The following is a 72089-nucleotide window of genomic DNA, read 5'->3' on the forward strand; positions in this document are numbered from 1 at the left end:
GCCCATAGACTCCACAATTACAACATATTAAGTGCAAGCCTTCATATTCCATTTTCTGCACAAAGCCATCTATCCCTATACAAGGAATTAAAGGTTTTCCCAGGTCAATCATTATGGCTAATCATGCAAATCTGCCCCTCCCCATTTTTTCGTGTTGTAGTCTACTTTCACAAAGTTCCCTATGGTCGCGGCGATTAGATTGAAAAGGGCTTTTGTATAATATCTATACGGTAATCCTGGGACTCTTATCCATACTACCACATACGATGGGTGCTTGTCCATGGTGGAAAACGAGCGACTCAAAGGTTGTACCGTAAGATAGTTTGCATAGATTGTCCAGGGTTTCTCCGTTAAAACCTTCACATAATCCTCTTCGGTATAAGTACCCGTTTTCCAAATCAATCAATTTAAAGTTCCCTTTGAGATTCCATAAGGATGGAATTCTTGACTCTAGGGCTTTAAAACTAATCATTCTCCCAAGAAGTCTAACTATCACCGATCCCTTCATGCTTTTGTCGATCAAGTCATGAATTCTTTCTGAAAATTTTATTCTAGGGTATTCCCTGGTCCTATCGATGGTGTAGTCTCCTTCACATAGTACCACTTCCTCTTCTTCTGGCTTTTCGTTGTTTAGGTTATTAGTTTTTGATGGTTCTGTTAACATATCAGCGTAGGTTTTCTTCCTGATTTCTGTCCGTTTTCCAAGGTTCGATATGTTATCAGTAACTTCTTTTCCTTGTTCCATATTGTCGTTGTTTTCTCCAATGCAGATATCTGTCGAGCCCTCGTCAATAAAACCTTCATCCTGAGTCTGTCTATCAGTTTCAGATAATGGTGTCGTGTTTGCCTTTTTCGTTGTGTCCGGTGGTCGTCCTCCGCCAGATCCCGTAATCTCATTGTTGAAGTCGAGCGTTCTCTCTCTAGGGTTTTCCATTATATTTGTTCAGATATTTGAGTAAAGAGAATCATGGATTACGACGCTTATAATTTTTAAAATATCGAATATTCCTTTTTTTCTCTCAATAAAACTATAATTAAATTTATTTAAGATATAAAATTTTATTTTTTAATCATTCTTATTGTATTTTTTTAAATTAATCATTGGTATCCGATCTATTGACTGACTAATGGAGATCAGATACTGCAGAGGTGAGGGCTATCTCCCAACCCAATTTGCTTCATTCGCAAATTAATTCGATCTATTGTATTTTTTTTTTTTAACAATACTGTCGGAACCGTCTTTCGGTTGGGCCCGAAATTGGGCTTCGACTTAGATTAAACGAATTGGAGTCGCCACCGATTATTTATTTTAAAACAAATGGGTTGATCGGATACCTTATTTCTTACCTGATCTGCGTCTTTCCAAAGATGTGTCAGATTCGGGAGTCGGTTACAGTCAAGGAAGGGTTAGCACCCTTGAAATGCCCTTTCGGTACTACGCAATTTTCAGTTGTCTTAAATTAAGAAAATTGTAAATTTAAAATTAAAAGGTAAAAATACGATCACAATTACTTACCTTAGATAGTTTTAAAGGTGTGCCCTTAAGAAGGTCAAAAAACCATGTTAGATAAAAAGGTAAGAAATAAATAAATAAATTAATTAATTAAAATGAAAAAAATAAATTAAATAAAAGATAAGACAAAGAAAACAAAGATAAAATAGTAAGTAAAATAAATAAATAAAATATTAAAATATATATATATATATATAAATAAAACAAATAAATAAAATAATAATAAAAAAGTAAAAATAATATATATATATATATAATAAATAAAAACATAAAAAAAATAGTATATATATATATATATATATAAATTAATAAAACAGATAATAAAAAATAATATATATATATATATATATAATGTAAAAAAATAAAAATATATAATAAACTGAAAAAGAAAATGCATAAAATGTAAAACAAATACATGAAAAAAAATAACAAAACAATTAAATAAAATAAGTAATAAGAGAAATGTGCGTATAAATAAAGTTAAATAAATAAAATAATAATAATAATTAAAACGTATATGTAAGGGACCGAATCAAAAGAAAAAACAAATCGATGGACAAATTTTGAAGCAAAAAAAAATTGATTTAGGGGGAGAATTAAATATTTAAAAACAGGAACACGCCTCGGGGGTAGATCTAGGTTCGAAACCTCGAAACCTACCCCTTTTTGGTCATCGGCGCAACCCACGTTTTGGGTTATTCGAACCAAATCTCAAGAAAAATAGCATGCACATGAGAGAAATGAACGAATCAAGGTAAAAAAGATACTACCTTTTATTTTTTTTCGACTCGTTTACAATAGCTTTGCCTTTGTATTTTTTCGTGCTTTCCTTTGTATTTTTTTGTATGTAAATCGTCTGTTACAATGGCTATTTATAATTCTTGTTGATCCTATTTTTAGGAGTTTGAATCTTAGTAGAACTCTATCCTATTTTTAGGTGTTTGAGTCCTAGTAAAACTCTATCTTATTTTTAGGAGTTTGAATCCTAGTAAAACTCTAACGTTATGTTTGTTTTCTGAATCCCACTAAATCGGGATTGTTGAGAGTGTTGTACCCAGACGAAAATGTGTGTTGACAGCTGCCCTTCTTTGCCCATAATCGTGTAACGGGGATAGGGCAAAGATTAAAAGACACGTTTTTCATTCGGTGGAATTGAAAATTGACTCTGATATTTCAATAACTCTCTGTCAAATTGAGTTGCAGATGACTCCTCCGTCGTGAAGTCGAGCTCATCTTGAAATGATATGGAATTGAAGCCGTAGTTCAGAATTTGAATCAGTACGTGGCTTTTCGTTGCCCTTCGGTCTTCTTCTCAGTTTAAAGACCTTGGATCGGAATCGAACTCAGAAATCTTCGTTAACATATAGCTTTTCTTGACTTAAGCTATGCTGCTTGAAAATGGTTGCTTGTCACTAAGGCACGGCTAACACAGGTACTCTTCTCGACTTGAAAACCTTGACTGTCATCGGAAAGTAGTGTGATTGATGTGTCATCGAGCTAAATGGAATCAAACTCGACAATTTTATTGACAGATAGCCATTCTTGCCTTGAGTTATGTTGTAAATTTGATTTGCCTCTGAGTTGAATGTAATCAAACTCGAAGGTCTTTAATGACAGATAACCCTTTTAGCCTTGAGTTATGCTGCAAATGATATATCTTTGAGCTGAGCGTAGTCGAACTCGAAGGTCTTTGTTGATAGATAACCCTTCTAGCCTTGAGTTATACTGCAAATGATGTGCACTCGAAGCTGAGTGTAATCGAACTCGAAGGTCTTGGGTTTCAAGAGAAACATTTTCAAATGTTTTTTTGTGTTTCAAGAGAAACAATTTCAAAGGTGGCAAAATTTTGTTTCAAGAGAAACATATTCGAAGATTTGTGTTTCAAGAGAAACTGTCTCAAGGGAGATAAAACTTTGAATCAAGGAAAACAGATTCAATGATTTTGTTTCATGGGGAAACTGTCTCAAGAGAGGCAAAATTTGTTTCAAGAGAAACTGTCTCAAGAGAGACAAAATTTAGTTCCAAAAGAAACTGTCTCAAGAGAGACAAAATTTATTTCAAGGAAAACAGATTCAAAGATTTTGTTTCAAGGGAAACAGTTTCAAGAGAGACAAAATTTGTTTCAAGAGAAACTGTCTTAAGGGTGACGAAATTTGTTTCAAGGAAAACATATTCAAAGATTTTGTTTCAAGGAAAATTGTCTCAAGAGAGACAAAATTTGTTTCAAGGGAAACTGTCTCAAGAGAGAAAAAATTTGTTTCAAGAGAAACTGTCTCAAGAGAGACAAAACTTTGTTTTAAGGGAAACTATCTCAAGAGAGACAAAACTTTGTTTTGAGCAAATTAGTCTCACGCGAGACGACCCATTGTTTCGAGAAAAACAATCTCAAAGGCGATCGATAATCTGCTTGTTCCTGCATGTTAAAGAAATCCTTTTAGAAGCTCTAATCATTGACTTAAGGAAGTCAAATCTATGGATGGTATGTTTGCTGGTGAGCACGATTCCCTTCGTCGTGAAGTTGAAACCGTGGATGACCCCTTCGTTGTGAAGTTGAACCTTGAATTGGATATCTTTCGTCGTGAAGTTGAAATCTAATGAATGTTGCTTCGAGTCCAATATCCTTCGCTGTGAAGTTGAAATTGACTTTGAATGACAGTGGAAAGTTATTTCGTTGTCAGACAGTCGCCCCTTCGCTGTGAGGTCGAGCAACCACCATCAATTTTTGAATGTGCTTTTGAATCGACTATCTTTCATCTTGAAGTTGAAACTTGACTTATAAAAGCTGTAAAAAATTATGTATGCTAAAAAATGTAATGGTAAGATGCATGCAATATGAATTAGCATTGGGCAAAGTCTCATGCTTTATCTGCTGATCTGGTCCTTGGAATCGATCATGCCTCATTTCTTCTTGGGTTGCAGACTTTCACATTTGAGATTGTCTTGTTTGAAAAGTTTTTTTCTTCCTCTTTTATTTTTTAGATCTGAAAATACCAAATAGAAGAGTTTTGAAAAATGTTTGATCAAAAAGTTTTGAAAATATTGCCCCTCTCTCGGTTTCATAATTGAGACAAATCATAAAACTAAAGTTCATTGGACACCAAAGAATTAATTACACTGTTAATCCTTTAATAAATTATAGCTATTTGACAAGTTTCAAGATCAAAGCTAACTTTGGGAAATGATTAAGTAATGAAAGGATAAAAAAGTCTCAGGTTATTGTGTTTGGTCAATAGTTTGGCCTTTTTATTTCTTTGATGTTCACTTATTTGACGGGGTAGCTTGTATGCTTCTCCACTAGAAGTGTTCTACGGCTCCCAACTCTCATGGTTACACTCGGATTGTGCAATGCCTTATTAAGGAATTTGTACGATCGCCTCAGCTGCATCATTTTTATATTCGAGCTGCCTTTTTTCAAGTTTTCAACTCGAATCCTCCTTTGGTTTCAAAATGTCATTCAGAATTTACGTCTTGAACCCCCTTTTTTATTTTTCTCTATCATGCATTAAAGATTTTAGAAAACTTTTTGCAAATGAAAATTAATCCTGATGGGCGGGATTAAATCTGAAGATAGTCTCTTCTGTTTAGAAATTCATGTTTGATAAGAAGAGACTTTTTAAGGCACATAACATAGGTCATGGTTCATGGTTATGAAATAAAAGGATAAATAGGCCCAAACAAGTGTTTCAGGGTATTGAACCAATGATCAGTTCATTCTAATGCCTTCAATCTTGTCATGCTCAATTTGAATTTGTTCGTATATGACTCTCTCTTGATGCTCTATGATATTCAAGTGAAATGATTATGTGATGATTGTGCTTGTTCAATCTCATATTTTGAAGTTGGATGCGCCATTTGACTCGAGGGAATCTTTATATGTGCTTCTTGTTCCCTTTTTTTTTTTGCTTTTGCTTTTTCTTATTTTTCTTTGTTTTTTTGTTTTTTTGTTTCTTTTTCTTTTTTTTTTCCTTTTTGCTCTTTATTCTGATTGGATTTTCACACTTGGCACTTGATTCACCTTTTGATATCTTCCCTGGATTAATGTCTTCACTCATGTGAGCAGATTTATTCCACCTTGCCCCCTAGTATGAAGGGTGATCCTTGGTTAGGGTTGAATCAGAAGAAAAATATTATAGGCTCAAAAGGGGGCACAATGGATATATATTTTCTCCTGTTGTGAAGGGATGAAGAAAGAAAGTCGTTTATCATTTCATACATGGAAGTCTTCACAGAAGAGGTATCCTCATGGGGTAGATTTTCAGAATTAATTTTATTCACTTGAAAACGGTGTAATTAATGCATGATAGAATTATTTCGAATGAATTCTTTCTTCTTCTTCTTGCTCCCAACATGTCTCAATGTTCAGGCTCCCTACGAGATGCCCCAAGTTGTGTCTTAGAAGAATGCTCATGTTCAAATGAACAACTCAATGCCTTGGGTTTTAATGGTATATAAATGTCAATTTTGAATCTAAAAAGACAATGGTGTGACTTGATTGACTCAAAGAAAGGTATGTGTATGTCTTTTTGTGTATCGAAAAGATAAATGCAATGTTTCAAGGTCGAAAAGAATGTTTTAAGGTCTCAAAGAGAGGAAATTTCAAAATTTGTTTCTTTGGTTGTGACCATGAATTATTCTGGGTAAAGAATCCATGCATTTTATTTTGGGGTTTGAGACATGATAAAAAATGTCTAATCTTGCCATATGTCAAAAATATATAATTCTTGAAGAATCTTTAATTCATTTAATATTCGAAGAACTAAAGATTAAAATTTGTTCAATTATTCCACCTTAGAAGGTAGCATAAATTCAATTGTTTAAAAGATTAACCAAACATAAAAGATCAAAGATGTGTTCAAACAAAACAATGCTCTAAGTGCAAATGGTATATGCATTGTTCATGCCTTTGAATCCATCAGGTTTTGCATATTGCTCTTCAGTGTCCTACAGTTCTCATAGGAATTTCTGGAGCTTCCTATGTGGCAACTGCACACAGCTTCAGCGTCGTAGTCCTTAGGATATGGGGACTTTTTTCTCAGATCATCCTGGCATGCTTAATCCTACAACCAGCTGATTAGGCTCTCACTGTACTGATTTCAAATTGTTAAAATCTTGCTTCCATGTGGTGTTATCTGGTTAAGACCACTTCATCGAATCCTCCATGAAAAAATTCCATGTTTATGAAAATGCTTAAAAATGAAATGTAGATGCAAAAAATGTAAAAAAAAACATGAAATGTTCGAGGCATTGATCCAAAAAAATTTGTATGTTATTAAAAATAATCCTTATTGCGAACAAAAGTGTTCTTAAGAGACAAAAAACTTTTTGATGGTATAGATCTCGAACAACCTCTGACAAGTTAATTAGTCTTCCGTCTTTTCTGTTATCGATTGAATACCCTGTCGAGCTGTTTCGGCTCCTCTAGCTAAGTTATGCAAGTGACGAGCTACTTGCCAAAAAAAAGTCTCGAACGACTGTATCTCCGGCTTTCACTCTCTGCTGAGTTTATTCCTAAAGAAAGTGCCACCGGAGCCCTCCATCGATGGAAACTATAAGAAGCTTGTTTCTTGAATTCGTCAATAATGATCTCCAGCTTGGCTAGGGTTTCACGATATTGTTTTTGTTGTTTTTGAAAGGACCGTCTTGCCCGTACAACCTTTGTCAGCTCATCCCGGTTTATCCTGAGTATTCTATGACCATAGCTAGACTTCTGAGTTTTTCATCTCTTGTATTATAACCCTTTTGTCCATTAATGCAGATTATTCACATTTAACAAACACGTTTTTGGTGGATCAACACCTCTTTTGAATGATGATGCAAAATATGAAAATAAAATGAAAGAGAACAAAAATGAAAAGAGTTAGTGAGGTAAGGATAATAATCAAAACAATAATGAAAATAAAAGTCCTAGCCCACATGATATCTACCCCGCATGCTTATGATTTCTACCCAGACATGATCTCTATCCCGCAAGTTGATTTTGAACAAGTCCTAACCGCATAAATTTCTAGTTCACATGCTTTGAATATGAAATAAAGCAAGAAATAATATCAAAGCATCCTAGGGTTTGGAAATGAGGTTTTGGGGTGGGCTCTAATTCTCCATAGTCTCCCGGTTTTGGTTCTAAAAAACGGTAACCGAGTTCTCCTTGTTGGCGTCCCCTTGGGCTTTCCAGACCCTTAGTCCTAAGCCTATTACAAGCTTGTGTGGACTAAGTTAAACTCGAGAGGACACATTCTCTTATGTCTATGCGGTGAATAAATTCACATGAAGACATAAGGTATATGAATCCCGAAGACTACTTGCTAGGCCTGTGCGGAGAATAAATTCTCACGAAGGCGTCGCTTTTACCCTCACTTAAATAGGGTTTGAAACTCGGGTATAGAGCCTTAGGTGGAAAAAAAATCTTTAAAGGCTGAAATCATTGAGAAAACTGTCAGTACAACTATTTACTCGAAAATATAATTAAAAGTAATCGATAATGATCAAAATGTTACCTTAAAATTTAAACTTACCTTTTTTTATTAAAAAGACAACTGGAAATTACCTTAGCCTGACTCATTTACCTATGTCCCCAGCGGAGTCGCCAAGCTGTCGGAATCGTATTTTGGTTGGGCCCAAAATTGGGCTTCGACTTGGATTAAACGAATTGGAGTCGCCACCGATCATTTATTTTAAAACAAATGGATTGATCGAATACCTTATTTCTTACCTGATCTGTATCTTTCCAAAGATGTGTCGGATTCGGGAGTCGGTTATAGTCAATGAATGGTTAGCACCCTTGAACTGCCCTTTCGGTACTACGTAATTTTCAGTTGTCTTAAATTAAGAAAATTGTAATTTTAAAATTAAAAGGTAAAAATACGATCTCAATTACTTACCTTAGATAGTTTTAAAGGTGTGCCCTTAAGAAGGTCAAAAAACCATGTTAGATAAAAAAGTAAGAAATAAATAAATTAATTAAATTAAAATGAAAAAAAACAAATTAAATAAAAGATAAGATAAAAAAAGTAAAGATAAAATAGTAAGTAAAATAAATAAATAAAATATTAAAAAATAAAGAAGAATAAGAAGAAAAATATATATAAATAAAATAAAAAAAAAAGTAAAAATAATATATATATATATATATAAATAAAAACATAAAAATAGTATATATATATATATATAAATTAATAAAACAGATAATAAAAATAACATATATATATATGTAATCTAAAAAAAATAAAAATATATACTAAACTAAAAAAATATTACATGAAAAAAAAATAACAAAGCAATTAAATAAAATGAGTAATAAGAGAAATGTGCGTATAAATAAAGTTAAATAAATAAAATAATAATAGTTAAAATGTAAATGTAAGGGACCGAATCAAAAGAAAAAACAAATTGATGGGCAAATTTCGAAGTAAAAAATTGATTTAGGGGGTGAATTAAATATTTAAAAACATGAACACGTCTCGGGGGTAGATCTAGGTTCGAAACCTCGAAACCCCATCCCTTTTTGGTCATCGGTGCAACCCACGTTTTGGGTTATTCGAACCAAATCTTAAGAAAAATAACATGCACATGCGATAAATGAACGAATCAAGGTAAAAAAGATGCTACCTTTTATTTCTTTTTCGACTCGTTTACAATAGTTTTGTCTTTGTATTTTTTCGTGCTTTCCTCTGTATTTTTTTTTGTATGTAAATCGTGTGTTACAATGTCTATTTATCATGCTTGTGGATACTATTTTTAGGAGTTTGAATCTCAGTAGAACTCTATCATATTTTTATGAGTTTGAGTTCTAGTAAAACTCTATCCTATTTTTAGGAGTTTGAATCCTAGTAAAACTCTAATGTTATGTTTGTTTTCTGAATCTACTAAATTAGAGTTGTTGAGAGTGTTGTACCCGGACGAAAAGGTGTGTTTACAAATACTAATAACAAAATCATAGAGAAAAATAATAATAAAATGAAATATGTATTTCTTTATCTTATATCCAAACTATTCAAATCTATGGAAATATTAACTTCCTAATATCATTGTTACATGTTAGTTTTTTTTCTTCCAGAAATTGTTAATTCATTAATACATTATTCAAGTATAGAATATTAATGTGTTTCAATTATGTCTAATTAGATCTCAAAAATAATAATAAGCATGTCTAATCATCTTTATTATATATGTTTTTTTTATAAGTATGAGTGTTTATAATATAATATCTATTATAAATATTTTTTAAATTTGACAATAAATGTTTAAACACTCATATAAATGATGTGTTTGAACTCGATACCTCTATAAATAAAAAACCATCTTTTTAACCATTGAAATTTCTTAATTCGTGCTATTATATATTTGTTGACTACATAAATTAATTACATGGAAAATTTAAACTATAAATAGTAGGGAAGATCTAAAATTTTAAGATATTAAAAAATATATAAACTACAACAATGATCACTAATATTTGAGTAAATTTTTTTTATCATTAAAGTTTTAAAAGTAACAAATTAATCATTAACGTTGTTGATTTGCAACAAAATAATTACTCCACCTTTATACCGTTAAATTGATAACATGACAACGTTAAAAAATGTTAATATTTAATTTTATCCCTAAAATATTACTAAAATATTAAATAAGTTTTTAAACAATGATTTTATATCTAATTTATACTAAAATGTTTTTAATTTTAATTTTTATTTCATACACCATACCACCTTCACAACATTCAAACTCCCTTTCTTACAATTAGAAAACTACCTTCTAATTATCAAAATACATTGAGGCTTATCTATCCTTTGTACCAATGTAAAAGTGGAGTGTCTAAAAAAAAGAAAACTAAAAATAAGGTGGGTTAATTAGATATATGATCATTTTTCAAAAACATATTTGATGTTTTAACATTATTTTAAGAATAATACTAAATATTAATAATCTTTTATTGTTATCACATCATCAATTCAACGGAAATGAAAGTAGAGTGATAATTTATTATAAATAATAATATCAATAATTATTTTGTTATTTTTAAAATTTTAATAAAATATATATATATATATATTCAAAAAGTATTGACCATTATGTAGTTTAATCTTGAAAACTGCATCTACAATTTCTAGCTAACTTTATCAAGGAAATGAATAAATAACATCAAGTGGAATGCACGTAAAGGTGAAAAAATACAATACTTTATGTTCTGTCGAACTCGAAAATAATATGAAGAGAAATGAAGGACTTAGGCCGAGTTTGTTCGTTGATAAAAAGCAAGAGGTTGCTTTTTCTTTCAAGCGAAGTGCCATAATTTGCCAGCTACACAAACTATTCATATATACAATCATTAACGATGTATGGAATGATTTCCCATACATGATTATATCTGCAAGTGTGAATTACAGTATTTATTGCTTAACTTTAACTTTTATAGTTAAGTTTTTTATAGGTAAACTAGGCGGATAGTCCCTTTTGTATAGAGTTTATCTGATATTGATCACCAATTTAAAAATTAAAGATAAATGGTCTTTAATATTATCGGTCCTTCCGGTTTAAGTCCCTCCGCCGTTAACCCTTAATGAATATATAGCATAACTGAGGGACTAAAATCGAAATGGAGTTAACGGCTAAGGGACTAAAATCGAATGGATCGATAATGTTGGGAACTAAAATCAAACATATTGATAATGTAAGGGACCATATATTCTTAATTTTTAAATTAGTGACCAAAGCCCGTCAGACCGAAAACAAAGGAGATTATTCGCATAATTTACCTTTTTCTTTTGAAATGAAAAATAAAATTTAAATTTATTTTAAAGAACGATAAGAATGGATTTTAGGTATCAACACCTACTCAAATTTGTTTAATACTATAGGTATTATTAATAAATGATAAGTATTCATTGTCAATCTTTAATTGGGATTTACATAATTTTCTTTCTTTTGTCCTGAAGTAATATGACTTTGACTATCTATATTAGGTTTTGCTATATATAATATTATCATTTTAAAATATTATATTCAATGTGTTATTTTTAGAGATGTTAATTTATGCATCATTATATTTGAGAATAAAAAAATTTTAAAATTAGTTTATATATTATTATATTATTAATATATTTTATGCATGTACATATATGTCTAATTTGTGAATCAATTTTTTAGTGTTTAAATTGGTTTAAATGACTAAACTAACAATAAATATAAATTTAAAGGTAAAATAGGATAGGATTTATTACAGTTAGTGTAAAAATTTTATTTTTATACTTTTTAAGATTGTTATATGGATAAAGATAGATAATTATTTCTTTTCGTAAAATTATTTTATTAATTTCAATCATTCTCTTAAAAAAGTATATATAATACCAAAAATGTTTATACTATATCAATATTTTATTTCAAACAAAATTGTACAAGAACTAATATTCCTACGAGGATATGACAGAATCTAATATAAATGGGATAATTAATGTGACTATATCTATATTCTCAAACAATGTTAACTAATGGAGATATTACACCATTACTATTAAATATTATTGAACGAAATAAGATAGTTTTAATATTAGGTTACCATAGGTTTTAGAAATAATTGATCCATAGTCGTCTTCTTTAGCCTAATTTTTTTCTCTTTAATATTTTTGTGCCGTATTTTTCACTTTTTTTTTTTTGTTTAACCAACGGTGACATTAATTTTAATATTTATTGTCGGTGATTATTATTTTTCTTATTTTTTTCATATTATGTTTTTGTTTTTTTTTCTTGACTTTTTTTTTAAACAAGAATTTATGTTCTTGTGACACGTTTTTCTCTGCTCTTGTGGCACACTTTTTCTCTGCTATTATGATACGCTTTTTCTCTGCTCTTGTGATACGATCCTTATGGTTTTCGGTAAGTTTTTCGCATACTTTTGTGATTGTTGGTGCTTCCACAAAGATCATCACTGTATTTATTTTCTGATTGGCTTGTCGGTGGCACGTATTATCAGATATCTTCTTTTGTAAATGGTCCTTTGTTGATATAATTAGAAATGTGTAGCAAAACGGTCTGTTAAATCGTTTGTTCGCTCACCACTCTTTATCACATCGTAAAGTATCTCGTTCGATTGAGAAAAGAAGTTTTATGAAGATTACTGGATTGTTTTGATGTTTGGAAGGTTTTCTTCTCTTCGTATTTTTGGATTTAATATTTTTATTTTATTTATGAATTTTTATGAACATTATCTATAATTTTCTCTTTAGATATATTGTAATTTTATTTCCTTCATTTTTAATTAATAAAATTTAATTGTCATTGTTGAAAAAAAATACTAGGTTACCATAAATCTTACATAATTCGTACTAAACATACCTTTAGAGCTTTAATTAGCACCGTTAAAGATTTTCTTCATCTAAAATTATTAATCACCACTATAACCTTATCTTTTCAAAGAATAAAAGATATTTTCCATTTGCTGTATATTTCCTTTTCATCGACTGATCCCCACTTGGCTATCTATTTGACCCGCCACGTGCCGCTCAGTTTTCCTCATTCAAGCGAAAACTGTCTAAATTTCAAAATGTTAGGGGTCCCATATTTTCCTCTGAAAAATGCCTCCGCCTCTGTCGGCATAGCAGAGATCTGCCACGTTTCAAAGCGAACATGGAAGAACTGTCTCCTCTTTTTCGGCTAAATCATCGTTTGTTTTTAATTTTATCTTTCTAACACCGTTTGACCAATATTTCCAAAATTAGCACCCTTTCTGTTGAGTTGGTAAAGGCGCGTCCCCGGGGACGCGCTTTACCCGTGTTTTCGCTGAGTTGGATGCCACGTGTGAAAGGCGCGTCCCGGACGCGCCTTTGCCATATCAGCAGACACGTGTGGAAAGCACATCCCCGGGGACACGCCTTCCATTAAATGTCATAAATGCCCCCATCCGTTTTTCCTAACTACCCCTCCTCCTCCCCTATATAAACCCTCTCAACCCTCCCTCATTCTTCACACCAAAATCATCTTCTCCTCTCTTATATAACTCAAATTCTCCAATTATTTGAGTTTTAAATTTGTTATTAGTGGTAAGAAATTTATTTTTATGTTATTATTTTTTTAAATATTATTATTTTTTATTTATTAAATTATTAATTAATTATTAATTTTTTTTGCTAATTATATTGTTTTGTCTACAGTTATAATGCGAAATGCTGTTGCGATTGGATATTGATCATATCTCCAGACATTTTAGCGATATGGTAATATTTTTTATAATTAATGTTAATATTTAAATTTATTTTTATTTTAAAGTTATTATGAATTTATATTAATTTTTATTTTTTATAATATATATTATTTAGGATGCTGATCGTATTTTAGAAACTTTTATTAAAAATCCACGTATACCGACACCGGAACGTATTTTGCCATATTTGGCTTCTGCTGGGTTCGGGTATATTGCAACAATTATAGGCGGTTGCAAACTCGAACCTGTCCTAATTTCTGCACTGATTGAGAGGTGGAGGCCCGAGACACACACTTTTCACCTTCCATGTGGAGAGGCAACAATTACATTGGAGGATGTCTCTATGCATCTGGGGCTTCCCGTCGACGGAAATATGATGTGTGGTATGGCGGATGGTGATTGGCAATCAATGTGCATTGATTATCTTGGAGCTGCTCCGCCAGAGTTTAATGGAGGTAGAATAGCTTTATCTTGGTTGAAAGCTAATTTTGAGATTTTAAATGAAAATGCTTCAGAGGATCAAGCAAAGGCATGTGCTCGGGCATATATTCTACGAATAATTGGAGGAATATTGATGCCCGACAAATCTCGCAACCAGGTGCATTGTATGTGGTTGCGGCATCTGATCGATTTTGATGAAGCTGGAAGATATAGTTGGGGTGCTGCAGTTTTGGCATTTCTCTTTAGAGAAATGTGTCGGGCGACGAATTATAAGAAAACTGCTATCGGTGGATGTCTTCTGCTTCTACAATCATGGGCGTGGTTCCGCATGCCTTTCTTATGCCCGATCGTGAATGAACCATACGTATTCCCCTTATTGTTGAGGTAATTTTCGAACTAAATTTTGATTTAAATATTTTCAATTAAATAGGGTGATATTTAGTTTATATTATATTTCATAGGTGGTCGATGAAAAGAAAGGACCATAAAAGTATACCTACTGGGTTAGAGGAAATTCGTTTACTTATTGATACGAAAGCTGGGTCTGAGGTATGTTTTTAAATTTGTTTAATTATTAATATTTTAATTTAAAATGTTAGATATAATTAGAATATATTATTTATTTGAATTGTATATTTATATTTCAGTTTCAGTGGATACCTTATGCGAGCGATGAAGTGAAAGCTTGCATCCCACCCCACCTTAGTGGGTCATTAGAGGTATGGATATCGGTTATACCTCTTATATGTTATGCTATTATTGAGTGGCATCCAGTTGATCGCGTGCTCCGTCAGTATGGTTGTACGCAATATATTCCTGGAGCTCCTAGAAATTTAGACGACGTGCATAACATAGATAGACGGGGAAAGAAAGATGTTAGCTGGGTGGTGAGACACAGAGATTGGATTGCGCTTTGGGAGAACTGATATACACTGTTGGCCCCTCGACAATATTACGCTGAAACTGGTCATATGGTTACGGATAACTATATGGGCTGGTTTAATGAAAATGGGAAGCCGTTTCTACTTTCGGCGGAAGCACGAGGGGTTAACATTCCTAGGCGCCGAGAAAGACGTCAACCGTCTCAATATCATCGTCCCCCGACGCGTGGACGGAGAGAAGGCGCTACCGGTTCTGCATCAGTCCCACCACAACATCCTTATTCGTCGATACCGCAAGGGTACATGCCCAGCCCTCCACTTCATATGCCAAGCCCACCAGTTTATATGCCATCTCCGCAGGGTTACATTCCGAGCCCGCAGGGTTACATTCCTAGCCCGCCAGGTTACATGCCTAGCCCGCCAGGTTACATGCCTAGCCCGCAGGGTTTTATACCATATGGAGGTGCATATACGACTATGTTTAATGATCCAGCATATGGTTCATATGCATCTTATTTGGCTGGTGGTGCTTCTCCGCAGACACCTCAATCTTCATCTGGATCACATACATCGATGACAATGTTTCCACAGTTTCCACAGTTCCCGGGGAGCGGTGGGATTGTTACTAGCACTCATCCAGGGTCGTTATTTTATACAGGCCCTTCAGCCCCTTCAGCGTCATCTACACCAAATGAAGAAAATGCTGCTGATGATGATAGTGAAGATGAGGAGACTGAAGAACAAGTTCCACGAAGAAATCCTCCACGAAATAGGCAACCACCTCCATGTGGAACTCATTCGAGAAGACGACATCGGTGATCCAGTTATATTTAATGTTATTTAAATAATTAAATTTCAGAATTTTATGTAATTTGGTTATGTTATTTAAATGTTTCATGGTTGTTACATACATATTTTTAATGTTATTTTTATTCACATTTAACATTAAATGTTTGATAAATATTTTTAAAATACAAATTATATTATTCGAAATTTAAAATAAAAATAAAAATAATATTATTCAAATTTAAATTTAAAATATAAATTATAGTATTCGAAATTTAACATTAAATTTCAACTTAATATTCCAATTGTATTCGAAATTAAAAGTTATATTCCAATTATAGTTCACAATACTTAAATTGAAATTAAATTTATCCATACATATGATTTTATCATTAACATATATATTAAAACGTATACATTAAAATCAACTTATGTTGAGTTCATCGATCGACGGAATCAGCCAAGAGGGGGGTGAATTGGCAATTTATTCAATGTCACATTTCAATGCTCATTCCATATAATTTCAATGTCACAATCAACTTATCACTTCACATTTATTCAATTTATCCATAACATTTTATCTAATTTATTCAAACTTCACATAACGTTTTAATTTAAGTTATTCTTAACTTGTTGAACTTTCAAAAGAAGTTAAATTTAAGTTATTCAAACTGATATATCTAGTGTCCCCGAGGGACATGAGTGACATAATAGAGCAATGATAACATATTCTCTGACGAAATAATGGAAGGCGCGCCCCCGGGAACGCGCCTTCATGTGAATAGTGAAATAATAGGTACTGATATATCTAGTGTCCCCGAGGGACATGAGTGACATAATAGGGCAATGATAACATATTCTCTGACGAAATAATGGAAGACGCGCCCCCGGGAACGCGCCTTTATGTGAATAGTGAAATAATAGGTACTGATATATCTAGTGTCCCCGAGGGACATGAATGACATAATAGGGCAATGATAACATATTCTCTGACGAAATAATGGAAGGCGCGCCCCCGGGAACGCGCCTTTATGTGAATAGTGAAATAATAGGTACTGATATATCTAGTGTCCCCGAGGGACATGAGTGACATAATAGGGCAATGATAACATATTCTCTGACGAAATAATGGAAGGCGCGCCCCCGGGAACGCGCCTTCATGTGAATAGTGAAATAATATGTACTGATATATCTAGTGTCCCCGAGGGACATGAATGACATAATAGGGCAATGATAACATATTCTCTGACGAAATAATGGAAGGCGCGCCCCCGGGAACGCGTCTTCATGTGAATAGTGAAATAATAGGTACTGATATATCTAGTGTCCCTGAGGGACATGAGTGACATAATAGGGCAATGATAACATATTCTCTGACGAAATAATGGAAGGCGCGCCCCCAGGAACGCGCCTTCATGTGAATAGTGAAATAATAGGTACTGATATATCTAGTGTCCCCGAGGGACATGAATGACATAATAGGGCAATGATAACATATTCTCTGACGAAATAATGGAAGGTGCGCCCCCGGGAACGCGCCTTCATATGAATAGTGAACCGATTATAGACACTATTATATGCAACGTATTATAAACTTTCAAAATAAACTTCAGTTCACAATCTTTCAAATTCTCAAATTCCCAAACTCTAAATTCTCAAATTCTCTGAAAATGAGTCGTCTTTCTGCTGTTATTTTGTATGATGGAGAAATTAAGGAAGTTGAAGAGGGGGTTTTTTTGAGTCAGAACATTATATCCCCTTAACCTTGAAGAGAAACATCACAATTGAGGAGTTAATCACAAAAATTTCGTTAAAGATTCGTGTAGCAGGCCAGAGAAGACTATCTTCACTTCAGTACAGATTTCCTACTGAACTTTTTCCGCTCACGTATACATCATTTCAGCTTTCAAACGATGATGATGTTTCTATGATGGTTGATGCTCATATGGGGAGTTCACAATCTCTTATTGAAATGTATTCCACTTTTATTGAGGTTCGTGCAACTCGTGGTCTCTCATATTCCTCTCACTTTGGCATTGCATATCAAACTGATCAAGTTGATAGCCCGACACAACTGATCTGTAATGATTTCACATCATTAATGGCGGATCCAACGCCATATACCATGCCATCAAGTTCAATAGGAAGGCATTCATCTGCAACTGCTTATGATCTCAACCCACGTGGCTTCACCAATAATTCATATGGCAACATCTCTTCTACTTCAAGAGGCAGACATTCATCTGCCAATGTTTTCGACTTACATATGGAAATGCCAACGAGACGACAGTCTATTCACATCCCACATGATACAATGGCCTCAAGTTCAAGGGGAGGACACGCAAGCGGGAACTTATTTGACCTCAACATTGGATTATCGGAGGAACCCTCATCTCCACCAGAAGAACCTCTTCGGGAGCCAGGTGCAAATGGTGCTGAAACGGGATTATTCGTTGAACCTGACTCACCACAGTTTAACGTACATTCTGATGATGACGAGGATGACGTTCCAATAAATACAACACCAGTCGAACTTCCTGCACATATGTATGAGGCTGATTATGATGCAATGTATGAGCCTGAATTTCCAGATCTTCCTGATGTTGGCAACTATGGACTTCAATCATCAGTCAATGATGATAATTTACATATTGGAATGGAGTTCGCATCGAAGGAGGAAGCAATGATGGCAATAAAGAGTTACAATATTCGTAACTCAGTTCAGTCCCGAGTTGATCGATCTAACACGGAGAAATATGTCTGCTACTGCGTCCAACGTCATAACGGATGTCAATGGATGGTCCGTGTATCAAAGAGGAAGAGGAAGAACAACTTATGGGAACTAACCAGATACAACGGTCCTCATACATGTTGTGCAACAGGTATAAACCAGGATCATCCCAACTTGGACTCCAACATTATTTGTCAAGCAATCATGCCCATTATGAAGCAAAGCTCTCATATAGCTGTTGCAGTGTTGATTTCTGCTATACAGTCACAATATGGGTACACTGTCTCATATAAAAAAGCGTGGTTGGCAAAACAGAATGCCATTTGCAAACTTCATGGCGAATGGGATTCCTCTTACAACGAGCTGCCCAGTTGGTTTCATGTTGTGCAAAGACTTAATCCCGGGATAATTGTTGAGTTCGAAACTCAACATCATTACGTGAATGATCGAATGGTTCGCGATCGCTGCCAATTTTACCGAGTCTTTTGGACTTACCCTCAGTGTATTAATGCAGTCAAGTACTGTAAACCAATTGTCCAAATTGATGGTACTTTATTGTATGGGAAATACAAGCAAGTTTTATTATTGGCTGTGGTCCAAGATGGAAACCGCAATATTCTTCCTGTTGCGTTTGCCCTCGTTCAAGGAGAAGACACTGAGTCTTGGGCTTTTTTCCTTAAAAATTTGCGTTTACATGTTGTCACCAGGGAACGACTATGCATTATTTCAGACCGAGGAGCCGGGATAAAAGCAGCAATGGACTCTTTGGGTACAATGTATAGACCTCCACATGTTCAACATCGTTATTGTGTCCGTCATATTGCTGCAAACTATTACGGAAAATACAAGAAGAACGATGAACGTCAGTTAGTCGTGCGGATGGGTATGTTACTTTTTCCCAATTTTTCTATCAATTTCTTATTACTTATTTATACTTCATATTAACTATTACATATTCCTAATGGCTTAGGTTACGAACTCTTACCTCAAAGGTTTGAGTCGATGCTACAAGAGTTGTTTGGCAAAAATAAGAAGGGGTGCGAGTACATTATGGACATCAGCAAAGAAATGTGGACAAATGCATATGACGGGGGGTATCGCTATGGTCATATGATAACAAACTTGACTGAAGCAATAAATTCAACCTTAAAGGGGGCGTGTCATTTACCAGTCACGGCGTTGGTCAAAACGACTTATTTTCGTTTGGGTCAACTCTTTGCAAAACTCGGTGGACAATCTCTTACTTGGATGCAAAACGGACATATTTACCACCCAAGACTAGTAGCCGATTTACAGAAAAAAGTGGCTGCATCAAATGAGATGTTAGTTACAAATTTTTCTCGCACCCGTGAATTGTTTCGTGTAACCGAAATGTCACGTCCGCTGCAAGGGATTGAAGCTAACTCTTTCAGAGTTAATCTGCAAGAGAGGTGGTGCGATTGTGGTTTCTTTCAAGCACTCAAATATCTATGCTCTCATGTCATTGCTGCTTGCTCACATTCGCATTTGGACTACAAAAATTATGTTGATCCCGTATACCAACTTTCACAAGTATTCAAGGTATATGAATTTGAGTTTTCGCCCATAGAAAACGAAAGAGACCCAAATGAGATTCAAACTTGGCTTACAATTGTACCAGATCCATTGCTATTGAGGGACTCAGGTCGTCCAAAATCTACTAGAATACATTATGATATAGATATTCGGGAGAAGTCAACAGAACAAAAACGATGTGGGCATTGTAGAAACATCGGGCACAATAGAAAAAAAATGTCCAGCTCTGTTATCATCATATAACCGTTAACTCTTATGTAATTAATATTGTATTTAAATGAATGTTTTTATTTCTAATAATTTAATGTTATTGCATTTATATAATTTGTCAATGTATGTACACCTAAATAATTTTTTTTAACTTTTAAATACATAAATATATTTAATATATTTATTTAATATAATAATTAATATTATTAGTTATAATTTTTTTAAAAATATAATAATAATTCCACATTCTAAGTAGAGAAAAATATTAAATTAAACAAATTAAAAGTTATTAAAAAATTTATGTATACGATGACACATTTCATGTTCTGATTGGAGGATTAAATTTATTAAATTAAATTTTCAATAAGACTAATTTTATAAAATATGTAAGTCTTGAAGATTAAATATGTAATTATACTAATTTATTAACTTATGCATCAATATTTTCGTTAAATATTGATATGAGATGACTAGATTGATAACATTTAAATAATTAACTGATAAAATTAATAGATCGATAATCAAAATCAAAAATACTCGAAACTTGATAATTCTTACATTATAATCGAAACATTTTACATAATATATTATTAATTTATAATAATAATAAAAATAAACTATTTATTATAAAACAAAATACGTGTCTGCTGAGTTGGCAAAGGCGCGTCCCCGGGGACGCGCCTTCCACACGTGGCATCCAACTCAACGAAAAACACGGGTAAAGCGCGCCCCCGGGGACGCGCCTTTGCCAACTCAGCCGAAAGGGTGCTACTTCTGGAAATATTGGTCAAACGGTGTCAGAAAAGTAAAATTAAAAGCAAACGGTATCATGTATGTAATTTAGCCCTCTTTTTCCTTCCACGTGTCGCTTTTGAATTGTAAAGAAAACTATCTCCGTAATCAACTCGCCGCGGAGTAAACACGGACAACGCACTGGCTCTTCGCTGACGCCGATTGTTGATATAAATCTGACACGTGTAAGTTTTACAGAGAGTAGCTTTCAGTCGAAGTTGGGTGGTGCTGAGACAAAAAATTGAGAGTGTAGTTGGTCATGCATGAGTCACGCAGATATTTTTGTGGATAAGGTAGATGATATGCATAGGCCAAAACTTCCGCCTTAAGCTTCTTTAGCAGCTCCCATCCCAATTGATTCTCTGAAGTTTTTAGCCTGTATAGTATTTAATTATCATCTATTTTTAAATAATTATTAATCTTATTTTAATTTTATTTTAATTACTTATTATTAAAAAATAATGATAATGATATTTTATGATAAAATAATATCATGTCATCGTTTCAAAAAGTAATTAAAAAATTACATCGATAGTTTTATTAATTTTTTAACGATAAGAGATCATAATAAAAATAAAATATAAATTTAGTGATTATATTAAAAAATAATGAGATGTCCGAAACGAAATTAAAATGATAATTGAGTGAATAAATATATAGTTTACCTATAATTTAATTGATAAAATATATAAAAATTATTAAATTTATTCAAATAATAGTTTTAATTATTAATTTTTTTTCAAAATTTATTAAATTGGTATTAATTAATATTTTATAAAAATTATAAAATTAAATGATTGTTTTTTAATTTTTTTAAAAAAATAATTATAGAAAAATCATACTTTTTTTGTTTCCCTCCCAGATCCAAGACTTCACCCTAACTAATCGAGACCAACTCGCTTGCACACCTGCTTTTGGTGGGTGAGTCTCCCATCAGAGATTTTTTGCATACACAATAACTCAAACCCGTGACTCTACGTAAACGATATCGAGTTTTATCACTTGAACAAGCTCCTGTTAGTAAAAATAATCATAATTTGATAACCTTTAATATATTTTACAATTAATAAATTCAATAAATTGTTATATAATAATTTTATCGTTTTTATAATCTTATAAATTAATCTCAGTTTAAACTATGAAATAGTAGTATGAGTAAAAAAAAGGTGGATGTGTCTACATATATTATTTTTAAAAAAATTATTTTATAAAGGATTAAACTGCGTTTAAATTTTATGGCATTAAATCGTTGACCAATATATTATTTTAAAAAGTAACCTGCAACATATATATTTTATGGAATAAAGATAAAATAAATTAATTATCATTTTATGATCACTAAAGAAATTACCATTAAAGAATAATATTGTATGTATATATAATATATTGTTCATCTAAACGATGCTATTATATATCATTAAAAAGTAGAGAGTATATTTCTATTTTCTACTATTTGCAAGGCAATTATTATCTGGCACAATTTTATTTATTTATGAAAATAATATGTATGATCACCAACTTCAACAGTAAAATCAAATAATTGCAATTTCAAACAAATTCTTACACAGTGGATTCTCATCAAGAAAATTCAAATGTAAGCAACACAAAATGGAAAAACCAATCGTTCTCGGTTTTACTTGCTTTGTTTAGACTTGAAAAACAAAACCACGGCAAGTATTTAACACTGCATCAATGAACTCGACCACGGGCCAAGTTTCCATCCCCCATGAAATCCGCTTTAAAGCACAGTTATCTTATGCAGCAAATCCCTGCCTTCGAAAGGAAAAAAGAGAAAAAGAATGAACGATTTCAAATGCATGCCCCTCAAACAGAACCCCCGGTTCTTGGGCAGATATTTTACAATGACAACTTTGGGTTATCGTAATTTCCACCTAATCAAATCAATCAATGTCGAATAAATTTCTTTTGACAACAACAAAAATCATAATTGGATATATCGTTTTTCCCTGTTTCTTCTGGGAAGTTCTTTGTCACGGCTTTTAACGGCTACCACTTCCATTCCTTTTTATTTCTTCACATATACAAGAGTTTGAGAAAACAGAGGAAACAGAGTTTTTTCTTTGTAAGGGAGAGTGAGCCCAGATGGATTTTAGTTCATTCCTGACGTCCTTAGGGACGTCTTTTGTAATATTCACTGTTTTCATGCTGCTCTTTGCCTGGCTTTCGACGAGGCAAGGAAACGCGGTGGTGTATTATCCGAACAGGATCGTCAAAGGTTTGGAACCGTGGGAAGGCGGTTCTAAGACACGAAAACCTTTTGCTTGGATAAGCGAAGCGTTGTCTTCTACTGAACAAGATGTCATCCACATGTCTGGGGTCGACACTGCCGTCTACTTTGTCTTCCTTAGCACTGGTTTTTGTTCTTATCCTTTTGTTTCCTTTTTAGTCTTCTGCACATGTCTGAATTTTTTGTACAAATGTTGTTTTTTCAGTTAGTGCACCTGATTTTCTGTCCTCTTTTTTAGCATTTTGAGTTTGAGATCTGCCTGTGTTTGTTTTAGTTTAGGAGTTTTTACACACACAAACATATATATAATATGTATTGAGGTTTATTTTTAATTATTCTGAAGTGAAATTTATATTGACTCATCAGTTTCTATCTAATTATGGATAGTTTTGCTATCTACTTTAATGGGAATCTTCTTTGTTCTTTCTGTAATCGATCAAATATACAAAAGTAATCTGAATCGTAATACCAGAATTTGTGTTAGTTTAGGTGATGTTAGCTGTACTTAGTAAGGATTAGTTATATGGTATACCTTCAAATCTATGTACCTAATTTTTTCTGAGCTTTTCTTTTTTCTTTTTAAAATATAAACCATATCCACATCATAATCTACGTCGGAGGCGACCGTTTTGAGCTAAACAAAGAGCGTCCACCATGTAGTTATGTTTTAATTTATTCACATGACATTCCGGTGCTTTTGAATCTTACCTGAACTTTTGATGCATGATTGGATACTGGGAATTGCCTTGATTTGCTGTCAAGGTGAGGAATGTAGGATCGTTGTTGTTCACTGATACATTTAGGAATGCCGTATACGGGGTTGACTCCAAAAAACAGAAGAAATTTTTGTCTGAATTGCTTAATGCAATGAAGAGGTGTGTGAAAGACTAATCCTGAATTTTCTTTTTCCTGATGAATGTTACAGTATTGGGAATATTTGTTTTGTCTGGCGTTGTACTGCTTCCAGTTCTTCTACCCATTGCTGCTACTGATGGTGTAAAGAACGCACATAGTACAAGTAACGGGACTTTCAATGATCTAGACAAGTTGTCAATGGCAAATATTCAAGTAAGCTACGTATAACATTCTCGTCAGCAGGATATGTTTATTGTTTTCTCGGACCAAGTACGATTACGGTGTCATGAATGTGTTTTTATATACAAAAGTCTGTTTATTGTCGTCTTGTCTATACAGGAGAGGAGTCCAAGGCTGTGGGCATTCCTGGTAGCCACCTATTGGGTCTCTGTTGTCACCTATTTCCTTTCATGGAAGGCTTACAAACATGTTTCTACTCTAAGAGCTACTGCTCTAAAGTCTGATGAAGTGAAACCCGAGCAATTCGCGGTTCTCGTTAGAGACTTGCCGGATGTCGCTCCGGGTCAAAGTCGAAAGCAGCAGGTCGATACGTATTTCAAATCTATATATTCCCATACATTCTACAGATCAATGGTGGTCACGAACAACAAAGAGGTAATATTATGATAATTTGCATCTCCTTTGAGTCTAGCCTGTTCGGTTTAAACCAAACATATTGTTGACATGTAGGTTGACAAAATCTGGGGAGAGTTAGAAGGGTTCAAGAAGAAGCTTCTGCGGGCAGAAGCAATATATGAAGAGTCCGAGAGAAAAGGTCAAGGTACGAAACCGACCCACAAAACCGGCTTCCTTGGTTTCTGTGGCAAAAAAGTAGACAGCATAGAGTACTACAATGAAAAGATCAAGGAATTGACACAAAAATTGGAAGCGGAACAAAAGTTGACCCTCCGAGAAAAGCAGCAAGGATCTGCTTTGGTTTTCTTTACCAGCAAGCTGACTGCAGCCTCGGCTGCTCAAAGCCTACATGCTCAGATGGTTGACAATTGGACTGTGACGGAAGCACCCGAACCTCGTCAACTTATATGGAGCAATCTGACCATCAAGTTTTATGGGAGGATAAGACGACAATATGCTGTTTATTTTGTCGTGTTTCTGACTATAATTTTTTATCTGATTCCCATTACGTTCATTTCCGCATTGACAACCCTCGAGAATTTGAGAAAAGTTTTGCCATTCTTGAAGCCTGTTGTTGATGTGGTTGCACTTAAGACAGTATTGGAGGCATATCTTCCCCAGCTTGCGCTCATCATATTTTTGGCCTTATTACCGAAGCTTCTATTGTTCCTCTCTAAGACCGAAGGAATCCCTTCGGGGAGCCATGTCATAAGGGCTGCATCAGGGAAATACTTTTATTTCATCGTGTTTAATGTTTTCATCGGTGTTACTATCGGTGGAACTTTGTTCAGTGCACTTAAGACCATTGAAAAGAAACCTAACTCCATTTTCGAGATACTGGCAAAAAGCCTCCCTGGGAATGCAACTTTCTTCATTACATTTGTGGCTTTGAAGTAAGCCTTCTACCTTTTTCTCATTGCAGTTGCTTTAAATATATGTGTTTTGGTTTCATTGGGGTTATTGGTTGGCAGGTTCTTTGTCGGTTATGGGCTCGAGCTTTCTCGAATAGTGCCGCTTATCATATATCATGTGAAGAGGAATTATCTTTGCAAGACCGAAGCCGAGTTAAAAGAAGCATGGTTCCCCGGAGATATTAGCTATGCCACTAGAGTTCCTAATGACATGCTTATTGTCACCATTGTTCTCTGCTACTCGGTTATAGCTCCTGTGATCATCCCATTTGGAGTGCTTTACTTTGCCTTGGGTTGGCTTGTTCTCCGGAATCAAGTATTTCTCTCATTTTCCTGGATTCCCTTTCCATTTCTGCTTTATAATTATCATTCTTACAATTCAAACCTAGTTTTATTTTACTTATCTGTTTTATGCTGTTCTTGTAACAGGCACTCAAAGTTTATGTCCCAGCATATGAGAGCTATGGAAGAATGTGGCCTCACATGCATACCCGAATCCTCGGTTCCCTGTTGTTATACCAAGCTACTATGTTGGGTTACTTTGGGGTGTCGAAATTCTATTATACTCCCATTCTGATTCCGCTACCGATATTGTCTCTCCTCTTCTTCTTCATCTGCAGGAAGAAATTCTATGGGGCTTTTTGTCACACAGCTCTTGAGGTCGCTAACCAAGAATTGAAAGAAACTCCTCACATGGACCAGATATTCAAATCCTTTATCCCACCAAGCTTGAACTCTGAGAAACTAGAAGACGAGCAATTCGAAGATTCTTTATCTCAAGTTTCAAGATCAGAATCATCTGTTTGATGTACATTGTTATTGTGCTTGTGTCTTTCCACCCGGGAACCAGGTTGTCTTGAATCACAAGTACCTGAACTTATATATGTTTGTTGATAATATGGTTTTAGGGAACCTTGATGTCTGATCGTTTGTTTGTAAACATAATCACTTCCTTTGGATCTTCAGCTTGAACATCTTTGATTAGTTCTTGTTCAGTGTTTAATGGAAATTTGTGGATTGACACTTTGTAAAGAATGTTGCAAATAATGTCAATCAAATTCAATAAAAAGAACAAAAAGAAAACTCTTTTTCTGATCAATGTTCAACAAATAAATGAATCTCATATCAACAGAAAAAATGGGGGGGAGGGGGGAAACTAGATTCAAAATTGGACTTGGGGTTCTTGTTTTTTAATGGATTTCTCAAAGAACCAACATTTAATCTTAAAGTGAAAGGTCGTGATTGGATCTAATTCTAATTGGAGAAGGAACGTGTTCAGGTTGTCTCCCTGGTTTAACCCATCGGCCATATTGGTTTAGCACAAGTCCCTTGAATGGCTTTTGGTACCAAAACTCTGGGATCTTTAACTCCTTTATTAACATATCTCTTGTCTTGTTAACCAAGGCAACATCTCTTCTTGCATTCCAACGGAATTTTGATGTTTTGTTAATGTATCCGTCCAACAGATGGAGGTACGTTTCCAAATTATGACTACCCGTGTAATCTGGATCGCATGTTAAATACGGCGACATGAGTACATCAAGCTTCAACTGCGTTCCGACGTGCTGGTAAATCCATTTCAATCTCCCGGTTACCGCTGTAAACTTGTTGAGAATGGTGTTGAGAATGAACCTTGGCAACTTCGGGACTATATCTTACTTGACAACAACCCTTAGTGTCTTGACTGCTAGTTCTCTGAGCTTCTCCTTGAAATGTATGTTCCCAACTCTTGGTGCACCAAAAGAGATGACACTGATGAAGAGATTGGGGAAGTACGTTGCGGCATCGTAAGCATTGAGGAGTGCCAAGGCACCCCTGAGGCTATGGCCGCAGACTTGTAAGCTAACTTCCTCACCCGTCTGAAAAAGTAAACAAGCTTCCGGATTTCTTCCATGACTTGTTCCGATGCACTCAACTTATTGTACCTTGTGAACTCGCCCTTGGAACTGAAGATGCTGAGGAACCCACGTTGGACCTTGATATTGGTTTTCCCAAGTGGCTGCAGACTTGTTCTGAGGTCACTGTACCACTCGTTTAGAACCACTGTGCCCCGCCATGCCACGAGGATATCTCTCCTCCCAATTCTTGCAGTTTCAGCACCACCGCTGACTGCAACGTATCCCATCCAGTTGGAATTCTTGCTCCAAGAGCAGTAAGTCCTCTCTAACCATTCGGGAACATCGACATGGGACATGGCATAAATGTACTTGATAACCTTGCAACCATGTTTGGTAAGGCCTAGTTCTTCAAACAGTTTGTGCTGATTGTACCTACAGCTTCCACAAAACTCAGATAAAGGATCAAAGTAGAAAGCATCATAAGTTGCTTCGACAAACTTGCCGTACTTGACAACTTCTCGCCTAAGCCAAGCATGGAGAGGCTCAATAAGGCCATCCCAATCTTGCAAACCATGAAGCTCACGCCATTGTGTGGATATATTCTCGAATGGGGACTTGGATGGAGTCATCGCATCACCGCGGTCTATGAAGTCGAAAGCGGCGCGCTGCAATTGAATGAGTTGGGCTAATGGCATGGTGGGACGAAAGGTCTTCTTCTTTTTCATTACATGTCGAATAGGCCTAATGATAGCCATATAATGATGATTAAGTTTCAGAGTGGAGAGCTTGTTGAGGTTGGATGCAAGATGAAGATGAAGGCGGTGCCTGAGAGTGGATTTCAAGGCCTTCTTGATCCTTTGCCAAGTTACATTAAGCTTCAATCTCCATACCCTTTTGGTCCTCGGCTTTTCTGTTTTCTGCCTCTTGACATTCCTCATCGGAGACACTTGCATTTTCTCCATGGAAGGGGCAATATTCCTGTAGATAATCCAAAAACAAAAGTTTACAAACAAATGAAACACAATGTATCGATCGGTGGCAGCGGAGAGCAAAAGGTGAGAACAGAAGAAGAATGAATAGAGAGAATTGCATGATAGATGTAAATTGAGATGACATGGAACTGGAAGGGTATATTATTTATATATATTGAATGTTAATAAGAGAAGCAAGGTTTCTCCAAGTACATGGTAGGAATAAACAACAACACTTTGGATTTCTTGGAATCTTCTAAGGTCTTAGTTGCCATCAGCCATCGGCATCCGCATGGTCAATATTCAGAATTATGTTTTCGTTTGTTCCTCATATGTCAATTGGAGACTGAATTAAATAATGAAGTAAATAATTGAACTTATACTAAAAGTGTAATTTAATTTCTTTGAACTTATATATAAATTACATCGTATTTACTTATATAAGATTAACGCAATAGAAAATAGTATGCGAGGGCAATGGCAGCTTAGCTTACCTGATTTCTTCGGTGTCGGTTGGCTGGGTCAATTTTAATTCCATGCTTAAAAAAACGTGTGGCGTCCCTTTTTAATTGGCCATATTCATAAATCCCGAATATGATGAGTTATTGGGGGATCTGATTAAGCAGTCTCAACTGACCAACTTCATATAACGGTTAGAATTCCTTTTAAAACTATTTTGCAATTGACTTTAGATAAGTCTAATTGGATTATTTATATATGGCTTGATTGAAAAGAGTATTTAATGTTAGAGGACCAAATAGAAAATGGAAAAGACTTACAAGTGAAGTGATTTTCCTATCTGGAACCGTGGGAAATTGATGATTTAGAAACAATTGTTCATGCCACCCGACCATTCGCGTTAGTTTAAAAATTCTTTGTAACATTCCATGTACCAAATGATCATATACTCCAAAACCACTTCAGCAGATTGGACTGCATAATAGATTCAAAACTCATTTGAACTTGATAACTGCAGACTAGATCATAGTATTCAACTCATTAGGATTCCAGCTTGTGTTGAGATTGTAACCGAGAATGGAAACCATAGTTACACCATAAAACTAACATTTTTTACTGAAATGATCGTCTCAAAAACAAATGTTATATAAAAGACACCTCTAAATAGCCTCCAGTAAGAAGATGAGCTATTCCACTTCAGCCAAATAATCATCAATTTCAGCTGGGTTAAGTACCCTGCAACGTAGCAAACACCATAAGCCATCATAAAAGAAATAATGTACATAGGCAGAAAAAACCGTTCTGAAATAAAGCAGTGCTTGCCTGAATTTTGTCTGTTCCAATGATCCCGATTTCAATGTTTTCCCCTGAGATTTGTCCTTCAAATCTGCAAATTGAGGAAAACTGGTTGTAATTACAAAGACAATTATAAAGGCAACCCAAGATCAACATTTTCTGAGGTTTCTTGATACATATAGTCCTCAACGGCAACATTTAGGTGGAGGAAACCTACCCCTCTTTGAGAATTGAGAGTCAAAATAGCGGTGTGCACAGCATCATAAGCTCCATAGTCCATATCATCAGTGTATCTACAAGGAAGGAATAATCAACCGAAATTTCAGTCTTTGCACAACAAGAACCGGAAAGTAAGAGAATGTCCAACTCAGTTCTGGAAAAGATACAAATCGTTTATATGATCACATGCTATAAAATTGACATCCTAACATAATCGATCTAACATCATACATAATTTTTAGTTTAACTAGTGCTGAATTTTATAAGAATCGGATTCTAGGCAAATACCTCTTCTCAAGAAATGTTTTCGCATTTGAGACATTTTTCACCATTGCTGAGGCTTTCCATGAGAAATAGAAACCAGATGGATCCACCTAGTGACAAGGAGCAAACCATAAAGTTGAAAAAGCATATAAACCATTGTATGCAACCTATACCTGTCATACAATGAGCTACTGTCTACGAGGAATACCTGATACAGTTGTGGACCATTGTCATCGTATCCAGCAACCAGTAGAGATACACCGAAAGCTCTAACACCACTACAAAGAAAAAGAAAGATGCATAAAACTTACTATAAAAGCCAGAGTATTGCGCAATTTAGCATTTCCACTTTTTGATCCAATTTAGATTGACCCAAAATATAGCAGCAATGCCTTAAAAGACATTTGAGAAAAAATAGGAATCTATAACTTTTCCATTTTTCTAAAAAGTTTCATTATCAGGTTCCCCTATCAGCCCTGACATCATGCAAAAAGGCCAGAACAACACTTGAAAAAACTTAGTAATATACAAAAAGTTCAAAGAAAAAGTCTTCTCAGAGAAACTTAGTATAATACAAAAGTTTTAAGAACAACTTTGTATTACAATCACGCTACTTTCACTTGGCCAAATAAACAATGCTATTTTTGAAACTAATAACTCAAATCAAGTAAAGCATAGCCTACTTTTGAAAAAAAGGGACAACTACAAAGTCCTCAAAGGCTCAAGCTTTTGGACTCAGAATCTTTGTCACAACTGCGAGAAAATAGAAGGGAGAAAAAATAATGGTTTTATAGGACAAACAAAGCCTCCCCAATTTCTTATCCCTTGATATCTCCATGCCTAGAATCTTCTTCGCTTCACCAAGGTCCTTCATCTCAAACTCCCTGTTCAATTGAGTCTTTAGTTTCGCAATTTCTGTCTGACTCCTGGAAGCTATCAGCATATCATCAACATAAAAAATAAGATATATATAGGATTCGTCTTGTAGCTTGCGTAAATACACACAATGATCATATTTGCTTTTTGTGTACTTCTGCCCTATCATAAACTTGTCAAATCGCTTGTACCACTGCCTTGGAGATTGCTTCAATCCGTACAGCGATTTTTCTAATTTGCACACCATCTCTTCTTTTTCAGCAACTTTGAATCCATATGGCTGAGTCATGTAGATTTCCTCATCCAAGTCTCCATGTAAAAATGCAGTTTTTACATCCATCTGAACTAGTTCCAAATCCAACTGTGCTACCAAAGCTAACAAAATTATGATGGAGGAATGTTTTACAACTGGAGAAAATACTTCATTATAATCAACTCCCTCCGTTTGAGCGTAGCCTTTAGACGCCAATCTTGCTTTGTAGCGGATGTTATTATTGTCAGGAAATCCATCTTTCTTTGCATATACCCATTTGCACCCAATTGCCTTCTTTCCCTTCGGAAGACTAGTTAGTTTCCACGTCTGATTCTTTTGAATGGATTGCATTTCTTCATTCATGGCGATCCTCCAATTTTTATGTTCTGAACTTTGGACTGCTTCATTAAAAGTGGCAGGAACGTCATCAATTGCAATTGGTGATGCAAAAGAGACCATATCAGCATAACGAGCAGGTTGTCTAATGATTCTCTTTCCCTTTCTGAGTGCAATTGATTCATGTTGCTGTGGAGGTTCATGGGTCTGAACCTCTTCTTCATCTGACTCTTCTTCTACTATAGGAGAGTCAACATCAGTTTCTTTACTGGCTGGGTCAATTATGCTTCCTTCAAGCTCCACTTGTTTGGGAGTTCCATCTGTCTGCTCCAATTTTTTTGAAGTCACCTTTCTCAACATGGTAGATTCATCAAAGGTAACATCTCTGCTAAAGATTATTTTCTTTGTTTCTGGACACCAAAGACGATAGCCTTTCACACCAGAGGTAAAGATCGCCTTCTTTGCTCTTGGATCCAGCTTGACTCCTTAACATGGTAGTATGCAGTGGAACCAAACAAATGTAAGGAATCATAATCTGTAGCTGGTACTCCAAACCATTTCTCTAATGGTGTTTTACCACCAATAGCAGTCGATGGTAAGCGGTTGACAAGGTGACAAGCATAGATCAAAGCCTCAGCCCAAAATTCTTTGCCTAACCCAGCATTAGACAACATACACCGAACCTTCTCCACTAATGTTCAGTTCATACGCTCTGTCATCCCATTCTGTTGTGGTGTACTTCTGACAGTGAAATGCCTGACAATACCTTCTTCTTCACAGTCTTTCAGAAATGGATCATTTTTGTACTCTCAACCATTGTTTGTACGGAGATGTTTGATTTTTCTGCATGTTTGAGTCTCCACCATCTTTTTCCATTTAAGGAAAAATCCTAGCACCTCATCCTTTGTCTTCATTGTATACACCCAAACTCTCCGGGAAAAATCATCAACAAATGTGACATAATAGTGTGTTCCTCCCAATGAAGTTGTCTTGGAAAGCCCCCATACATTTGAATGAACATAATCCAAAATACCTTTAGTATCATGGATTGTTGTTCCAAATTTCACCCTCGTCTTCTTCCCTTTGATGCAATGGTCACAAAAAGCTAATTTGCAATCCCGAGCACCCTTCAATAATCCTTGATCTATCAGCAATTTCAAGGATTTTTCACCAACATGGCCCAAGCGCATATGCCATAACCTGGTTGCTTCTGACTCCTGTTCATCAGTAGAAGCTGCCACTGCTGCTGTCCCAACAATTGTACTACCCAGAAAGTAATACACATTGTTTCTTTTCCAGATTCCCTTCATTATCACCAGTGCACCAGAGATAATCCTCATAATCCCATCTTTTGCCCTCACTTCTAAACCTTTTGACTCTAAGGTTCCCACAGAGATGAGATTTCTCATTAAATCTGGTACATAATGGACACCTGTTAAGGTTCTGATTGATCCATCCTGATTCCTCAAGCGAATTGAACCAATCCCAAGTGTGTCAAGAGGGGAATTATTTGCTGTGTAGATAATTCCACATTTTAGTTCTTTAAAATCAAAGAACCATTCTCTATTGGGGGTCATATGGTGGCTACAAGCTGAAACTAACAGCCATGAACTGGAACAACTGGTTGATGACGTAGCAGCGAATGCGAAATCTGAATCTGCATCATCATACTTGACCACATTTGATTATGAGACAACCTTTCCCCTTTCAGGTTTGCCTTTGTTCTTTAGCCTGGGACATTCTTTCTTCCAGTGCCCTTTTTCTCGACAAAAGGCACATTCATCTTTGCTCAATCTGGACTTTGACTTCGATCTCCCTCTCCTTCCTTTATTCTGACTCTTCGAACGGCCTCTAACAACAAGAGCTTCTGCTTCGACACTTGTGTTTTCTTGTTTGTCTTTCTTTCTCAATTCATAACTATACAAGGCAGCAGTTACTTCACTGAGAGACACATCAACTTTCACATGAAGTAGGGTAGTTTCAAGATACTCAAACTCATCAGGAAGTGATCACATCAACATCAGAGCCAGATCTTCGTCTTCAAAAAGTCACGTCCATATTCATCAGATCAGTCACCAGCTGATTAAAGCTAATAATGCGATCATTCATAGTAGTACCTGGTACATAGTTGAAGCGGAACAATCTCTTTTTCATGTAGAGCTTGTTCTGACCGCTTTTCTTCAAAAATTTCTCCTCCAGTGCCTTCCACAATTTACTTGCAGAAGTTTCCTTAGAAAATGCATACTTCTGCTCTCTAGAAAGACACGATCGAATAGTACCACATGCGAATCTATTGATCTTCTTCCATTCTTTCTCCTCAACATCATCTGGTTTCTCTCCTTCAATAGCAATGTCTAGACCCTGCTGAAATAGGACATCTAGAACCTCACTTTGCACATGCCGAAATGACCGGTGCCATTAAAAATCTCAACTGCAAATCTAACATTTGTCACAGCTGTTGACAACGATGTGGATGTTTTTGTTGCGTCTGCCATTCAAATTCTATTTAATAGCTGTCAATGTGGAATGCCAATTATCCCAAGGAATTTTTTTCTGATGTGGAAGATCAGCCTAAGCCGCAACCACAGAGCATACTAAAATAAACCAAGAGCGCTGATACCAATTGTTGTGGAATTCGGGTTGATTTCCACCAATAATAACAAATTCACCTTGAAAACTATTATCTAGGTGACTAGTGTGAAAACGATTGTACTAAAAATCACCCCAAGGTAGATTCCCAGGAAAGAGGAGGGGTCACAATGGTCCCTCTTAAAACCCACTTTCCTTAGATAAAACTACCAAGACAAGTAATTTTAATAGGACAATAATTAACAACAACTATACCCGACAATAGCTATTAAATAGACATAAAGAGAACACCAAAATTTAACAAGGTTAGACCAAAATTATGCCTACCTCCTCAAACACTACTAAAATAATATTTCACTAGTAGAGGAAATATTACAAAGAGAGAAAGAGTATAAATAGCCTTTAATAGTGAAGAATGCTTATATTTATGAGATTCTAAACTAAGGAGGAGGAGAGCTCTATTTATAACAAAAGAATTCTCCCTCCTCCTTATACACAACCAATATGGGATTTTACCAAAAAACTAACATAAATAGCCTCCGGTAAGAAGATGAGCTATTCCACTCCAGCCAAATAATCATCAATTTCAGCTGGGGTAAGTACCCTGAAAACGTAGCAAACACCATAAGCCATCATAAAAGAAATAATGTACATAGGTAGAAACAACCGTTCTGAAATAAAGCAGTGCTTGCCTGAATTTTGTCAGTTCCAATGATCCCGATTTCAATGTTTTCCCCTGAGATTTGTCCTTCAAATCTGCAAATTGAGGAAAACTGGTTGTACGATTACAAAAGACAATTATAAAGGCAACCCAAGATCAACATTTTTCTCCTGAGGTTTTCTTGATACATATAGTCCTCAACGGCAACATTTAGGTGGAGGAAACCTACCCCTCTTTGAGAATTGAGAGTCAAAATAGCGGTGTGCACAGCATTATAAGCTCCATATCATCAGTGTATCTACAAGGAAGGAATAAAATCAACCGAAATTCCAGTCTTTGCACAACAAGAACCGGAAAGTAAGAGAATGTCCAACTCAGTTCTGGAAAAGATACAAATTCGTTTTATATGATCACATGCTATAAAATTGACATCCTAACATAATCGATCTAACATATCATACATAATTTTTAGTTTAACTAGTGCTGAATTTTATAAGAATCGGATTCTAGGCAAATACCTCTTCTCAAGAAATGTTTTCGCATTTGAGACATTTTTCACCATTGCTGAGGCTTTCCATGAGAAATAGAAACCAGATGGATCCACCTAGTGACAAGGAGCAAAACCATAAAGTTGAAAAGCATATAAACCATTGTATACAACCTATACCTGGTCATACAATGAGCTACTGTCTAAGAGGAATATGTGATACAGTTTTGGACCATTGTCATCGTATCCAGCAACCAGTAGAGATACACCGAAAGCTCTAACACCACTGCAAAGAAAAAGAAAGATGCATAAAACTTACTATAAAAGCCAGAGTATTGCGCAATTTAGCATTTCCACTTTTTGATCCAATTTAGATTGACCCAAAATATAGCAGCAATGCCTTAAAAGACATTTGAGAAAAAATAGGAATCTATAACTTTTCCATTTTTCTAAAAAGTTTCATTATCAGGTTCCCCTATCAGCCCTGACATCATGCAAAAAGGCCAGAACAACACTTGAAAAAACTTAGTAATATACAAAAAGTTCAAAGAAAAAGTCTTCTCAGAGAAACTTAGTATAATACAAAAGTTTTAAGAACAACTTTGTATTACAATCACGCTACTTTCACTTTGGCCAAATAAACAATGCTATTTTTGAAACTAATAACTCAAATCAAGTAAAGCATAGCCTACTTTTGAAAAAAGGGACAACTACCAAAGTCCTCAAAGGCTCAAGCTTTTGGACTCCTCAGAATCTTTGTCACAACTGTGAGAAAATAGAAGGGAGAAAAAATAATGGGTTTTATAGACAATGACATAACTCTTACCCGGACTGAGTGAATTCCTGCATAACAGCAGCAGTTTCCCTTACAAGTTGTGTTACTGGAATTGGTTCATGCAAACAAAAAACTTGCAGGTGTTAGAAATCCATTCAATATTGCCATATAGCCTTTCAGTTTGAACGAAGTTATTGGGACAAATGTGCAAAGGTAAACATACGGATAGGATTAGTTTTGATCAATCGAACAGACCAAGGCTACAATACCATGATTTGAACTGCTATAACTTTTTTCAAGATGCACATAGCTGAAAAATTAAGTAAACAAAATATCATTAAGAGCCATAATACCTTATACAACCTATGATACTGTTCTGCCTGGTTCCTACTTTTCCGAACCAGAACTCAAAAATCAGGGCGCATACCACTGCAAAACAGTATGAAGATTTATATAATAGACAGGTATATTAGCAACAAAAACCAGATTAAAACATAAATTGATCACAAGTTATTTATAAGCGCTTATTTTGAAAAAAAATGCATGTTACCACATACCTAACCATCTTTCCGAAATAAAAGAAGCTCCTTTCTTTTGCTGGAGATGGCAACATGTAACAAGAATAATAAAACCATAAAAATAAACTATACTACACGACTAACGATTTACATAGCTTTCTTACAAAACATATAAGACGACATGATCATAAATTAAAAAAAAATTGATAAATCGGATATGAGTAACCCTGTTCTTTATATATCAATCAAAGCACAGAACAAGGCAGTGAAACATTTTAGACAAGAATAACTTCCAAACAAAAGTATGGACATGTACAGGAAATTCAAGAACAAAAGAGTATTCTACAATGGACTACCTTATGAAATGCATAGTAATTTAGGGTGCTCCTCGCGCACCCTCTTGTTTAATGGTCAATAATATCATAGATGCACATGAACTGGTACTTGCTCAAGTCATTGGCAAAACACAGATAATTACAGATGTAACCTTTTGGTGTATTTTGAAGCACTTTAACGCAATTACAACTACATGCTAATCAGATTCAATATTTCCCAACTAAAATAACTAAATACTGAGCTTTCTAGATAATTGAAGAAATGAAAAGAAACCTGTAAACAACTCCAATATTTGGTGTCAGACACTGTATTTTCTGAACCTGAAATCAGACATCACACATCCACATTTCGTGGTAATTAGCAACTATCCATCAGCTTGGAATTAGAATAGATTTTTTAATCAATTCATACATTATAAAGTTGAATTACTTCAAAGGAACCAACTTACTCTACCAGGAAAAGAAGGATAAAGCAACATCGGGTGTTTACTTTTTATATGATAATAAGGAGTCTCACAAATTTTCTCAAAAAAGAAATATAATAGGCAATGAAGCAAAAACAACTACTGCAAGTTTATATTGCTCGGGTATGGGTGTAATTAACCATTCTCTTATCTTTGATAAACCCAATACCCGAGCTCACATCCATGTAACTAGAAAATAAAGCCGTCTCAAGAAAATCCAGAAACTCAAATAAAGCCGTCTAAAGCAAATCCAGAAATTCAAATGCAGATAGAAAGGACGAGTGTATGGTACTAAATACTAATATACTCACAGAGGTTCCATCAACCAAGATTGAAGGCAGTTTCTTCTCAGAGCAATCACTACCTCATTAGCAGCTGTAATTCAAAACTATTTATTAATAGGGTGGTAGTATAATAATAGTCACTGAACTTTTCTGATGTTTGCATTTTGGTCTCAACTTTTAAAACTTGCAATACAGTCCTTCAACATTTAATCTGTTTGCAATATGATTCCCAACGTAACCGGCCGTTTGACGCCGTTAGAAGAAGATGACGTGGTAGTCTTCCAACATTTAGTTCGTTTGCAATATGGTCACTGAAGTTTTCAGGCGCTTGCATTTAGGTCCCCCAACTTTTAAAACTTGAAACACAGTCCTCAATTTCATTCTAAACACCAAATTCCAAAATAATTCAATTACATTTTAAACTCTAAATTCTAAAATACTTTAATTTAGGGTTTAAAATGTAATTAAAATATTTTAGAATTTGGGGTTTAGAATGTAATTGAAGTGTTTTGAAATTTTGAACATGAATTTGCTGCATGCACATCCAACGACTGTCGCACTTTGAACATGAAAAATGCACCTATCACGTTTATTGCATAAACCGTTGAAGTAAAAGTAACAAGACCAATTTGTCTTGTTCGCAGCTGTCGCACTTTGGTATAACAATCCAGTAGGTTTGGATGGAACTTGAGCATACACATCCAACGGATGCGAAAATAGTAAAGAGTTTTAGTTCATAGGACTACAACATACAACCAAGTAATAACTAAAATAAACCAAGAATATCAATTAATAACTCATTCGAAAGGAGAACTTATAACTCATTCGAAAGGGAAAGAGGTTCGGTCATAGTCACTCCAAAACCTAAGGCGTCAAATGAGTTGTTTAAGATAAACATTAGATGTCAAATACAACATTACCAATTGTGAATGCATTAATGGTCTACCCTTTTAACATATAATTGCTTCTAATACTCCATGTTTAATGGTCCTCAATAGCCAAACATGATGAGAATATAAAGCAGATAGCGGAACTAAAATCATAGGACCCCATAATTCTTGTAAATTCATGGCATGTCAGCAATAAAAGACATTGTAAAACATAGAGGACACTGCAAGAAACATATATATGCCATAAATGAATATGCAAATGTGCAATGACCATGCAACATATCAAGTAGCTGCTCCAAATATACTACCCTGTCATGATGCCTTTCGAGTTGCGTGCATGCATAATTGTCTTCTAAAACTATAATTCAATACAGATTCAATTGTAAAATTTCAAAAACATGTAAAAAAATCCAGTTCGTTCACGAAATATCAGTCACATAATCAACATTAACTTATTAAAAAAGAATACGAGCTCACAGGACGCCGAAAACCACAAGTCGAATAAATACAATTCCCAGCAAACTAGTACCAGCAGTCTCTCGGATTGAACCTGACGATTTCACTATATTGATACTCACAATCAATTCCTTGATTTAAAGAAAAATCAAACAAGAAGGTCAACAAAATTTAGCCTATGACCCTCTTTCACTTCTATTATGATGGACTAAATATCTTCCATAAGGAGTACTAAAAGTTTTGATTAAGAAGAAAAGAAAAAAAATTAGATGGTTTTGGTTCAAAACTAACACTGAATATCCAGATCCTTGACATGCAGTTCCAGAAACATAAAAATTTCAACAAAAGCAAACAATTCTTCCTCCATTTTTTCTTTGTAAATAAAAAGCTGAAAGACATAGCATTGCTTGGGTTTACAATTTTACATGGCGAAAAACTGAAGAATAAAAACCAAACGAGAGTGCATGTGAGCGAAAGAGACAGAGAGGTGAAGGCGATGTTTGTGATTTCATTATATTTGATCATCCGTTGAAAAATCTTTAACCACAAGGATTAAACGAAGAAATTATTATATGTCATTTATACAAAATAATTACAGTTTTGTTGGTGACTTTCAACAATGATACTTAGTTCATCTTAGTAGTATTTGTCAACTCTGCATTTCTAACCCCGTTTTTTTCCTCACAAGCATTTCATCGAACATCTATGCTTCACCTGAGATGACTTGTATATAATATTACACCTTGAATCGTTGATGGTCTGGATAGTCCCTTGGTCGGGTATTCTCTCAATGAACCCTTATTCAAGTCAACATCTCCACAGAATTCAAAGTTATATTAGAATTTCTCATGCATTCCCGACTAAAAAGTTACGCTGGAAATGAGAAGAGAGAAACGGAAAAGAAAATTCGAGATCGAAAATTGGGGGACCTAAATTCAAGCACCTGAAAAGTTCAGTGACCATATTGCAAACGAACTAAATGTTGGAGGACTACCACGTCATCTTCTTCTAACGGTAGTGTAACGGCATCAAACAGCCGGTTACGTCGAGGACCATATTACAAACAGATTAAATGTTGGAGGATTGTATTTTAAGTTTTAAAAATTGGGGAATCTAAATACAAGTTTCAGAAAAGTTCAGCGACCCTTACTATACTTTACCCTTATTAATATAAAGGTAAAACCCACATGCATCTATTTCACTACTTCTAAAATCCATAAACCCTTTCTTTCTCTTAAGAACATGAAAGAAACCTTTGATTCCAAGAGATGTTTGACCAGACCTGACTATCGTCAAGGCGTGTTCGATTTGGACTAGCTTGCCCGAAAGACTATTAAAAACACACCAAAAAAATTTATTAAAAATATACTCCGCTTATAAAGTTAGTAAGGGATGAAGACATTACCTAAAAGTTGAGAGAGAATGAATATTGACTGTCACCCATGATTGTGATCTACGAAGAAGATGACAATGAAATACTTTCGGGAATGTCTAGAATGGGAAGGGAGGAAGCAAAGGAGAAAATAGTGCATTTTATGTAGTTTTCATTTTTCTTGCCGAGGAAGAATGCTTTTAGAGATGTGGGTTGGCCTTTGTTCACACAAACCATTGGTTTTTTGGCGCAATAGGTAGCTCGAATTTTTTTTAGCAAAATGACACAAACATTTTTTTATCTACAACATTTTCTACGGTGCATAGAATTCTTCACATTGAAATGATAAATTTTAATAAAAATATTTTTTATTTAGATTTTTTTCTGTAATGTAATAAATTTTAAAAAAAAATTATGAACACCATAGAAAACACCTTAGATCTTAAAATAAAAATCCGGGTATATGAATTAAACAAAAAAAAACCCGAATACCTTAATGGACAAAAAAAACCCAACCATTTTATTTTTAAACACCATCGATGATCCAGGGGATTAAAGCTCGTCACTATATAAATTATGGATAAATAGGAGTAAAACATTTGGTATCGATAGTCCCACCCTTTTTACTATGCATCAGTCTAACCTTTTATCAAATTCAAAGCTTTTAAAACTTCTGTTAAATTAATATTTTTATGAAAATATTAATCCAAATATTAAAATTTCTAGTCATTCGCTTAAAGTTTAGATATTTGTTAAAAAAATTGTATGTCAAAATATCAAAAGAGTTTAACATTTGTTAAAAGATTTTAATATACGTTACAATTTTTATATCTAATATTTTATGATGTCATCCTAAAAATTAAAGTATATCGTTAAAAAAATTATAATAATACTTTTTAATTTTCAATCAACATTAATCAACTTTAGTTTCTAGCTAATACAAAAATCTAAACTTTAAGATAATATATATATATATTATTAATTTAAGTAAGTATAATATAATATATGTTCAAATAATTTTTTAGTATTTAACGCTTATACTCTTTATATTCTTGGTTTTCAAATTCTAGACCTTAAAAAATAATAATAATTCTTTTATCACTTAAACCATTTGATTTGTGCCTATGTTAGTATATCTTGTTTTATCTGAATGTGTTATGAATCAGAGATGGATGCGGGATTTTAAGTTAAAGAGAGAACTTGAACTTATAAAATTTTAAATGACAGAAATAAATTTTTAATAGAAAATACATAGAATAAAACTAAAATATATATAATAATTTTAGATTTCTTGGGGCAACTCCTCCACCCACTACCCCTAAGTTCATCATGTAAAATTTTATAACTTTTTTAATATATATATATATATATATATATATATATAACTTTCTATCAAATCTTTTCAAGCTGCATTAAAATTAATGTCTTATAGATATATACATTTTTAAATTTTAACGAATTAACCATATATAGACTATAAATTTTAATTTTATTAAATATATCATTAATATTTTTTATTTTACCAAAATATATACAAATACAAATTTTATATCACTTTATTTTATATTTTACCCAGATACACTATGATTAATTATAAATTTTTCGAATAGTTTATGATCATTATAACAGTAAAAATTATTTAAAATAATTAATTAATAATAATAATATATCTTATAAATATAACTACTGAAATTTAAAATTTTAATAAGAAAAACAGTTTTATTAATATCGCTTGAATTCACTAATTACAGAATTTTAATTGAAAAAATAAATTTATTTTTTCTATTAAAAAAATTTCTAGAATGGTTATCAGTACGGCTGTAAATGAGACGAGACAGATCGCGAGCTACTCGAGATCGACTCGATCAAGGCTCGATAAATACTCGGATCGAATGAACTCGACTCGAGCTCGAGCTCGGCTCGATTTCTTAACGAGCCGAAACGAGCTACTCGATACTCGACTCGAAAAGCTCGTGAGCAGCTCGAAAAAAATGTTATTTTATAATTTTAGTTTTTTTAAAATTACATTATTAAAAATACACTATTGATAATTATAACATTTTAAAAATATATTAAAAATTATATAATACAACTCCCCTCAAATTTTAATTAATATCTTTTATAATGAACCCCAAACCCCAAACCCTAACTATAAACCCTAAAACATAAATCATAAAATCTAAACCCTAAACCCTAAACCCTAAATTATACTTACCTCATAAATCGATACTAAGTCGATTAATTAATGTCTTTGTAATAAACCTTAAAATCTATTCCATAAATCCTAAACTCTAAACTATAAACCTTAAACACTAAACCTTAACCCCTAAACCCAATTATGTGATAGGAGTTAAGTTATGCACATGAAAGTCACATACAAATTATGCAAAATGATGTTATGTGACTCCTAAATAAATCATTAGCATACTTATACATAAACATATCAACATGCAAAATAAATATACACAACTAATTAAAGAAAACAATCCTAAACATAGACTAAATTAAGAGAAACCTAAATGTGAGGACTAATTTAAACTAAATATACTAACTTTAGAATGATGATTAAATTCACGTAAATGTAAAATTAAACTTACAAAATTGGAATTAAACCAATGACTTAAATACAAAATGCGCATAAACTATAGGGTCTTATATGAAATTGATATTATTCGGTTTAAGCTAAAATAAAATGGAAAATAACATAAATGACACATGAACATTTAAAACAAATAAGAAAATTTAAACAAATGTGATTGAAATACAAAAATTAAAATATAACATACCAAACTATAAATTTATTAAACATGCATATACATATTAAACTAATAACTAAATTTAAATAAACGTAAAATTCAACATACAAATCAAGAATTAAATTAAGTATTTACAAAAGCGTGCTCAAGTTTGGGGGACTATAACTTAATTTACCAAAAAATTAATATGAAACCTAAATTTAACTAAACCTAAACTAAACTCACGCACACAAAATACCAAACACAGCCGCACAGCCCTAATAGCAAAATTGCTCTCTTTGTGTGTCTTAGTTTGAAGCTTCAAGTGCAAAGTCAAGGGATTTGCGGGTGGAGAAGAGGATAAGGATCTCTCTGCCTTCAAAGTTTGATCATTGAATTCAAAGCTTTATACTTTTCTAACTTGTTCTTCCCTTCTATATTTTTAGCTTTCTTTTCGTTTCTTTTTTTTCTCTCCTGGCTCCTGTCCATCTAGAAAGAATTTTTGTCTTGTCCTCTGTTCTGTTGCGTTCTTTTCTGTTCGAGCGTCATGGCTTCAAAGCGGATTTTGAAGGAACTCAAGGATTTGCAGAAAGATCCACCCACTTCTTGCAGTGCTGGTAACATTTCATCTTCTACCGCCTAATGTCAATATATCTTTACCAACAATACCATACTTTGATCTCATTGTTTATGTTGCTTACCCTACCTTTTTCATTGTTTTTAACTGCGTACTTAGTTTTAGCTTATGAATAAAATCGATTAAAAATTTAAAACCCCAAAGCTCCAAACTTGACTCCTTGTATTTGCTTTAGCTCATTTACCCTTATATACGTTAGGGCTGCTTATTGTTGAAAATGAAGGTTTTCATCATGAAAAATGAGCAAATCCCTTCCTTAGGCCTTGATATTCATGTAGTCTGTTTGCCTTCCAACTTGATTTTGATTTAATCGACAAGCTTTTCGGTTCCTATACTAGAATTGTTTGATCCGATTCAGACTGTTCATTATTATTATCTGAACTTTGACTTGTGCATCAATGGATGTCATTTAGGTAACCTTTGGATGCTTTTTTTTTTGTAATAGGTCCTGTAGCTCAAGACATGTTTCATTGGCAAGCAACAATCGTGGGCTCTTCCGATAGCCCTTATGTTGGAGGTGTATTTTTAGTTACGATTCATTTTCCTCTGGACTACCCTTTCAAGCCTCCTAAGGTAATTTACTTCACCCGCGATGTTTTACTCTAGTGTTGATGATTGTTCGTATGATACTCTACACACTCTTTTCATGGACAATGTTGTTTTGTTGTATAGGTTGCATTTAGAACCAAGGTCTTACATCCAAACATCAACAGCAACGAGAGCATTTGTCTTGATATCCTAAAAGAACAATGGAGCCCTGCACTAACCATTTCCAAGGTCTGTCCTTACTCCTGCTAATACCATAGTTAAAATAGTACAATGTATAAACATTGTCAACAAAACTAACACTGGTGCAAAACAAGTTTTGCTCTCAATCTGCTCCTTACTGACTGATCCAAACCCCGACAACCCACTTGTTCCAGAGTCCAGACAAATAAAACTAACTCGTTTTCTATTATACCTATTAGTCTTTTTTAACAGGTTGTTTTTAAATGACGTGTAACGACATGGATTCGAGCATGGCCAGCATTTGCAGGCTCTGTCCCTTTTTGTGCTTGGTGCTCTATCCCTTGTTTTGTGTGTCTGCAGGGCATGGATTCGAGCATGGCCAGCATGGGCGACAGCAGCATTGGTTTCGGTGGATGGCTGACCAGCATGGGTCTTCCTCGGTGGGTTCACGTGGGTAGCGCACTGTCTCGGGCTTCCTCCTGGTGGATTTGCACCATATATTAATTATCTTAAGTTTCTTGTAATTGTATTTTTATTTTTTTAGATTTTTTATAGTTCATATATTCATATTATAATGTATTGGTGATGGTTGATTAAAGGGAAAATTATTTATATATTTTAAATGCAATATAAGATTTTTGTAGGTTCAAATTCGAGTTTGAGTTCGAGCTTGAATCGAGTTCGAGTTTGAGTTTGAGCTTGAATCGAGCTCAAAATCGAGCTTCAATCGAGCTCGAGTCTCGAGCTTCAATCGAGCTCCTGAATTTTTTTTTGAGTTTGAGCATTTTCGAGTTCGAGTCGAGTTTCAATATTATCTTTCGAGTTTGAGTCGAGTTTGAAAATTTTAGGCTCGCGAGTTTTCGAGTCGAGTCAAGCTAACATTTAAAGTTTTCGAGTTCGAGTCGAGCTCTGCGATACTCGAGCTCGACTCGGCTCGTTTACACCCCTAGTTACCAGATTTGATTTAACTTACCCGGGTGAGGGTGGCCCTTTTAAACGAAGGGTAAAGTATAGTAATAGTCGCTATACTTTTTTAAAGATTTAATTTAGGTCCTCAACTTTTAAAACTTGTAATACAATCCTCAAACATTTAGTCCATTTGCAATATGGTCCCCGATGTAACCGGTCAGTTGGCGCCGTTACACCGTCGTTAGTACGTTTACAATATGATCACTGAAATTTTCAGGCACTTGCATTTAGGTCCCCAACTTTTAAAACTTGCAACACAGTACTCAATTTTCAAAACATGTAAAAAAATAAATTCGTTCACGATATATTAGTCTCATAATCAACATGAACTTATTAAAAAGAATACGAACTCACAAGACGTCGAAAACCACAGGTCGGATCAATACAATTCCCAGTAAACTAATACCAGCAATCTCTCGGTTTGAGCCTGGCGATTTCACTATGTCGATACTCACAATCAATTCCATGATTTAAAGAAAAACCAAACAAGAAAATAAAAAAAAAATTAGCTTAGGACATTCTTTCACTTCTATTTTGATGGACTTAACATCTTTCATAAGGAGCACTAAAAGTTTTTATTAAGAAAAAAGAAAGAAAATTAGATGGTTTTGGTTCAAAACTAAAATTGAATATCCAGATCATTCACATGCAGCTCCAGAAACATAAAAATTTCAACAAAAAACACACAATGCGAGCTGAAAATGAGAAAGTGCGAAAAATGAAAAGCTTACTTCCGGATAACCCAAAAGAGAAAATAAATACATTCTTGCAAGTGAGGGGATAGGCTAAGAAATAAACACAATCGGTGTTGCGTTCCAGCAATTCGTCCTCCATTTTTTTCTTTGTAAATAAAAAGCTGAAAGATATAGCACTGTTTGGGTTTACAATTTTACATGGCGGAAAATTGAAGAATAAAAACCAAACGAGAGTGCATGCGAGCGAAAGAGACTGAGAGGTGAATACACTTTTTGGGATTTCATTATATTTGATCATATGTTGAAAAATCTTTAACCACAAGGATTAAACGAAGAAATTATTATATTCCATTTATACAAAATAATTCAGCTTTGTTGGTGACTTTCAACAATGATACTTAGTTCATCTTAGTAATATTTGTCAACTCTGCATTTCTAACCCCATTTTTTTTCTCACAAGCATTTCATCGAACATCTATACTTCACCTAAGATGACTTGTATATAATATTACACCTTGAATCATTGATGTTCCCGATAGTCCCTTGGTTGGGTCTTTTCTCAATAGACCTTTATTCAAGTCAACATCTCCATATAATTCAAAGTTAGATTAGAATTTCCCATGCATCACCGAATGAAAAGTTATGCTAGAAATGAGAAGAGAGAAGCGAGAAAGAAAATTAATGATCGAAAAGGAATTTGGGGTTTATAATAAAATTAAGAAATGTGTTGTAAGTTTTAAAATTTGGGGGACCTAAATACAAGCGCCTGAAAAGTTCAATGACCATACTGCAAACGTACTAACGGCAGTGTAACGGCGTCAAATAGCTGGTTACGTCGGGGACCATATTGCAAACGGACTAAATGTTGGAGGACTGTATTACAAGTTTTAAAAGTTGGAGACCTAAATGAAAGTTGTAGAAAAGTTTAGTGACCATTACTATACTTTACCCTTAAACGAATTTTACAAATTTGGTTAGAGAAGTTAACTTCCCATCAAGATCAAATGCTCCATTTTAATGCTAACCACTTTCTGCGCAGTCGAATTTCATCTTCAATCTTATTCATTGTCGGAATCCGTTAAGAGATTAGCGACGGGGGAAAGTGATAAGAAATCTCCGATCTAGGCGGCGGCCACGTTACGGCGCACAGGCATGTGCAGTGATCTCAGCTCTTCTTCTCTTATTTTCAGTATTTATCCTCTACACCCGTCTTTCTCTCTCTTCCAAATCCGACATGTATCCTCATCACTCCCACGTAGACGACTGCAACAACAACGACGCCGTTTTCTCCACTATCCCTCTCCTCTCCGACTCCGAAGATGTTGCCGCCATCACCACCATCACCTCCTCAACAGACGACAAAATTGACGAATTGGACACCCTCGAAGAAAAAGAAATTACCGATGACGACATCGGCAATGAAGTCGAGCAAGAGGAGCCAGAAATGACGACAATGAATAAAAAAACAAGATCTTTTCCTCTGGGCATTTTTATTTCGACCATTCAAGTGGGTCAATTAGAAGAGCTTTCAATAAACGTTCGATTCAAGATTGGGATTACGATGGGGGGTTTTTGAATGATGGGTTTGGAGGGGATGATGATAAAATTAAGGCAGCCTTTGGATCCGATGATATCCCATTAGATGAGGAAGTTAGGAGGAAAATGACTGTAGTGGAAAGTATTGAAGATGCTTTGCTGGTGAAGAAAGTTGCTGGGAGAAAAGTGAATCCTTTGAGGGAGAAATGGGGTGATTGGTTTGATAAGAAAAGTGATTTCTTGAGAAGGGATAGAATGCTTAAATCCAATTTAGAGATTTTGAATCCATTGAATAATCCTTTACTGCAAGACCCTGATGGGGTTGGTGTTACTGGCTTGACTAGAGGGGATAAAATGGTGCAAAAGGGGATTTTGAGTGAGTTCAAGAAGGTCCCTTTTACTGGGAAGAAGCCCTTAGGGATCTCCTAGACTGGCTTGGAGGTTAAGGAAGGCAGTATGAGTAAGAAAAATGAAAATGCGAGGAATGTGTTAAGTGAAAGAAAGTAGCTATAGTGGTAAAGATGATTTGAGTTCGAATTCAAGTTGGAATGAGAGTAGAATTGGGAAGAATGAAGTCAATAATGTAGATTTAGAAGCTCATAAGAGTAACTCCGAGTTTTCGGGGAATATATATGCTGACGGAAGGAGATGGGGTTACTATCCTGGATTGGACTCAAGGCTGTCTTTTACGGATTTTGTGGATGCATTTATTAAGAAAGGGAATGTGATATTAGAGTTTTTATGATATGGAGTTCACCTCCGTGGATGTATAGTGTTAGGCACCAAAGAGGGCTGAAGATTCTGCTTGCTCAGCATAGAGATGTTTGTGTCCTAGTGTTCTCTGAAACTATTGAGCTTGATTTTTTCAAAGACAGCTTTGTGAAAGATGGGTAAGTTTTCTTCTGGGTCTGCATTTTGATTTATCATTTCTATGCTTCTATTAATGGTTTCTTGTTCATCACAGTTACAAAGTTGCTTTGGCAATGCCAAACCTTGATGAATTGTTGAAAGATACACCTAACACACGTATTTGCTTCCGTGTGGTTTGAATGGAGAAAGACAAAGTTTTATGCTACCCATTATAGTGAGCTTGTACGACTTGCTGCCCTTTACAAGTAAGCTTGTTCATCTATGCACATGCTTTTGTGAGGTTCAGGATGCAATTTTTAGTCATGCTATCAATTTGCTGTCATAATTGTTTTAATCGATTGCTACATAGCAGATTTCACTTGGTAGAGTGCTACCTTTTAGTTTCAATGTTTACACTGTTTTCCTTCTGCTCTTATTCCTGCATGCTCATCTGTTTTGCATTTATGGTGGCATCTATCTTGATTCTGATATTATAGTTCTGAAACCATTATTGGCACTCAATAATACTGTGGGCCAGGAGGATCGGGGAAGCTATTTGAATGGAGCTTGAATGGCATTTAGAAAACATAGGTAAAAAGGCTGCACTTGGTTCTTATGGTCTCAATAATTGTTTCCAGTTTATCTGGTTTCGTTGATATTACTGTTGCTTATGCTTGGATTTTTAGGTAATACATACATACATACTTACATATATATTGAACAGAAAGGTAATACATATGTTTTGTATTAATTCTTAAAATTAAATGGATAGTATTGTATTTAGATTACAATTATGGAAATTGCTATTTGTCTGAAGGCCTTTGGCAGTTCGAGTATTTTGAGGAGTTGTACTACTCTGCCTATTGTCTTTATCTCAGATCTTCATGTTCATTTATTGTAAAACAAAAATGATGTTTCTTCTTGTTTCATTTCTTGGAATATTTTTTCAAAGAATAGAAAGCTGTTTACCTTTTTCTGTTCCGTGTTTTGGCATGTTCTGATAATTCCTTGGACTCGTATAATTATGGATACCTTGTTTGAGAATAACCATGGTGCATTCTCTTTAGTCTATGATTTATATTTAGTTTTTGCATTCTTTGTGCAGTCCTTTTATAATAGAATGTTTGAAGGAATTTTATTCGACGTATGATGATACCCAATTGAGAGCAAATGGGGCTGATCTTCTATCAAGAGTTGCAAAAAGGTTTTTGAACAAAAAGAACATATCCATCAAACATCCAGAGTTGAATGTGCAACCTGCCTCTGTTTTCTTCCCTGTTAGTTCTCGGCATATTACAAGGTATTTTTCATGTATATCCCTACTCTTGAAAATGATTCTAAATTCATGTGTCTCTTACAATTCCAATTCACATTGGGAAATAACATTTATGCACTATACACAAATAAAAATGTGTCAAGCCCTGTTCGTACAAGATATTTGGCCCTTGTCATTGCAAAATCTGACTAGGGAAGCATCTCAAACTCCAACTTTATATTTTTGCTCCATAGCAATTGATTTAGTTTGCAGGAGTTTGCGTGATTGATTTTCTTTGTTATCATATTCATTTTCGGCATCTGCATTCCATCTAACCGAGCTATTCTACTAGTTTTTGGGTAGAACTAGATTTTAAATAAGTAGAGCCTTGAATTTCCCATTGTAAATTTCTTATTTTAGAATACGAGTCATTCGATTGTGTCAGTTATCTTTAAATCTCTTTAGAATGTTGGGTTTTTCTCTCAGCTTGCCTACCTCAGTTAGAACGGTAGAACCTAGAATTCCATAGCCAATAAAAGGTATTACCTATAATATGATCCTAATAATCCTCACCGGCCACACTAGCGTGCATTTATGAGATCAACTGTTTACAGTTTGCACTTGAAAATTTTCTCTAGCTTGCCTTATGACTCTTTGCAGTTTGCACTACACTAGTTGCACTTCTTTACCTGTTAAGTCTTGAATTCTTCTTTTCCGCAATTACTAATTTGGATAAAAAACAGATACTTTGTTGCCCCGACGACAGAAACTGAGAAATCACAGCAAGATGCTTTATTCAACAAGATTCTGACCGAGTCTCTGACATTTCATTTCTGGAACAGCGTGACATCTTCCCTCATTCCAGAGCCAGACAGCCTTGTAGCCAGGATTATTAACCATACATGTATTCATTGCTCCGAATTGTTGTTTCACATCTATCTCTCTTCAGCCCTGCCCCAGAATTAATCAAAGCAATTCTTTTTTAACCCGCGGTTGCAATATTTTTTGTAATGATATTAACCATCCATATGTATTCATTGCTCCGATTGTCATGTTAGAAATTCTTATGTTGTAAAGTTTCTATAATCTCATTCCTTCAGTTTTGATAACTGATTAGGATCCCCAACCAAGTGAAATCAATCTTCTTTTGTAATTTATCTGCCAACTATGTTCAGGGGATAATGTACCTTTGGCATTATGCAAATAGAACCACCTTATTTTCAGGGCATGGGATGCCTAATGAATAGAAGTAGCGATTATGGATAATCGGTTTCTATATTTACTACATTCATTTTTTATCTATCAAATTCTTTGCCATTACATTGACTTGTTGCTGATAATGAAAGCCAAGGAAAAAGTAATGGAAGTTGGCCTGGTACTGAGAGGACAAGTATGCCAGGCAAAAGTAACTGGTGTTTCAATTTATAGCGTGCATGATATTGGCGACCAGCCTTCTAAGTACCTTTGTTTCTTCTTGCTTAGATAGCAGGCAAGCAAGAGGCTAAACTGTCATTCGTGGTACACTTTCAATCCATAGCATTAGGTCCAAAGCATCTTCTCTTCACTTGATTCCACACCCATTGTAGCCATTACCAGCGGCATCTGTTAAGACTTGACCCTCATACACACCGTAACCATACATACCTTGACACATTTCACCCGGTGCAGTTGGATTATTACCAGCGTACCGTCCATTTACCAGTGGGTTACTCGCAGTTTCGGCCAGCTCATGAGCTTTAACAGTGATCATTCCGTCCACTCCAACATCCCCGTTGTTTTACTTCCTTTGGCACTTGGTGGTGGCGTCATCCCCTTAAGCCAGACAAATGGATAAGCCCAAACTAAGAACCCTTTAAATGTCATTATAACTATGGACCAATTTTTTAAATTCGATTTCATGTTTTATTTACTTTTTCAAGTTCATGGAATAAAATCACAGCTTAATAAGTGATCAAACTATTCCTTTTTTTCCGAATAGGTGCCTGAAGTATTTTTTGGTTCATCCAGGTGTCTAACGTTACTAACGTTACCACTTTAGGTGCCCGGACATTAACGATCGTTAATTGAAAACTGTTATCCATTCATTTGCTAACATGTGACCATAATTTGAAATTGGCTCAAGTATAAAATAAGTGCTCAAATTATACAATTTTTTTCCACTTTAGGTGTTTAGTGTTAACGACCGTTAAAAAATCTCGTTAGGTGACACGTGTCATAAAACCTAAAATTTTGAAATATTTATTTTTTTAAAAATAAAAATACTATTAAAAAAAAGCGTGTGCTTCCCCTCCCCTTCGTCCCCTGTCCTTTCGTCATTTTAATTTTCATGGCCAAACGGACAAAATTCAAACGGTCAGCCTATCAAATGGCTAAGGGACAGGTTTCCACAATCGATTACCACGATTGATAAAATGAATTTAAGGGATTGTGTATTTGGAATTTAAGGGATTAGGGATTAAAATTTAGGGATTTGAGAATTTTAGGTTTTGAGATGATATTAAGAGTTGTAATCGATTAGTTAGTGTTCGACGATGTATGGGTGGCCGGAGATGACTGGCGGTTGGAATAAATGAGACTAAAATAAGAGATTTTAAGAGTTAAGGGTTTTTTAGAAAAAATGGGGGTTTTCGCAAATAAAATATTTTTAAGTTTTTTAAATAAAATTTTAAAATTACCATATTGTGACACGTGTCACTTAACGAGGTTTTTTAACCACCTTTAACACTGAGACACTTAAAGTGGTAATGTTTATAACGTCAGACACCTTCCAATGACAAATAATAACACCACAAGTTCAGAGAAAAATGAAAGGGTAGGCATCTAGAGATAAAATGAAGCTGAGTAATCTCAGCTATACAAACTAAAATTCAATTTTCAAAGATTGAGATTACAAATGCCAAATCCAATAAGGAACAAGAAAACAAATCAATGGATCCAAATAACCCGATATCTAGATATCATTTTTCATGGTGATTTTGCCTTAAGAAAGCGCCTGTAGTGAAACATAATAAATGGATCCAAACAACTAGATCCGTGAATACATCCACTGAACTCAATCCAAAATTCATAATCTTCAACGTCGAATCTTTGTTTTTTCTCAAGAACAAGCAATATTTCGATTCTATAGATAAAATGAAGTTGGGTAATCTCACTTATACAAAATAAAATTCAATTTCCAAAGATTGAGATTGCAGAATGACAAATCCAACAAGGAACAATAAGACAATTCAATGGATCCAAATAACTCGAGAAACGAATATCAATTTTCGTGGTGATTTTCCCTTGAGAAAGTGCCTCCGATGAAACATAATAAATGGATCCAAACAATTCAATAATTGGATCCATGAATTCATCCACTGAACTCAATCCAAAATCCATGATCCTTAGCGCCGAATCATTATTTTTGCTCAAGAACAAACAATATTCCTATTCTAGTTCTCTATGAACAATGTTCGCCTTATGAATCATTGTTAACCCCTGTGGTCTACGGGATCTATCACATTAACGACAGCGTGTTGGCCTCTAAGTACCTCATTTCCGTGTCGGCTCGATTGAATAACTCACTGCTGAAGTAGAGCTCTAATACTAAGTGAACATTGGCTTGATCTTCGTAAACATCGTGGAGGTCAATCACGTTTGGATGCGACGAAATGTTCTCGACAGTCTTTCGCATCACGAGGATTTCGTTGGTCGATAACGTGTCAGAGATGAAAACATGGTATTGTGTCGTTAACAACAACGCCATTGAAGAAGCTATAGTTTTCTCGGCTCGAGGTTGTGGTGTCGTGGTGATGGTGAATCTTTTCAGAGTTTTAATGGAGAATTTTCTGCATTTTCACGATCTTTATTACTTATTTTTATACATTTCTTACAACTGAGAACCCATCGAATTTGACTTCAGATAATTACAACTAATAATTAGAAACAAGAAGGATATTGCTATGGAGCAGAGATGTATGAAGAAGAAGTGGGGAGAATATGTGCAATATCGGGGGTTAGTGAGAAAAAATATTAAAAATGAGTAAATTGAAATGTTGTCGCTAAACTAATTTGAATTTACAAAAAGACCCATAATCAATACTTGTCTAAAGTTTAGAGGCTAAAATAAAAATTAAACAATTTTACTAACGGCTCATGTCATCAAATTAACGATATTCAACGTCCAAGTGACTAAAACTTAAAACGATAACATAAGTGACAAAAAATTAATAAAACAATAATGTAAGTGACCAAAACTAATCCACGTATTTTCTATGTGAAAAATGATTTAATTTTAATTTTATATATTTACCGTGCCACGTCAACAAACCGTTAAAGGTTTAACGGCCATTAACCTTTATTGATCACATCTTAATTAAAACAAAACGAAAATAACCAAATATTATATTTTTTTTTAAATTCATGGTGGAAAAGTTTATAAAACTAAAATAAAAGAGTTAAATTTTATAGTTTACCTTATAATTAAAGTAGCCATAAAAATTTTAAAATTACAAACATCAAAAAAATAAGAATTTTTTTCCTTTAAAAAAGAAAACAGCAAATAAATATCTATTAAGTTCAATTGTTAACTTACATTTTATTTTTGATTTAGGGAAAAAAACATTAGAAATTAGTATAAAAATCAAATAGACCATCAACGTGATGGATCAGTAAAAATCATAGTACGATACTGAAGTCTGGAACTGTCATTCGTACGTTTTATTATCTTTCGTACATGTTGTAGCTAACAAAGAAAACATCACACGGAATCATTTATTTTAAATTAAAACTCGCCAAGTAAATTAGAACGAAATAAAATCATGAATGGAAAAAGAAAGCAATAGCATACGTGGATTATTATTTGTACCATTTTTACTCTCGATTTATTTATTTTACTTATGCGTATAGAATTAGATATATTACGGTGGTTATTAGTGGTTTATCCTAATTTAAGTTAAAAGTCGTAGTTAGTAATAAATCGATCATAAATTTATAATGACTATACGTAAATTGATAGGTTAAATTAATACGATAAATAAAATGAATTTTTTTAATAAATCCGTGAATATGTCATAGATCATATTAACTAATCGTGACTTCCCAATATCATTTTCTAAATATGTTTTTTTATATCTTTTAGAGTTTCATTGTTGCTAGAAAATTGGAGATATCTTAAGATATTCTGATAGGCGTAACCACGTCAGGTGTGATGATATATGTAGGATCTTTAACGGGTGGAACACTTATAAATTTTTAAAAAATAATGTTAGTTTATTATTTTTGATAAAAGCCATTAGTTTTATTAAAAATTGAAATATCTAAAACTACAATAAAAATTTACGAACATGACTATAAACGTAACTAAAATACAATTAGGATATTTTCCAATAATCATTGACACAAAAACTAACCGTTTAGATCACACAAAGACCAAAGAAGGAAAAGGTTAAAAAACATAACCAAATGCTCGAACAAAATAAAGATACGAACAAATCTGATTGCATCGACAAACGAACAATAAAAGGGAATGAAACTACTGAAAGACTACTAACAAATCGTAAATCAGAGTCGAACGACGTGAGAAAACTATCCACAAACTCAGAATGCATATTCAAATCAATCCGATGGTCCAAAGCATAGAAAATCAACATGATAACAAATAAACGTCATATTGGTTAGTTGTGACGATGTCAAATCTAACTCTGAGAAAAAGATAAACGAAAACAACGACCAAGCGACCGAAAACTTCTAAAAGATAGAGAAAAATGTGTTACGAAGTCGAAGATAAACGTGTCATAAATACATAATTATTCTTTTTAAAAAATTAAAAAAGAGATAAAGAGAAAATATAATCGGAGGTCGGCAACCAACATCAAAATCTAAAATGTCGTCAGCTAAATAAATTCAAAGAAAAAATTGATTTGATCTATAGAAAATTACTGAAACTATAAAGAAAAAAAATAGATGGAGAGAAAGAGGATGAGAGTGGCTAAAATATATATATATATATATATATATATATATATATATATATATATATATATATATAAAGCAGAAAGTAAATTATATTATCCCAAATTCATTAAATACGTGAGCAAAACAAAGTGGATTGTTTGTGTTCATTAGATTAAGCAGCAGCTTAAGATCCTATTAAGGTTCCTGAGTCAACACTCGTCGTCTTTGCTCTCTTTAGTGTGTATATAAACTGTGAGCAATATTGATCATTTCAATACTAATAAACCTAACAACCCATTTCCGCCCCCCCCCCCCTAATTAATGGGTATTTTTTTGAATCCATAAATCAATTACCTGATTCAACTAAATAAATCAATAGCTCGGGTTTATTTTACGAATCTGGATATAGCCTCCATACATGAAGACTGAAGCCTTTGGATACAATTTTTGCACTTGAATAAAACCCTAAAAAGTTGAGTTATCAACTCGGAATGTTAAAAACATCAATGCATGTGGTCAGTCAGATATACATGCATATCCCTAATGGAAGGAAATGACAAGGGCTGAGTTTTAGGCGGGACGCTGATCCTCAGAACCCCATAGAAGGAATGGTAACTAAAAGAGAAAACATTAAAGATCATGTAGCAGGAAAAAAAACATGGCAAATGATCGGTTGTTCAAATGCTGCAAGTAAATATCTCCTTTTATGCCAGTAATTCCAAGCTAATTATCCATACGTGTGTGCCAAGATTAAATCAAGAATTTTCATACAAATTCATTAATGAGACAAATTTGTAAACCAGTAAGATTCAAACATGAAGTTGGTTCTCTTATGGAAGAAAAATACAATCATTTCATTTCACATGTATAGGGCAGATTAATATACAAGTTTCCATGTATATTTCACTGCTATAGATCGATCCATCTCCGAGTGAAATGGTTATTAATATACTGAAATTGTGTATTCAAATTGGTGGGGAGAGAAAAGTGAAACTGGTCCCCTAACAGTATGTTGGGACGAGGCAAAAGTGACAACCAGATCACAGCTACTTTTGTCTCCCCATTGTATTCTAGTTCAACTTCCAAAGCAGTATGAAAGAAGCATCGTGGCAATTATAAGGGCGCATCAAAATTCAAGAATATATACGGTTGGGATAGCCTGACACGCCACTATCACAATATTATATAACAATACTGTGCATTAATCTGATCATCAATCATGTCTTTCTTGTGTAATATTGTGATTTTGTTTTACTTGATGATTATGGATACCACCAGGGAAGTAAAGACAAAGTTGCACACAGGCATGCAAAACAGCACAAGAACTGTGCAGAGTCAACGTTATTATCTTTAATTTATTCCTTGGGAAAAAATAAATTATATAGGTATATAATAAGAGGTCTACCAGGCACCACGATGGAGTTGAGTGTGCAGATTTGTGCATGTGGTTTCATGTGTAGGTCTATGAATAATATATGCAGGCAATAATGATATAACGGAGAAAGAGAGTATAGGGTTAACAAAAATACATATCACTGACGGATGACTGCAAAATTTCTCACAAAATCAATCAGAGAAAAGCTCGTCAAGAAGTGAAATTTTTTTAGCCAAGCATAGAGGAATTACCTGGAAATGAAGGTTTGAGAGAGGGCAGAAATTCTCAAGTATCCGTATGATATGTAGCTAGAATGAGAGATCTTTTGTTGGTGAGTGAGTGATTGAAGCTGCAAGATGACCTGATAGTATGAACCAGAATCTATATATGAAGCTAAAGTTCAAGTAGGATTCCTTACAAAAACGTCTAACTTCTTTGCCTCGCAATCTTAAATTCTAAAAGCCCTTAAACAAATGAATGATAAACATGTCCTGGAAAGCTCATGGACTCAAATTTTGATCTAAAACTGGTCATAAAGAATCTACTTAACATTGGGTATCTGTTATCAGTCGATACAAAAACCATAAACCAAGAAAAAGAGGGAAAAAAGGGTGATATCTAGGTTCATTACCAGATCATGCTGGCAGCTTCAACCTCTCAAACCAACATATACCAGAGAAACAATAAAAGCCGAAATGTAATGAATTGGGGGGGGGGGGCGGAGGGGTGCGAGAGACATGCATGTTTTTAAGATACCAGATCCCTCGTGATTCTCATCTGCAATCTTATACTATAATTTAAAGCACCTCTTCCATCTTCTTGCACTGTGTCATAGAGGGTGTATTTAATGGAGGCTCTTTGGTCCTTCTTTACAGCTATTGACACTGACTTGTTGATATAAATTACATTAACAAGGGAGCAGTTGCACTTTTAAAACTAATTAAAACAACATCCAGTTAAGTTTAACTCAAATTAAAAAAAATCCCAAACGCTAAAAGTTAGCAAATGGCCAACTTGTTAAAATGTCTCTTTGGAAAACCAAGCCCTTATCAATTACCTACCATACATTAACCATTCAAAAGTTGGTCTATTTTAATTACTTATATATTAAATATTACTAATTATCCATTAATCTATCGAGTTTATTTTAGCTTCGTTCCTGCTTTATAGAAGCAAAGGGCTCAGGAAATTGATGGTTCAAAGCGAGCATGCAAGGATTGCTTTTATCCATATGTACTTTACCCTAAAGCAAGAGCATATATAATTGATATTATTATAAAAGCAAAAGTAAATCATTTTTTTTTTTGTGTTTTTGTAAGAGAACATTAAGCAGGCGGTGTAGATAAAGGCGGGTGCCATGTGCTTTAGCGAGCTTTTGGTCCCTTCAATAAAATTATATATAAATTATAAAGATGAAAGGTATGTATTGGCCAGGTTGGTTGAATCAGTACAGGAAGGAGAGGCGTGGTTTTGTCTTTAGTTTTGGGTAGTTCTAGGAGTGTTTAATGAGTTGAGATGAGTCGTTGAACTCGATTCGGTAAAAATTCAATTTGAATTCGAGTTCGACTCAAATCTTAACGAGTTGAATCGAGCAAAGTCTAACTCGACTCGATAAGTTTACGAGCAACTCTTTAATTTTTTTATAACTTTTAAATAGTTATCTTTAAAAATATTTAATTAAAAATTTACTAATTTACTAATAAATAAGAAAAGATGATAAGTTACTAATCTATTATTTTTCTTATAAATGATTGAAAATACTAATTGTTAATTAATAATTATTGGTTTACTCCACTAAAAAATCAAACCCTAATTATTATTTTTATATATTTATGGATTATTATTTTGGTGTTTAGACTTTGAATTTGTTTCATAAACTTTTTTGATAATTTTTTGGTTAAATTTATTAATTTATGTTTATATTAAGTTCTATATAGTATTAGTATATTTTACTTATTGTTAAAAATAAAATAAAAAAGTTGGTGAGCTTAAAGAGCAATGAGTTTAACGAGTAACGAATTAAGTAACAAATTTTCTTAATGAGCTATTAGAATGAGTAAAGAAAGCTGGAAATCTTGATGGAAGTTACTTAGTTCTTTTCATTAACAACACATGGTTTATATACACGTGGTAACTAACTCCACAAGCTGGTAATCTGGTATAACAGAATCATAACAAACTTACTGCACTACATTACACACACACACACAAAAATTACTTCAGCAGCTCATTCTAGATTCATTCTAGAATATTCACTTCAATAACCTCCCTACTTTTTCTCTTCTCAACTTCAAGAAACGACAGCACACCAAGTCTTTGCCTGAACTGAGCAAAGCTATCTTTCGTTAGTGCTTTAGTAAGTCCGTCTGCTACTTGATGTTCAGAAGGTACAAAATTCACTTGAAGCCTTCCTGCAGCCACACGTTCCCTCACAAAGTGTATGTCTAACTCCACATGCTTTGTCCTAGAGTGGTGTACTGGGTTAGCACTCATGGAAATCGCACTGGTGTTGTCACTCCACACCACTGAAGCAGCTTGAACTGGAACTTTCATATCAGTCAGCAATACTTCAAGCCAAACGACATCAGATGTGGCATCAGCTAGGCTCCTGTACTCAGCCTCTGTGGTGGATCTCGAGACTATCTTTTGTTTCTTTGAACTCCACTGAACCATACTACCACCTAGGAAAAACACAGGTGCCTGATATGGACCTTCTATCAACAATACTACTTCCCCAATCTGCATCAGCAAAGGCCACAAGCTAAAATGGTTCTGTTCTCGGCAAAAACACCAGGCCATAATCAAGTGTCCCCTTAAGATATCTCAGCACCCGTTTGACAGCCACCAAGTGTTGTTCGCATGGTGCATGCATAAACTGTGCTAGCTTATTCACACAATAAGCTATGTCTGGCCTTGTATGACAGGCATACAACAAGGACCCAACTAAACTGCGATATTCCCTTGCATTTTCTAACAAACTGCCTGCACCGTTACTTGACAGTTTAATCGACGCAACCATAGGAGTTGGAGTTGCTGTGGCCTTACTCATTCCTGACTTATCTAGCAGCTCCATTATATATTTTTTCTGACTAAGGAACACTGCACCATCAACACCCTTAACTTCAATTCCAAGAAATAAATTAAGTTACCCAAGTCTTTGAGTGAAAATTTTGCTCATAGCAGCTTCACAACTTGCTCAATGTCCTCATTTTTGCCTCCTGTAACAATGATATCATCGACATAGGCTAAGACATACGTGCTGGTATAATCACTATGTCTAATGAATAACGAGGTATCTACACGAGAACTTTGAAACCCCAAGTCCACCAGAAAATTTTTCAGCTTGGAGTACCAATTCCTTGGTGCTTGCCGTAGCCCATACAAGGCTTTCTGTAGCTTACACACCAACCTTTTTCCATCTCTAGCCTGTTGTTCAAAGCCTTGAGGTTGTTCCATGAACACCTCTTCATTTAGTTCGCCATTCAAAAACGCGTTTTTACATCCACTTGTCTTAGACTCCAACCATTGCGAGCAGCAATTGTCAACACAACATTCACTGTTGACATTTTACAACAGGGCTGAACGTTTCTTGAAAATCCTTACCAGGCACTTGTGAGAATCCTTTAGCAACAAGTCTGGCTTTATATTTTTGTATCGAGCCATCAGCATTACGCTTGACTCGAAACAACCACCTACATCCAACAACAGTTCTTCCTTCTGGTAGAGGACAACGACCATGTATTATTCCTCTGAAGTGCTTCATATTCAGCAAGCACAGCAGCCTTCCACAACGGATCCTTGAAGGCTTTATGAATATTTGAGGTTCAACCTCACTCATATCGCTGCTATTCTGACACGTATCCACCACTGATAGTTGAGGAGTACAGTTTGGGTTTGAACACTCCATTTTTGCTGCGTGTAACCATGTGATGGCGTGTCACTGGTTGTAATATCTCATGCTGATCGTGACCACTTTGACCATTATCGCTAGATGCTCCATTAGCCTGGTTCAAACCGCGGTACTTGTCTCATTTGAACTTTGTTGTTCAGCCACATTCTCATATCGTTGTTCAACCTCATCTACAACATTTTCTCCTGACACCACAGGCTGTATATCTGCTTCATGACTAGCATCTTCAGGTAGATTCATACTATTAAACGAGTTGGACCCTGACTCATCAACACTGGCCACAGAGTTAACACCCTGTGATTCTCCTCTCATGCAGACACGCTGAGCACCAGCTACTAAAGGAAATTATACACCACTCTTACGTAACGTACAATTGCATCCAGTCTTGATGCCTGATGTTGCAAAAGGAAAAAATTCTTCATCAAAAACAACATGTCGTGAAATAAACACTTGACCGTCCGAGTCCATGCATTGATAACCTTTGTGCTGAGTGTTGTACCCCAAGAACACGCACTGAGAGGATCGATAGTTGAGTTTATGAGCATTATATGGCCGTAAATGGGGAAAACAACGACAACCAAAAACTCTGAGGTAACCATAGTCTGGTTTCTTTGAGTACAACACCTCGTATGGGGATTTTTTTTGAAGAACTTTCGTAGGTAGCCGATTAATGAGATGCACAGCAGTGCACACTGCATACGACCAGAACTTAAATGGAATCGAAGCTTGAGCCATAAGAACTAGTGCTGACTCAATTATGTGTCTGTGTTTTCGCTCAACCACACCGTTTTGCTCGGATGTATGTGGGCATACTAGACGATGCACCACACCTAGAGATTTAAGCCAAGTGGAGACTGGCCAATACTCACCTCCCCAATCGCTTTGAACTTCTTTCACAGTAGCATTGAACTGAGTTTTTATCAAGCTGAATAACAATTGAAAAGTTGGCAGAACCTGATCCTTGGTTTAAGCAAGTAAACCCAACTATGTCGTGCACGCATCGACGAAAGAGACATAATACCTATATCCATTGGAAGCTATGTGTGCTGGACCCCATACATCACTGAAAACTAGATAAAACGGTGTGGTATACATTGTTTGAGATTGATTGAATGGAAATTTATGGCTTTTACCCAATCTACATGCAACACAGAATGAACTGTCAACCATATTATTTCTAGAAGGAAACACTACACCAACTTCTTTACATGCTTGCACAAGAACCGGATGAGCAGGATGCCCAAGCCTCTGTGCCATAGATCATACTTTTTATTGTTACTACAAGAGTCTTCTACCACCATGGCATGACAAGCTTCCAAGCATTCTGTATTTGCTACAATTGATAAAGGCATGCATGCTCTTGTCCCTTTAGCAACACCATTTAGTCACTTCATCCTTAACCAAGCATGATCCCGCATGAAACTCAAAGAACACCTTGTTATCTCTAGCAAACTTTGACACAGAAAGAAGGTTTTTAGTTACTGAGGGCACATGCAATAAATCATTAAGAACCAGTGCACGAGAATTAGTAGTCATGGCAGAAGAGCCAGCTCGAGCTATAGTTAGACGATGTCCATACCAACTACCACCTTACCTGGTCCATTATAATCCGAGCTAGTGGTAAGGTTCGAGGCATCGGGAGTGATGTGATGGGTAGCCCCAGAGTCCACAATCCACCAGCCAGAATTTGTGGAGGCAGTGTGTGCTTGAGCATGCACACCACTGCTGCACGACTTACACTCATCTACAGCAGTGTAATTTGCTTAAGTACCTTCACTTTTGTCAGCTAATAACCTGGAAATGTCTGATCGAAGCGATGCCAGCAGCGATCGACCGAGTGTCCATTTTTTCCACACAGCTGACATTGTAACCGAGGACGGCCACGACCACGTCCTGCAGATTTGTTATTCCTGTTATAACTGCCAGCGCCATTTCCGTTGTAGCCTTGAACTGTAGACCTGCCATTTTCAGATTGTTTGTTCGAATAGCTACATTCGCACTCATAGGAAGAGACTGTGCAACTGAAAACCACTCAACTGTGATTCAGCATCCATTAAGACTGTTTTGACATTGTCAACAGAGAACATCTCTTTGCTCGCAGTAATTACAGCCACAAACGGTTGATATTCAACTGAAAGACCATTTAGAATGGTAGCAATCTGTTCAAGATCCGAGATAGCACTCCCACACGCTGCAAGCGCATTACACACTTCTTTAATCTTAGTAAGATAGCCTCATGCTGTCATCTCCTTTCTTAACAGATCTGAGTTTACAATGCAAACTCATCACAGTCGTAGTCGACCGATTGGCAAAGAACTTCTGAACCGTTCGCCGCACATCAGCTGCTGTCTCGGCTCCTACAAACTGAGGTAACAAGGGATCACTGATTGTAGATAGCTACCAAGATGCAAGCGCACTATCCTGAGCAACATAGTTTTCATAGTCTTCATTCACAACACTAGCACCTGATTCATCAGCAATTCGAGCAAGTGGCGGTAGTAACTCTCCATTGAACAGCCTCTCTAATCTGTAGCTGCGAACCGTGAGCAGTATTTGTTGTTTCCACAACAAATAATTCGCTTCATCCAGCAAGATGTTGATCTTCTTATGCGTGAAGATCTTGCTGCTACGAGCAGCTTCCCCGAACTCAAAGCAATATTGCTGCAATCGCCCATGAAAGCAGCAACCTCCAGGATCACAAGGCGGATGATACCATATTAGAATGAGTAAAGAAAGCTGGAAATCTTGATGGAAGTTACTTAGTTCTTTTCATTAACAACACATGGTTTATACACGTGGTAACTAACTCCACAAGCTGGTAATATGGTATAACAGAATCCTAACAACTTACTGCACTACATTACACACCACACACAGCAAATTACTTCACATGCTTTGCTTTCTAATTTAGCTTATAGGCTTTGCCAATACTGTCCATAGAATAATGATCCATTAAAAAAGACAAGAAAAGTTCGTTTTCACTTCCTATTCATGCTCAGTAAGAATTAAAAAAAAAATCGTAGAAAGTAAAAACATTTTTTTACCATTATAATTTTTTTGATTAGTTTTTCATTATAATTCAATATGGAAGAAAAATAAAAAGTATTACTTTATTTATAATTATAAATCAATTAAAAATAATTTTAAAATGGTTTGTAGCATATTAAAAACCGTTAGGTTTACCAATGTATTAATTTAAAATGGTTTTAGCATTTAAAAAAAAATCGTTATTATTTTTGGTCCCACTTGTGTTGATAATGCAGCTTATGTTTCTTTCCATGATAGGTTTCCAGATGCCTTATGTTTGTTCCACATCAGAATTTCCGTTCAATGATGTCCGACACCGTTTCTAATACTTTCTTTATCTCCGGTCTTCATTCATCTTTAGTATATAATTGACAGGGAATGTAAAAGCTAAATCACAAATGAAAATTTCAGAGTTCAAGAATGATTTTGATTTCGAGGATTATGAAAATATAGAAATATGTAGATAGGTACACATATCAGAAAAGCTTTCTCCATTTGTCATATTTTCCCTAGTATTATTAAAAGCATGCAAATCAGTGGATGAGTGAGTTTGCTTTGTTTTTCCTTTTGTTTAGACAGAATTTGTCCATTCTTTTTCTTTAAAAAAAATATAAGTTCACAGTTGGGCAAGTTGATGAAGAAGGTAGGGGATTGTTGATTGGATCTCACTCTTTGGAAATCAAATTGTAGGTAAGGTAGTTACCTAGTTTGCTGCACATGGAAATGACAATAACCAACCAGTTAACACCAAGTGCCAAGGGGGGGGGGGTTGTCTGCTCCCTTGACTTTTCCATCAAATATACAAATTTTTAATAAAATAGAGGGAATTCCTAACTTGTCTTATCTTCCTTTTTCCCACCAAGTATGTCAAGTTAATATGATTCTCACCTCTCTTGTGTACTTTGAACTAATTTTTTTTTATAATTACCTTAAATCAAATAATTCAAAATGAATATTTCACATTTTATTATAATTTTTTTATTATTTAAAATATAAGTCTCGACTATTAATATTTATTATATACAATCCTTTTAACTTTAATTTCTGTATTAAAAAAATAAGAGAAATTAAACATATTTTTAAGATCAAATCTCGATAACGCTTTTATAGAATAACAGAGAAAATTACACATTTCAATGTTCTCTGTTATAAATTTTGATTTATAATATTGATTCATATAATTGAAGTAATTGATCATTGTTGTTGTTGTACACACTGATATTAGTGTAATATTGAAGAGATAATTATCGAGTGTAAATCCCTCCGTCTCATACCGTGAAAATATAAGTTTAAGTGGTATTACAAGTAATCGAAAAGTAGAGGGGTCTTTCGGTGATTTTGGCATTTAAGATGTTTATTATTTAAAAACAAGTGAAATCATTTTTTAAAAAACTCATCTAGCAGATCATTTTTTTTAAAAAAGGTTCTTCTTTTTCTCTCTTAAAAGAAAACAAGAAGACTATTTGTTTTGAGTTCTTATTCTTTTATCAATAATTAAACAAGTATTGATATCATCACAAGGCGAATTGAGAATTATACAGTATTGGGATTTGATAACATTTATTATTTATTGCTTTTGAGATATTCAACTATCATAATGAAACCATCAAGTAAGTTTTCATTTCTTTTACTGTAATTCTTAATATTATGCCATGAGCTTAATCTGTTTGATTTAATTACCCTATCAGATCCTTATGTGTTAATTGCTTATGCATGTAAGATTAATTGATTTTAACAATATTTGGCCTCAGAGCCATGTTTGATAGGAATTAAATCACCAATTTAGGTTTCATAAGAAATTTTGGTATTTTTTCTTGTTAAAGGTTTCATAAGAAATTTGAGTGTTTTTCTTATTAAAGGTTTCATAAGAAATTTGGGTATTTTCTCATTGAAGTTGCAATTGACTATTTATTATGATATTGATGTTAGATTGATTGTTAATTGATAAGGAACAGATATGATCCTGTTTGAAAGTTAATGACGTTATCGTGGCAAGTAAAGTTAATGACGTTGTCATGGCAAGTGAAGTTGTAAAGGCAAATTGACTATTTATTATGATATTGATGTTAGATTGATTGTTAATTGATAAGGAACAATGATATGATCCCGGTTTGAAAGTGAATGACGTTATCGTGGCAAGTAAAGTTAATGACGTTGTCATGGCAAGTGAAGTTGTAAAGGCAAGTAGAGTTAATGACGTTGTCATGGCAAGTGAAGTTGCCAAGGCAAGTAGAGTTAATGACGTTGTCGTGGCAAGTGTAGGATCACAACAAATAATTTTGTATCATGATTTAGATCTTTAATATTTTAGTGAGTTCATTAGGCACCAAAGTGGCCCACTCGAAATTCATTAAATGATTTATATTATGTTTATGAATGTTTATTTGATGTAGCATCATAAATGACATTTAAGAATAATAAACATTTATAGTTATTAACATGTAGTTATACGATTATCCAAAGGTATATCTTACTCATGGTTAATAACAATTGAAGTAGGTTATGAACTTTGTTTAATTAATATATAAGTTACATCCAAAGTTGACTTGTATGTTAAAGTAAAATTAATGATTGACCTTATATATGTTATAAGAATATGCATGTTTGATTATTGTTGGTTGTGTTTAGATTTAGCCCAAAGGTGAATTTAAATGCAATGTTTTGGTATATGTTATAGTCAGAATTGTGGTTTAAATTCAAAGCAATTAATATGTAAGATGTAAATGTTTATAATGGTCACCACTGTAACACCCTCAACCCGGATCCGAGTTCGAGGTGTCACATTGACTTTTCAAAACTCTTTTCTTTACAAATCCCCCAAAATCTTAAATTCATCATTTGAGAAAGTGAGTACTTTTTAGAAATAAATATAATCAAATTGTTTTACAACCCAATCAGAGCATATTCAATCTAAATCTTGTAACTACATGCCAACTAAATTCTATAATATAAAATATATATACTTCATATGTTGCTGATCTGATATTCGTAAGGAAGGTGCTAACCTGTCTTGCTCTTCTTAGCTTCTCTTCTCGTTTCTGTAACCTACGTGTGAAACAATCACACGCTAAGTCTATGACTTAGTGAGGCATTAAAATTATAAAAGAACTCTAACTATTTACACATACATGACCAAATCATCTTATAATACCACATCAAAACAATATAACATTATATATAACGTACTATACACATATACATATCACACATTATTTCCATCTCTAACCTTATTCCACTATCATATTCTTATCATTTATCTTATAATTATATCCTCTTATATCTATTCTTTTAATCAACATATGATTCAATTAACCAAGCAATACAGGCATCATCATAAATCATATCAGATTATCTAATAAGAAATACATGCATATATATCTCATCATTAGTCACTTATCATTTAATCACATAGCACATATACTTAACCTTTTTAATCATATATTATACATATATCTCATCATGTCCTTTCTATAACATTTATCATATCACAACATATATTTGTTATTATCTCTTGATTAGCCCATGTACATATGTGAGAACTATAGATATGTGAGTCTCTAGAGGTTGTGCACTAATATTGTCACCGCAGCTCATATAAATGCACCAAAGTGCCACGTAGAGTTGCACCGAAGTGCCGCGTAGAATTGCACCAAATTTCCATATAAAATGTCCCTAAGGACCACATAGAAAATTCCTTAAGAATCATATACATATGCCAAGGACCAAATATGTGTCTCAAAAGACCTCATACATGTTCCAAATAATATATGTCCAGAAGGACCGCGTAGACCCTCGACTCTTGCATGCCAACTATACCTCTAGCTCTCTGACACATAATGTGCATTAATATTTAGATTATCTCACATTCACATATACATATAGTCTCATAGTTCTTCCACATAACTCATTATCAGATTTCCATAAAATCACACATAGTCACGTAGTTCATTTCCATATAGTTCACATGTACATATACTCATATTGTTATTATCATTTCTCCTGTAATCACATAGATCACATCTCATAACATACATCATGTACATATAATAACTTATCGCATATCATATAACTTATGTGTTGAGTTAATCGATTGATGGAAATGGCCAAGAGGGGGTGAATTGGCAATTAAAATTTTGGTGGAAGCTTTTGTAGAAAATTGAAAATATTGCACAACGATTTAGTGGTTCGACTTTCTCAACCAAAGTCTACGTCCACTACCTTAGCTATCCACACTAAGGATTTTCCAACAAATTCACTAATTTGTTCTTTCTTTTGAGGACAAAGAGTAACCTTACAACTCCATCAAGAATTATACCCAAATTCTTGAGCACACTCTTTTTCAAAGAGAAATACACAAATTTGCAAACTTACAAGGAAAATCTCACAAGGTAAGATGTTTGCACAATTCTAGAACAAGAAAAGAACACTCAAAAATAATTACAAATGAGCACAAATGGTGTTCTTGAAAGCAAAATGAATATTGAAAGGAAAATTGGCTTGATTTGCACAAACTTGGTGTTTGATGCTTTCTCTCTTGTTTCTCTATGATTTCTTGATAAATGTTATTGATCAAAGGCTTCTAAGCTTGTTTAAATACTCCTTGAATCACTTCTGAACGTTGGGGATCATTAATGAAGTTATTGAAGCCGTTTAAGTGTGAAAACAATTAATATTTCTGCTTGGAGCGTGGGGGAATCGTACCCCCTCATAGGGAATCGATTCCTAAGTGTAAAATTCAAATATTTCGACTGTTGAACAAGGGGGGATCGATACCCCTTAGGGGAATCGGTTCCCTCCAAGCATTCTGTTTTTCTCGGAGCCAAACCATTCAGGGGGAATCGGTACCCCCTTGGGGGGGAATTGGTTCCCTCTGGACATTCTGGAATTTTTGGCTTTGAAACGGTTCGAAATACTTTGTAAAATTATTTTGAAATAATTTTAAGATTAAACTTAATTTACACTTGAGTAAGGATTAAAAATGACTTTTGAAAGATTTGGAGTAATATTTTGATATTCGAATAATTATATCGAATATACTTAGAAAATCTTTTTGGAAAATCTTAAAATTCATTTATCTTAATTTGTTATATCGAAATATCAAAATGTTTTCAACATTATGGTTTGTACTTTTATACTCACATCATTTATATACTAATTTCATATATTCTTTAGTTCAGTTTCACATAGTTTATCACATATACATGTATTCTCATAAATTATCATCAAATATCTCCTATAACATCTTCCTATGGCTTCATTTAAGCCTATAAATCTTCTCATATAATTTATCTCTTGTTCTCATATGTTTATATTTATCATATACACATATTTTTATTGCATATTTATATCGCATTCCTACATCACTAATTCATGATATAATTTATATCGTATCATCTATCTTATTCTTTATTTCTTGGTATGCACTTATATTACATAACATATGTCATATTTATAAACATATATCTTATTTATGTGTATATCACTTTATATACAAGTTTACTAAGTGATATATTATTCCCAGTTCATTTTATAATTCAATCTTGTCTAGTTTTCTAAATTCTCATAAATCATATAATATCTAAATACTAATTCTCATAATTGATCATATAACTCATATTTGTTCTCTTACAACTCTTCATATCCATATATTTTCATTTCCATAAATTACATAAATCTTATCACATGACTTATCCTTTATACTCATATAATTTCATATCTATTCTTATCATCATATAATTTATGTAAACATATATATTATTTATACATGTTCTCATATCTTATCACACTAACATAAATTCATACAAATCATGTCACACATACAAAACATATTACTCATACACCCATAACAAACACATACTCAAGTTCATGAATTCATGCATAATATCGGAAATAGACTTGTCACAAGTCTTATTTCAATTAAACATCATATATATCTAATATGCACTCACCTGGCCTCACTAGTCAATTCGATCTCTTATTTTTCCCTTGATCGATCTTACTTGGGGTATCGATACCCTACTAGGGGTATCGGTACCCTCATGACATTCTGTAATTTTTCGTTCAAGGGGGTATCGGTACCCAACTGGGGGGTATCGGTACCCCTATGACCTTTAATATACCTTTCATTTCAAATACTTACAACTCATACTTCTACTCACTATAATACTCTATTCTCATTCTTTAAACTTAAAATTTTATCCTTTACATGGCATTCAAGATTCACACTAAATTTCCAACATGTTCTAAATTTAATTTTAATACCTCATACTTCCTAATTAGCTTGATGACAAGTCAAATTTAACTTCCAACTTCAATTACTAACTCTTTTCCAAGATTTCAATTTGAAACCTCTTATTTTCAATCTCTCATAACTTAATAATCTTTGAGTTTTAATCCATATTAGGCTTTCCTTAATCTTTTCTATCACTCTAAGAATCAAAACCAACTTTAAAACGAAAGAATAAATCAACTTGGAACCAACTTACCTTTGCCATGGAGCTTACGAGAAGAGAAGAGGAAGAAGATAAAACAAGCTCCAAAATTTTCTTTCCTTTCTTTCTATTACCACATATTGCTCTCCTATATAAAGGGAGAAATAAAATCCTTCCTTAGAAAAGACCATTTTACCCTTATTACTTTCAAACTTTGTTATTAAATCCAACATCAACACTTTTCATTTAAGTCCCTAAACTTTTAATCTTTTCTAAGATTGGTCATTAAATTTTAGAACATTTCAATTTAGTCACTAACCCTAATTTTGGGATATTATAACCACTATGTCAAATATGACTGCCAATGGTATTAAATTTAATGGGTAGAACAATGATGATTGGATCAAATATGTCAAGCTAAATGTTAGCCTTTTAGGATTCGATTTATCTCTAGTTATGGATGAGCCCACTAAACCGACCGATACTAGTCTGGAGGTAGACAAGAAACTGTGGGAGAACTGGGAGAGATAAATAGGCTTATGATGAGCTTTCTTAAGCTTAGTATAGAGCCTAATATTAAGCCTTCCCGGCCCAAGACTGAGAATGTGAGGGAATTTGTATTTTAAATTAAGAAGTGTACTATAAAAGACATTGTAGATAAGTTTGTTGTTGCTGCTCTTATTGATGATTTATCTAATAGAGAGTACACTAAAGTTCAATCAATGGAAGAACGCATTACTCATATAGTGAGTACCTACAACTGGTTTAAAAGTTTGGATATGGATATTGGTGAGAGGGTTTTGGTTGAGTTCATGTTTAAATCATGTAAGGGTGATGATTTCAAGCAATTTTGAAGAACATACAACCGACTTAAGGAAAAATGGTCTTTTTCGGATACTAAGGCCATGCTATTGCAAGATGAGGCAAGGTAAAGGTAAGACCTTAAGGTTAAACTTCCCCAAACTAACTTTGCCTATTGTGGTAATTCAAACGCTAGTTCTAGTGGCTGTAAAGCTCCAAGTAAGAAATAGAAGAACAAGGAAAAATAATCATTTAAGGTTCATCCCAGTAAAGGGTATGAGGAGTTGAAAAGATACTGAAATGTTTTTTTTTGCAACAAACCTGAGCACAAGAACTGGTTGCCCAAAGAGGAAAACATGGTTTGAAAAGAGAGGTATACATTTTGATTTCGTATGCTTTGAATCAAATTTGATTGAGGTACCTTCTAATACTTGGTGGCTTGATACTGGTACAACCACTCATGTTTCTAATGTTATGTAGGGTTATATAAATATCCACTGAATGCCGAAAAGTGAAAGCTTTCTATTTATGGGAAACATGATGAAGGCTATAATTGAAGGTGTAAGGACATGTAGAATTGTGTTAGATACGAGCTATTGCCTTAATCTAGAGA

The 72089-nt window shown here is 34.3% G+C and overlaps 2 protein-coding genes and 3 pseudogenes across 2 annotated transcripts; 3 read left to right on the plus strand and 2 right to left on the minus strand.

Annotated features, from left to right (window-relative positions):
- The first annotated feature begins 23135 nt into the window (after positions 1-23135).
- LOC120194972 (CSC1-like protein ERD4) lies at positions 23136-26783 on the plus strand. The gene is made up of 6 exons (XM_039197124.1): positions 23136-23475; positions 24275-24417; positions 24544-24819; positions 24895-25733; positions 25812-26067; positions 26181-26783. The coding sequence occupies exons 1-6, from the start codon at positions 23205-23207 to the stop codon at positions 26556-26558; spliced, it is 2163 nt and encodes a 720-aa protein (XP_039053055.1). The 5' UTR covers positions 23136-23204; the 3' UTR covers positions 26559-26783.
- Positions 26784-26833: 50 nt separating this feature from the next.
- LOC120194973 lies at positions 26834-28551 on the minus strand (annotated as a pseudogene).
- A 1154-nt stretch (positions 28552-29705) lies between these two features.
- Positions 29706-40665, minus strand: LOC120194974 (annotated as a pseudogene).
- Positions 40666-43640: 2975 nt separating this feature from the next.
- LOC120194987 (SUMO-conjugating enzyme UBC9-like) lies at positions 43641-44879 on the plus strand. Its single transcript, XM_039197136.1, has 4 exons — positions 43641-43673; positions 43803-43945; positions 44411-44538; positions 44638-44879. Exons 2-4 carry the CDS (start codon positions 43876-43878, stop codon positions 44761-44763), a joined length of 324 nt encoding a protein of 107 aa, XP_039053067.1. The 5' UTR covers positions 43641-43673; positions 43803-43875; the 3' UTR covers positions 44764-44879.
- A 78-nt stretch (positions 44880-44957) lies between these two features.
- Positions 44958-51262, plus strand: LOC120195031 (annotated as a pseudogene).
- Positions 51263-72089: the final 20827 nt, after the last annotated feature.

This window comes from Hibiscus syriacus, unplaced genomic scaffold, assembly GCF_006381635.1.
Source record: "Hibiscus syriacus cultivar Baekdansim isolate YM2019G1 unplaced genomic scaffold, ASM638163v2 tig00117005_pilon, whole genome shotgun sequence".
In the NCBI taxonomy this organism is placed as follows: domain Eukaryota; kingdom Viridiplantae; phylum Streptophyta; class Magnoliopsida; order Malvales; family Malvaceae; genus Hibiscus; species Hibiscus syriacus.

Bases quoted from the DNA above. Each gene is read 5' to 3' on its own strand.
- LOC120194972 (XM_039197124.1), top strand. From the start codon at position 23,205: ATGGATTTTAGTTCATTCCTGACGTCCTTAGGGACGTCTTTTGTAATA. The intron at 24,820-24,894 runs GTAATATTATGA...GTTGACATGTAG, and splicing joins TGGTCACGAACAACAAAGAG to GTTGACAAAATCTGGGGAGA. The intron at 26,068-26,180 runs GTATTTCTCTCA...TTCTTGTAACAG, and splicing joins GGCTTGTTCTCCGGAATCAA to GCACTCAAAGTTTATGTCCC.
- LOC120194987 (XM_039197136.1), top strand. From the start codon at position 43,876: ATGGCTTCAAAGCGGATTTTGAAGGAACTCAAGGATTTGCAGAAAGAT. The intron at 43,946-44,410 runs GTAACATTTCAT...TTTTTGTAATAG, and splicing joins ACCCACTTCTTGCAGTGCTG to GTCCTGTAGCTCAAGACATG. The intron at 44,539-44,637 runs GTAATTTACTTC...TTTGTTGTATAG, and splicing joins ACCCTTTCAAGCCTCCTAAG to GTTGCATTTAGAACCAAGGT.